Consider the following 72,089-nt stretch of genomic DNA (forward strand, 5'->3'; position numbering starts at 1 on the left):
TTCTGCTTCTCTGATCTTCCAGCATTTCACCCCAGTACCTGGCTTCAGGTTTGTTTTTAATAAGACCTGTTCAGATTCATGCTACAAGAACAGGATAAAAAGTAGGGTTGTTTTTGTTGTTGTCATTTGTTTTTTAGAGCAACACAGACTCAATTAAGATACCAGATTCCCTGAACAAACATTCACTATCCAGATGTGGTAAAACTAAGCAAAGACAAACCGTTTCTGTAGGAAGCAGACACAGGAGAGCCTCTGACTGTGTCAACCAGACACTGAGAGCTCCTTCTCCAGCAGCAAAGAAACTCAGCATCTCTACTCCTCTAACTGCATGCTTGGGACAGGAGAGCCGCTGTGACTGACATACAGAGGCGCTTCTTCCAATCTTTCAGGCTCCGTGTTATATGAGGACACGATTGAAGAGGCCATCCCAAGTGGTACAGAAAGTCATGTCTTTATTTAAGAAAATTTTTTTCCCAATATTTCACAATGAACAAGAAACTTGCTAGACTTATCTGTAGAGCATTTGCCTAGCATGTGCAAGACCAAGGGTTCAAATTCTTAGCATCTCCAAAAAAGAGAAGAAACAATTATCAAAATCAGTAAGTTTTATACCTAAAACCAATTCCTGCACCAAGACTGAGCTTTGAAAACCTTCGCCTATGAGCATTTTCCAGACAGAGCCGCCCACAGCCAGACAGCCCCTTCCCACTGTCCTTGGAGCCCGCCACTGCCTCCCCTGCATTTTCACTCTTCACACGCAGAGTAAGTTATTTAATCGGTTATTGAGTTGTTCTTACTCGGTTATTCAGTAAGCGTTCTTCATTAAAACAAACTCTTGGAGGAAGTAAGTCCTTTGCATAACTCTATAAATTCATATTAATTTCTGTAAGAAATCAGGATCCACTTGTAGACTTGTTCCCCAAGCTTTTCCAAAGCAAAGGCTAGCTTAACTTGGAAGACAATTAGTGAAGTCTGGGTGTCAACCAGTGGACTTGCACTTTCTTCTCATGAACACAGGGTCACTCTCCAGGCCGAGGTGCATGAGGAGATGCAGAATACTGACAAACTGTAAAACAAAGTCTTCAGGCCATTCTTTTAGAAACAGCAGGAGTCACAGGTGGGGGTGACAGAAAGAGTAAGGTATAAAATAAGACATGAGGTTCCACAGCAAACACACTGAATGGCTTCACAACTTAATTTAAATGCTGAGAAATCCCATTTGAGAGAGCTGAAAAATCTCTCAGATGGAAATACAAAAACAAATGTAAATAGCTGGTGAGTCGCAAAATAGAATTATCTGTTTTACTGAAAGTTTCCTATCAGACAAAAATCAAGAATTTTCATATAAGCATATATATTTTAAAACATGTTCCTCCAAAGGGACATCCACTCCTGGGTCCTGATGCCATTTATATGATGGGATAGTGCTGCATGTGGTAAAATAGAAAGGTGTCCAAGTTAAAACAAAGGAACAGACTGCAAAATTTTGAATTTTTAAAATGAAGAACCATGTATAGATACACAGACTGACATAATAAAAGACAGCATTCCTGAAAACTATGAAGAATACAGGAACAGTATTCCCCTGGGGTGTGAAAATAAGTCAAAGAGGGAAATGTTCTGTGGTTACCAAATAACCTGTGGACGCTGCACAACGGTAAAAAAAGCCTACACATGTCATTTAGAACATATAAAAGCCTCTAAGCTTTAAAAACCTGGCTCTACTCACCACACTCTAGGAACACTGACTATGTAACATTAGTTTACAACGTTTGCTGCCTCAAGCCACTGACTCAATAGTCATAATCACAAGGCTCCTTGAGTATTTGTTAAGATTGAAACTTAGATAACAAGTCACCAAGATTTTGGAGTACAAACCAATTTAAAAGTTTGATCAAATGAACATATTTATCAGCAAATAAAATGTTCTGTCTAGGATTTTTTTTCTTTTTACAAAATTCTGGATCACAACATTCTGTTTTCATTAACCCCCAAAGATCTAGGTGCTGGACAAGTACAGATTTCAAAACAATAAAACCATAGGCATAAAACATGCAGGAGGGATAGGGTATTAGATGCACCATCTTGGCAGTAAGTCTTCATTGGAAAAGGCCAATATAAAGTTCCAAGTCAAAGGAAAAGGTGTCAGAGAAAAGCCCTACCTACCTTTTCTACCTATTCAAGGTCTACCTATTCAAAAGCTTATCCCTAAGCAGTGGAAATTATGACCAAGAACATTAGGGTGGGAGACAGAAGCCCTTCACAAGTACATGCTCCACCCATGGGACTCAAACTCGTCTTGAGAAGCACTATGCCAGCTGCACATCAGCAGAGAGCATAGCAACTGTACAGCCCTATAGCAGAGAAGTCCATTGTCTTCTCCAAACCCTTCACAGCACTTGGACATTTCCAAATTATAGTGTCCTTTCAAGAGTAAACTAGTGTGCAGATGAATCACTAATAATATAAAACTCAAGGTTTGTGAAGTCTGCATACAGTCATCAAAGGACGGATAAACCTAGTCAATGAGTTGTGGACACCCACATCACTGCTGTGCTGGAGGGTCTAACAGGCTCTGGAGATGCATGCATTTCATGATGTCAGACTGCTAGTCAAATGAGTCTGCTACTACAGAGCATCTTCCTGTTCTTTTGTTCAGATGGCTGTGAAACACCAGCACAGTCCTGGGTATACACTGGATACACATAAGTATACCTTCACTTGTTCAAATACAACACATGAAAGGCAAATTAATGATATCGCTTTTAAAATCAACAAAGTTCAACTGATTTGAAATAAATTCAATACAATAAGCTAATTTATACAATTTTAAAATTTCTTTTAAAAAGCACATTTTAAAATTTCAAGGGGAAGAGACTATATAAATGAAACTCATTCTCTTTAGGCTGAGGATGTCGTAGAGGTAAGAACTAGTAGCTGGCTGCTCTGATTCTCTGATCTTTCAGTTTTCACCCTGATACCTGGCTCTGAGTTATTTTATTAAAGACCATCTAAGACTGGAACAACAGTAAGGTGCCCCACACAATGAGTCACTGTCAACTTGAGGGACAAGGCTATCCCACTACTCTAAAGGTTAGTAAGATTCTAAGCGGGGGAGGTGGCAAGGTGGGAGGACCTCTGTAAGTTCAAAGCCAGCCTGGTGTACATAGTGAGTTCCAGGACAGTCAGGGCTATATAAAGACCCTGTCAGAAAAGAAGAAAACAGAAATACAAAAACTCAGACTCTACAGAGCAAATGGTACATAGTTCATCAGAATATCAAAAAATTCATGTTAAATGATTTAAGTATTTTTGAGAAATACAGGAAGTGACTTAAAATTTCAAAATAAAGAGAATCTAATCACACCTAAATATTAGAGTACAATTTAATCCAAGTACCTTCTCCCAAGAATAAAGGCTGTAACGAGCTTACCTGTTTGTTCTATGCCTTGAAGATTCCATTACATGAGCTGATAGAAGAAAACCACTCAGTGAGTACCTGATACATGAAAGGGTGTAAAAACACCACACTCACAATATCACCATGAGTACTTTAATAATAGTCACTAATGTTAAGAAGTTTATGATTTCAACTGGAATTTCACTTCTTCCCAATCAAGGTTCAGAAGGAACAAGGTTCCCCACAGGTAAATAGACCAGAAACACACAAATTTAAAGTGCTGTGTTCTCAAAATGTGACCCGGGGGTCTGCACAGGGCTGCACCAGGTCGAACTGCCCTTTTACTCCTTCTAAGCCGGCGTGCACCTCTCTCGCCATCTGGACTTCACACGCGCACAGTGCAGTTCCCAGTGCTTTTCTGCGGGGTGACGATGATGACTCAGAATGCAAACAGTTTCTACTAAGCCTGACATTGAAAAGGCGGGCAAAACAGGAACAATGTTTCCTCCCATTTTGGAAAAGTGATTTTATATTAAATCTCTAGGTTAACAAGCAATAGGACTACCACAGCCATATTTAAAAGTTAGGTTTTGGAAATCCCTCTGTACTGATCTGCAATATAACTTAGAAAAACTCAAGTTTCACAAACAAAAGCTCTTTGGGGGATCTCAACAGTTATAAAAACTATGGACAGAAAACATGTTTCAGAAATGCTGGCCCAGTGACAGCAGCCAGTTACTCTCTCGACTTTGTGACTGACAGGAACTACTAGCACCAAAGCCCCTCCCAGATAAGGGGTGTTCTATTTACAGAACACATTATCTTATGGGAGAGATGACAACCTACCCTCTATTTTCAAAAGAATCTCAAATAAAACATGCCTTGTGTCATAAAAATGAGAATAAGATGTTTTTAAACTTAACACAGTTTTTGCCAACCTAAAAGACAAATTAATTTCTGATCAAAGACACAACAGGGAACATGTTTCAAGCAATATGCTGGGAGTGTGAAGATCCTCTGCCTTGTCACCCGGACCACTGTGCTTCAAATGCTCGATACAATGACTAAAACTAGGAGCAAAACAAATTTAAGCCTAAAAAGTGGATTTTTAAGAGAAAAATGAGAAAACCCACTTTAACACTGGAGCTCTTCTGAATCTAAGTACTTGTATTTTGATTATGAGCACTCATGGAAAATTAATACAGGTTCCCCCCATTTAATTACACATCTCAAGATCTACTGGAAAAAATAGTCTTTAAAACTATTTTGATAACAACTGTTTAATTTACTTAATAGATGGAAAGCCTGGTAGGTTATTTGGATAATGGCCTACAATTATATAGTATAACTTTTTTACATATGAATTGATTTGAATCTAATACAATCTCAAACAGAAGTTTAAAGACATTAAGTTCTCTTCCATGAAAATAGATGAAGCCCCCAAAATGTACAAAGAATTCAAGACTATGCCCAAGGTGTAGCTGAGCCTGAGCAGCAATAACTGGATTCTCAGTGGCAAGCTGCTCAGAAAGGGCTGAGTCTCAGGCATGTCACTTGTCAAGTACATTTTATAAAGCACACCTTCCACGAAGGAGGACAGCAGACTGCAGCCCAAGTAAACACCCAGACTTTAAAGCATGACGGTAATAGCAATCACTGCAAAATGCATCCAACATGAATAAAATGTTTGAGCAAGCTGATGCTTACATCACCTAAAACCAAACTTTAAAAACTGTTTAAATCACTTTCATACAGGCATTACATACTGTGTATGCAATTTTAGCTTTTTGGATGGCACAGAGTCATTACCAAATGTACTAATACTGCTGTCCTCTAGACCAGGCTGGTTGTCCCTGTGGCCTTTGCCAGTGCAGGCTCTCCATTGTCATTTTGGACACCTTCCTTTCATCAACACAAATATGCTATGGATCAATAAATCAAATTATTAAACTCACATTCAAAGAAACATGTATGCTCTACATACAGAATCATGACTTGGGGCATTGTTCGAAGCTTTTTTTTTTTTTTTTTTTAAATCATTTCAGTTCTCTTAGTTGTGTTTCATTTTGAAGAGAGTGTCGGATTACCTTGGGATGAATGAGGCATTACTACATATAAATATTTAAACAAGTTCATTTGAATATTAACAAAAAGAAAAACTAAACTTAGTATTGCTACCTTTTTATACAAAGTATTTCATCACTTTAAGGTAACATTTGGGTTCCTGTTTCTTTACCCCAAAACAAACACAAACAAATGTTCTATAGATAGTTATCAGTCTGTCCAGAAAATGGGGGGAGAAAGGGGGGCATGAACTCAGGGGCAATCGTGTCACAGTCAAGGCATGTCTGCTTCCAATACATTCAAAGACAATTAAAATGGAGAACAGAAAAAAAAAATAGTTAAAATAGGCCTTTTGCAGTCTGAGAATTTAAGATCTTTAAAAAATATTTGTAAATACACAAACATGCAAATTCTCCGTATTTACAAACTTCACAAAATTAATAAGTTGCAGAGAAATTAGAAGTAGCATGGTGAATCTGACAAGCTACATGTAAATGCTTTTCCACTGTCACAGTCCTGAATATAGCAGTCCTAGTAGTTTTAATACATTTTCTACATGGCCTTTTAAAAAAAAGTTAGTCACTAGAAGTCTTTAAGAATTCAAGATGTTCTCAACTCACTACTCATTATTTAAGGCCACTTTGGTAAAGGCATTGCAGCAAGAACACAAAAACAATAGCATATTTTCTAATATTTATTTTGTTCACCTGCAAACTGTAGCAAAACATGATCAGCTTTATTCCGCAGACAGGTGTCCTTCACATCTTTAAAGAATTTAGCCGTGTATAAATAGAAGAGCTCTTTAGAAGGAAAAATTCAAGAATGAATAAAACCTTCTGATTTTGACTTTGAACTTTCCAGAAGTGATGCTTCAAATGATTTTAGTCATTCATTCCAAGATATATGACAGCACCTTAAAAGTGGCTGATCTATTCCCCAGTAACATTTCTCACATAACAATGTGTTAAAGTTACAAATACTGATATGCACAAATAGCTAATTTCTAAGAAAAATATGTACAGTACTGCAGCATAATGAATGTGGGATCTGCAATAACTTAACATTAGCCAATTTTTAATGTACATGATGCCGCTACCTTTTCCTGCCAATTCACAAGTGAAAAGTTGTTGCTGAGCCCTCTGTTTCGTACGTATTACCTGGTGTTTAATACACAATGCAGGCTTTTTAAAGACTTCTCTCATGTTTAAAGCTAAGATCAGTGAAACAAGACAACAGTGCAAGAGGCGGAGAGATGTAATATGATCACATAAAAGTTCGTTCCAGTACAGTGTCTGTGTAAGGCTATAAGAAGGGATTGGTTGATGAGCTTCCCGTTGGAAATTGTCCTGTTGGTGCACCAGGCTATCGGAAAAAACACAAGGACAAAATAAACAGAAATGATGCTTGTATGAGACGAAAGCATTAAATTGTACTGAAAAACTTCAAACTTTTGTTAAGAATTTTTTATTGCCAACCTTTATTCATTTCTGTTGCTGTCAACAAACTGTAAATCACCTCCTACTTGTTACAGACTATACTGTCCTTTCATATATATTTGCTTGTACAAGTGCTTTAATACTGTCTAAAAAGGAGCCTGGCACTTAAAAGAAGTACTTGTACCTTCAAAAAACAAACAAAAATCTCATTCCCTAAATCCAAAGGTTTCTTCAAGTGTAATTCTGGCAAGAGTGCATGTATTTCATATTATAAAATAGCGAATCTATTATCCACACTTTGATTTGCAACTAACTTCTTACAGGCATTGTAAGGGCCATACATAATCTATAGCATCATATTAACAGAACACTAAGTTGTATGCAAAGATAGTCACATTCTGTTTTCCCAGGTTAATAAACTTTAACTTATTTTCTAAGGCACTAAAACTGAAATTCACTCACCATAAAAGGATTACTAGACACTCCAGCAGCTGCAACTTGACCAAAAGGGGTCACTACTGGTTTTGTTTGTCCAAATGTTGCAAAACCTGCACCTTATTAAAAAGAGAGAGCCACCAGTTACAAGCGACACTGCCACCAAGAGACGATCCCAACCTTAGAAGTCTCATAAACGTTCTTACCAGATGACAAAATAAAATGTAACATTAGGTCTCATGTCTTTTCAGACACTAGAGACAAACTTCCTAAGGCATTTATTAAGAGCCTCCGAGCTCTGAAACAATCTAACTCAGCCCAGAGTAGGTCACTGACCTTTAAGGACTTAACTGACAGATGAGTGTGTGACTACTTGAGGGAGGCATATGGCCAATACAGTGGATTCTACACATCACCACAGTATTTCTTATGAAACACGTCATCATTTATGACTATTCGATGCACTGTATTTTCTAAGTACTGAATGTATGAGATCCGAGAACATTCTTGAAAAGTATGGATTTCAAACTTCAGCAAGTAAGAAAATGGGTAAGAAGAAGGGCTAAGTCAATCTCCTAGCCAGTCACCAAAACAAGCTGTAAGTACATCACTGTCACCTACTTAAGAGGGTTTGTCTAAAACACCACTACACCAAAAAGGCACGCCAGCAACCATTCTTCACAAAAATATAATTTCCATTTCAAACCAAGAAATGAGAACACAAGATGGATTTAAAAGATAAAGACATGGGTGACTCTAAGAAGAGCTTGACAGTCACTGAGGTTTCCTAACACATGGTCAAGGAAATGTATAAAACCACAATCTTCTTATGTACAGCCCAAACTGCCCAAGGCTCTCTTCTGGAGTCCCCACACGGTGCACAAGACTCCAGCAGTCTAAGACAGTCTTCATCTCAAGCACTTAACATCACACTATGTAAGGGCACTGACATCATGCAGCTGGTCAGATGTTCAAGCTTACCATTGGGCTGTTGAGAGAAAGCTGTCTGCTGAGGAAAAGCTGCTTGGGTCGGGAAGGCGGGCTGCTGGAAACTGCCACTAAAGCTGGTGGGGAGACTGTATGGGGCAGGAGTTCCAAATCCTGCCGGCATACTCATGGACGCAGTGCCGAAGGTTGCCGCTGACAAGAGAAACATGAGGGTCAGAGAGACACACAGCAATTCACAGTGTGGAATACACCGCACCTACCTTGGAAACACTAAGACACACATTAAGGGCATCTGAAACCCCTAAATCCTGACAAAGTCAGCAGAGATTAGCACTGTCTACTCTAACTATAATAGAACCTAAGAAATTTTGTTCTGAAATGCAGTGACTAGAAAGAAACTACTAAAGCTATCATTCAAACTCCGCCTCCGCCCCCAAATTTCCCTAAGCAATTACATAAAGTCAAATAACAGCCTGCTTTCAGAAGCTAGTCATACTGTGATGGTGTATAGGAAGGAGTACACATCCTGGATTTGAGGCAGTTTTCCTATATCTAACTTAAAAAAACCTAACTTTAATTACTAAGGTTCATGTTTCTGTAGAAAAAAATTTAAGACCTCTTAAAGAGTTCATTAAAAATAATAGGATTTATAAGGCAACTAGGGTGAAAGGCAGGGCATTCAAAACTACAGTTTTATAACTACAGCCAAAGACAAAAGAAAGAAAGAAATTCTATTTAAAACATTAATGCAATTATAAGGACATAGGTAAGTTCCTACTAATTATATATATGTGTATATATACAACTTTATATGTATATATACACACAATATATATAGACATAAGTGTGTGTGTATATATATATGTACATACATACACAAAACACACACACACACACACACACACACACACACACTTCTACACCCACATTTCACAAGTCTGGAAAAGAATGGAGGCTGTCTGGGGTTACTGAGCTGCACAAGTTGGTATCAATGCACAAAGATTGGAAAAGAAGCGCAAAGGGCATTTTTACAAGAGATGACTACCAGGCCCATGGGTCCTGTGTCCATGTTACTAGCTCCTCCTTGGCTTGCTGTGCTTGGTGGGTAAAGCATGAGCTGGACTCTATGTGGGGATCACCAATGTTTATGTTATATGCCTGCATCAAGCCCTATTTACATAAACAACCACATTTATAAACAAACTCTCACTTTAGGGACGTGCAGTAGTGGAATGCTGTGTGAGTAACTGGTAGGATATATGTAAAACAGCACCTTCCCATGATCCGATGGTATGCTTGTTATCAGGAAGGACTGAGTGAAATAAGTGACAATAACGTTGCTTTAACTGTGCACTCCTGCTTAAGGATACAGTGAAATACTACTGTCAAAACATATCAACTTATTTACTGAATTTCCTCATTTCAAAAACTTTACCAAACTGGTACTGATTCAAGGCAAAGAAATTAAATATGAAAAGCACTTCATAAAATGTTCTTATTGAAAAACAAACAAACTGAAAAGTGTTATAGCAATCCTAATGTTTATGACAATGCAAATTTGCTCAAGGAACCTAGTTAGATTCAGAAGGTTTCTGGTTCTTACGTCTTTACTGACAGGATGAGGGGAGAAAAGAAGAACAGGCTATTGGGAAGCAAGTGAATGAAAGAAAGAAAGAAAGTTTGAGCACACTGCAAGGAGACGGGAGGGTGTCACTGCAGACACAACGCGCTGATGCAGCTGACAGGTCACTGCGGGAAGCACTCAAAGCAAAGCTCGGACAGTTAGGCAAAACCAAACTCCATGAGATAAAGCAGGAAAATGATTTGGTGCATCAAAAGGTATCACTTACAGTACTATGGATTAAAACATAAGAAAAACAATCAAAATAGCTTTTAACATTCTACTGTGACCATGGAGGTAAGCAATAATGCTTTTCAGTATTAAAACATAAATCATTATATAGGATTTTCGTGTTACTTTAAATACGTGACCTTGATGCCACACATCCATGCCCACTCCATATTAAAACATGGAAATAACTTAACTCTACATGCAAGGATCCAGAACACTAGCAAAAGCTTCCACAAGCAGCTAGACAAATTGCCACACATATCTAGTTGTGGCCACCTACCAAAATGAGCGTGAGGAAACACTTGAGAATGCATTGCTCCAGAAAGGCCTTATGGGAAGCCATAAAGAGACCAAGGTCAATCAAGTTATGTACAGTTACTGTTAAAGTAAAAGTTATATGGTTTCATTAAAGAGCTCTAGAGTTAGAATGCAGTACTGCCCACTTGGGGGGGGGTGTCACAGGAATATACAGTAGAAACTCACCCACAAAAGAGACCTCTTGTTTCAATTACATTCACATTTTAGTATGTCACTTTTAACATTTTAGAACAATAAATACCAAGTGAAGAAAAACTACTGAAATATATTCTTAAAAATAATCCTTCATAGCTGGGCACAACAGCTCATACTTTTAATTCCAGCCTGGGAGGAGGGATTAACTCTGTGACTTTGAGGCCAGCCGTATCCTATATAATGAATTCCAAACTAACCAGGCCTACAGAGTGAGAGTCTGTCTCAAAACAAAAGTAATCTTAGTTTTGTTTTATCATGTGAAAATAGAACTATAACCATAAAAACAGTACATTAAGAGCCAGGCATAGGGGCATACACTTGAAATCCTGACAAGTTTAGAGATGGAGGCAGGAAAATCAGTAGTACAAAGGCCAGCCTCAGCTACAAAGTAAATTCAGGGCCAGTCTGGGCTACATGAAACCTTATCTTAACACACACACGCACACATGCACGCACAGACACACACAAAGTAAGCATCATGAGACACGTCCAAAAAAATGTTCCTTTACCAACTGAAACTCAAGTCTTGAACAGAGCACCTGAATGTTTTCTTCACAAATCAAGACATTAACTAGAAATATCTAGAAATAACTTAAATGAGCTAAGAATTCTCAGGAGAAAGTGAGTCGAGCCCCTTTAGTTGACTGAAAGCATCCTGACTGACAGATGGAGAAAGGCATCCTGGGCATGACTCACCTGGTGGGCAGGAGGACAGCACCTCCCTCATGTATATATGCAGGTAACAGAAGAGACTTAGCTTACTGGAGTCCACAGCTCTGTTCTGCTGCTGTTAAACAGTCTCGACTGGGGTTATTTCTAAAATGTATTTCTATGCATTTTAGACTGGAATACTTTTTAGATTAGCAAAAATGGGAGGCCCATGGTGATAGAGGAAAACAACTCTGAGTCTTGGTTCTGCCGCTTTCCACCTCTATGATATTTTTAACTAATACAAACTTCAGTTTCCTCATTTGCAAAGGGGATGATGGAAGGACAGAGATAACAGGACCCATGTACTTCACAAAGCTACTATAAAAATGATGTACAACAATGAGTTCATATACTACTATGTGGAAAGCAAAAAGTATTTTTCTTGCCTATTTAAATAGATTTTATATTGTGCTCTAAATTTAGCAAAATGTTGCAAAGGGGGCTGGAGGGATAGTACAACTGGTAAAGTTCCTACAAGCACAAAGTCCTGAGTTCAGTCCCAGAACCCATAGAATCACCTCTCTGCCTTTTGGCTAAAATCCATGTGGATATTATCAGACGAGGTAGCACAGGCCTGTAATCCCAGACCGGGGAAGCAGAGACACAAGAATCCCTAAGGCTTCTAGGTCAGCAACTGTGGCCTATTTGGTGAGCTCTAGGCCAATGAGAGACTCTGTCTCTAAAGAGGTAGATGACATTCCTAAGGATGACACCTAGTGTCATCTTCTTGCTTTATGAACACACCCATGTGAGCATGTGTACATGAACACAAACACATTTTTAGAGCTGAAAAAAAAGGTTGGCAAAGAAGAGTTCTGTGATAAAAAGTTTGGTCAATTTAACTCTCTTCTTAGAAATCTAAAAGCTTCCACTAGTCTTGCATCAGTAATGCTTACTAAACTGTGCTTTCTCAGCACTTCCCCTATGCATTTACTGAGGCACAAAACTCTTTCCCATTGAATACTGCTTTGAAAACTTCTCGAGGCCAGCAATATGGCTCAGCAGATAAATAAAAGGGCTTGCTGCATAAGCCTGAATCTTGAGTTCAATCCCTAGATCCCACAATGGAAGAACTGATCCCAAAAGCTGTTCTCTGACCTCCACACAAGTTCTACAGGCCATTCACAGTTCCCTACCCCGCCCCCAGTTTCTCTCTAATAAAACTATTTTTAAAATTCTCAGTCAACAGTGACAGTTAAACAGTATTAAGCACCACCATACTTTAGTCTGAAATAGCTGACAGCCCAGGTTGGTACTTATGTGTTATTCTTCAAGAGCATAGAACTGTCACACACTGTTCTTCCAAAGCTATCTCAAAAGAACATTTCACAGGGCTATTAACACATTTGAGAGAAACAAAGAGTACTCCAAGAGTCCAAGTTCTGCAAAGGCCTGGAAATTCCCAAGGACCACAGTGTAGTTGTCAAAGCATCGCAGTGCAGCAGCTTCAACATCTGTTTCAACTTAATCAATTTCATAATAACCTAAAAAAGATATCCAATGGGATACATCAAAACACCTTATAATGCAAAAATTACTTTGAAATAGCCAGGAACGGTGGCACACACCTTTAATCCCAGCATTTAGAAAGCAAAGGCAGGCAGATTTCTTTCAGTTCAAGGCTGGCCTGGTCTACATACCAAGTTCTAGGACAGGGCAGTCAGGGCTCTACAGAGAAAACTTATCTCCAAAAAAAAAAAGGGGGGGGACACACAAAAACAAAAGCAAAACAAACAAAAATTATTTTGAAATAAAAATTTGTAGAGAGTATTTTCTTTCTGATAAACTTCAAAATTAAATATTGCTAGATCACCTGTAGATCTTATTATATATGCCACTACATTCTCTATAGGAGCTTACCTCTAAAAATACTTTCAAAGGCAGTAAAAAATAAAGAAGGGGGGGCGGGGGTCCCAGGCTCTCTGAACAAATCATTTTTAAAAATTAAATCTGATAGGAATTTCAAATACTTAAATTATGACTAATGTGTTTGTGTAAATAAAAATAATACTTATTATTCTGACTTCTGGCATCACAATTTTTAATTTTTGCTTTGTTTAGCTAGGTTCTCCCTGCAGTAGTCCAGACTGGCCCCCAACTCCTGATCTTCCTCTACCTCTCACTGCTGAGTTTAATTAGGTATGTTATAATGGTATACTCTTAGAACTTCCTATCACCACTTGCTGTAACTGGTGTGGAAGCTCTGGTTCTGACATTCTCTGAAACACACAGAAACAAAGTGTATGGAGTCTAGTCACACCACTTACACCTGCTGATGTGCCATGCCAGGAGATGGCAGCAAGTCAAAACAAAGAAATGCAACGAGAATGACGTGACTGGCGTGGGTGTGAATCAAATATGGAAAAAAGGATGGGAAGATAAACAGAACTAATGAAAAAAAATAGTGAAAGACAAAATGTTCAAGTACTGAACTCCAAAATGAATAGACATTATAGTTTAGTTTGTAGAATGCATGCCTAGGATGCAGGAGGACCCAGGCATAATCCTCAGCTCTCATAAATAAACAAAAAACAAACCAACAACAACAACAACAACAAAAAAAACACCCATAAAATACGAAGCTGAAAAGAGGCACTAGGGATATTTAATTAGAGTTAATATAACAAAATTCACTCATCCGATATAATCTCATAAGGCTTTTTATGAAAGCATTTTGTTGATACTGAATGCCTAATAGCCATTCTGGCACCAAACAAGCTGAACTACTATTGTCAATCAAGTTCTTCTGCCCATATTTGAGCATCCCAATCTGAAAACCCAAAGTTTCAGCCAGAAGGGTGGAAACATAAACTTCTCAGGTCCTTTGTGACTGTTAAACCCCTCAATGTCAAAAACTTTCAGTAGCATTTGTCAATTTTTAAAGAAAAGGTCTTTCTTTCTTTTTCTTTTCTTTTTCTCCCAAGAAAGGGTTTTTTTTGTGTAACTCTGGATGTCCTGGAATTCAGTCTGTAGACCAGGCTGGCCTCCAACTCACAGCACTCCACTTGCCTCTGCCTCCCAAGTGCTACGATTAAAGGCATGCACCACCACTGCCCAGCAAGGTCTTTCTATGTGGCTCAGGCTGGCCTCATACTATCCTCTTGCCTCAGCCTTCCAAGTACTGGGATGAAAGATATATGCACCACACCCAGCTGGCATCTGTGTTTCTGAACACACTCACCTACCCTTTCCTGCACTACGCTTCAGTAGAAAGAGGTCTCATGTTAGGTATGACTTATAATAAATGAGTAAATAAATAATAAATAATAAACTCCTTTCCCCACGGTTATGATTCCTTGATCTGTCTTTTCTTCTTACCTGTTGCTCCTCTGGCATTGGTCTGAAATGGGTTTGTAGACGATGCAGCAGAAGGACCAGTAGCAGCAACAAATGGATTCGTAGAAGGCGTAGCTTTTAAAGAAGTATAAAGTATGCTGTAAAATCTTAATATTTTATATTCAAGATTTTTAAACTTTCTTCACTATTTTTGAAGAGAAAAATATATACCTTTTGATAATGTTTCTTTCTTACTATCTTCCAGCACCCCTAAAAAGAACATTCATTCTCTATGAAAAGTACATACCCCCAAATGGAGCGGGCCCACTTGAAGCAGGCTGAGTCTGAGCAGAAGCACCCACAGGCACTGTTCCAAATACACTGCTGAAGAGAATATCAAGAGTCAGCATTTAATAAAGAAACAAGGTCATCTACCTACAAGCTGGCCACAAGATTCTGAAGCACATAAAAATTAACCTTTCTACACACCACTGCAGTTCTCAATGGTAACTCAAGATGAGTTTACATAAGAAACATTTACTGAAATTCCAGTAACAAATTATTTACATATGCCATTTCTGTCAATCAGAAGTATATAGAAATTGAGAATTTAAAAAATATGCATCTGATTGGCTTCCATTACACAACAGCATTAAGTATTTTTAATAACTATTTTCAAGACAAAAGGAACTTAACTTTTATTGTACATTTCTACTAATCCATGTATATATTACCATTTGTTTGACATGTAGGATGAACATGTACCTTACTTATATGCATACTTAACAACAGGTAAGAGTATTTCATTTTCTTTGATATGACACCAAAACTGGCAGTTTCCTAAAGGTTGCCTCAAATGGGGAATGTAAAAGCTATCAATGAACTTTTTCCACCCCACAAGGTCAAAGTTCACTACATCTTCACTTTCCAGTGTATGGTAGAATGCACAAATTTCCCAAACTTCTAACATTGCATTTCAACAAGTTTTGTTTCTTTTTTGAGACAAGATTCTATACAGCGAAGGCCGGCCTGGAATTGTTCTGCAGGGTGACCTTGAACTTCCCTGCCTCTACTTCCAGGTACTGGTCATAAAGGTGTGCACCTCTGTGCTGGGAATCAAATCCAGAGCGTCCTGCATGCTGTGCAAGAACCACTTGAGTACTGCCCTCAGCATAAGGGGTAGTCTTTACAACGATCACACTCTGTAAAAATATCCAACAAATACTGAAATTCAAACCACCATAGTATGAGTAGCTGGCTTGTCCCAAAACTTAACAACAGTAAATTTCTTTTCAAGACAAACATATGTTTTACTCTGCATCCAAACTATGATACATAACTAACTTAATATACAGAAAATACATTTAATGGAAAACTAATTAAAGTTGAAAATGTTATCATTTTACCAAGAATATTCGTTAGAAAAACTAATCAACACTATTTGTAAGGAAAAAATGAAGGTGTCACATGCTGTTTGAGAAGATGCGTAAGAATCGTGAGTTCAACACTAGTCCAGGCAACATAAGGAAACTTTTTTTTTTTAAATCAGAAATAAAACAGTGTGTTGTGTGCAGAAATCCAATGTCTGTTCTGCTCTGATCTGAGGAGACTACCTTAATTTCTGCAGCAAGGCTTTCCTGCCTCATTGTATTTTGTGTACCATCAAATGTCAATCACTGAAAAATCAAATTAGCATCTCAGAATTATGAAAAAGGTCTGAATTTACAGATCCTGTAAAGAGTCTAAAGTAACTCAAACATTCCACAGATCACACTTGTAAACTATTAATGTATCACAATGCAATATCAATAATCCATTCATCACATGGATTTCATCTATATTTCCAGGCCTTATGGCTACCTTGTTACTATTATTAAAATATAACACAGACTACAGTATTAGTGAAGCAAACCAAAATAATGCCAAATTTTATTACTGGATTCAATTTGTCCCATTTCAAGTAATTAGACGTTCCCTCTAGAAAAGGTGGCAAAAGGAAATAAACTAAATAATAATAGTAATAAAGCAGCTCTATCTACAGAAATGGAACAAAAGAAATAACTAGAATGCTTACACTTTCCATAAATGTAAAAGGGTTGTTAAAAGTCTAATGCTCTTCTAGGTTTGGAGGCACATGCCTGTAAGTACCCTGGAGACAGAGACAGAGGACCATGAACTCACAACCAACCTGGACTACACCAGACCTTATTTACCACAAGGCTGGTATTTTAAACATGTAGTCTTCCTGTTCTCTGGAAAACCTTTCCACAAGGTCTGTGTGAGCACAGTAGTGCATGTGCGGTTTATAATACTAAATGACAATGACGAGCCAGAGAACTGACAGGGGCAATGGGGTTCGGGGCAAACAGACTAAACACTGTGCCCTGACATATGCAACTTGACTGCTAAATCAATTATCTGCTTAGTACAAGCCATATGCAATTGTCCATTTAGAAATTTGTGTTCTTTGAAGTATGTTTAGCACTCAGGAGTGAAAAGGAGTTAAGATTTCTAAATAAAAGAATATGGCAAATACTCAAGAACTACATTTTAAACAGCAAATTACGTTTAATTTCAACTTTAGATCTATTTTAACTTAGAAACTCTTCAATTATGTTTAAGTTACAATGCGACAAAAGTCCCTTTAAACTAGGTCATTCAGACATGGAAACAGAGGTGTGTACCTGCTGGCATTACTCGTGGACGTGTACGCGTTACTGGAGGTGGCTGCAGAACTGAACACACTGTCTAACTCTGCCAGCGCTGCGTACTTGTCCGAAGATGCACTTGAGTGACTGGGAACTGAAACCACAGAACCAACAGGAGCTTTACCCGTGGTCCCAAAACCACTCCCTTGATCACCTCCTGAAGGCAAACAAACAAAAAAGTTACACCAAAACTTTAATATTGTAGTGTCAGTTAATCAAGCGTATTTGCCATGAACACAGGTAAACCTAAAATTGACTTGATCTAAACATTAAATGGACAGGATTTAAAGAACTCTAACACAGATGGTTTCATTCAAATAAACACATAAATTTAAACGATGGATCTAATGTATATAGTATTAATAGTACCATTTTTCCAGAGTTTTCTATGAAAAAAAAAATCAGAGATAATTGTAACAGTAAACATTTACTAAGTGCTTCTTAAGCTAGGCACTGCTCTAAATGCCTTCCATGCAATAATTTACAAAATATAGTCCAAGATTTCAATTCTATGATCTCTCTCAGTTTAGAAATGAGAAAAACAATGTTAGAGATCAAGATGCAGAATCCAGTGTAGGACAAATCCCCACTGTTCTCCATTCAGCTATACACTGTTAAAGGAGAAATACTGATCTTAAGGCCAAAACTTACTAGAAAAAATATGTTAGAAAAATAATGGGCAGATCTCTGTAAGTTCAAGGCCAGCCTGGCCTACAGAGTAAGTTCCATGACAGCCAGGGCTACACAGAGAAAGCTTGTCTCAAAGAAAAAAAAGAGGGGAGGGGGCAAAATGTTACTAAAAATAGTTCAAAATGCATATATAATAGAAATTACAAAATAGTACTATAGTCAGCTCTGTAAATAAAACATTTGACCCTTTGTAGCCACAGAATAGGAAAGCATGTTTTTAAAGACAAAAATACAATTATTTTCAATTACTTTCTTTTGAAAATCATTGTTTATATTATATATATTTATGTATATATATATATAATTTCTATGTCTTCAGTTTTATAGTTGATATTTTACGTGCAAAAATGCCAGCAATCCTTTACTCAAAACATTGAATGTGCACATAACTTCTATACAAGTGAGAAAAGCACTGTCTCCTCAGATTTGAACGTATGTAATTTAGACAATTAGTATCTGTTTTGTTTACACATTGATACCTTGCCCAGCACTGAAGATATTGTCTAAATTAGCAAGTGCCGCATATTTGTCTGCTGTCTGTAAACCAGCTTTGTTTGTTGAAACTTTACTAACAGTTGATGCTGTCTGATGACTCTGGGATGTACTGAAGGTTCCAAAATCAGCACTGGAGGATTTGGGGAAGTTATCAAAATGAGCAAAATTAGCATTTACTGATCCAGCACTTCCACCTGTAACAGAATAAACAAAACATGAAATTTCTAGGCTTCTCTCAATCTCACTGGTAAATTATTTGTGATCATTTCTGCCTAAGGGAGGTGTCCTATAAGGACACTCTTATAACCATGTGACTTTTATGAATTATGAAACTCGGTTTTCTAAGGCCTTATTTGTGGAGGTGGAGAGCTGTTGTGGAAGCGCTGGAATTACATTCCTTCTAGCTATGGAGATAGTACCATCACCTTACAGTTCTTCAACAGACTCTGAGTAATGTTTAAGAATATGCTGGTAATAGTTTTTAAAATCCTTGACTTTTTCACTTGAAGAGCCATTACTTGACTCTACACAGCAGTTCAATGTGTATTCAACAGTCTGATGCTCACAGGAAAACTAAGCCCTACCATGTAGCTCACAGAATACAAACTGAAGTGCACGACAGTCATTTTTGGCGTCATAAAGCACCACCCACCTAACAGTCACTAGCAGACTGCCTGCTAAATCTGTAAAGCATATTCTCAACCACAGAGACCCTTCTGAGCACTCAGAGACTTCCGCCAGTGCTTTCCACTCTATGCTTTGAATCCTACAGAGATATTAGTTCCTTTTTCCTAAACTGCCAAAACAGTGTCATGCACACTAAGGTGACAACAAAGGTCAAACACATTTTTTAAGTAGAACGGATCATTACCTATGCAAAAGACCTACCATCAATCAATTCTCTGACATTCCAAACCAAATACAAACTGATCTTTCTCAAGAATTAAACTCTGGCTGTTTCAAAGAAAACTAGGCATAGTGACACATGCCTATAATGTGACTTATTCAGGAGGCTGAGGCAGGAGGATTGCCAGTTCAACATCAACCTGGTCAGCACAGCAAGTCTCCATTTTAAAAATTAGGTTTTAAAGAAAAATCAGCTAAAACTAACATAGATAAATATGTTAAAAGACAATGATCTATTATGACTAGCTAGCAAACAAAATAAATACAAAATTTTTAAGATTTTTATGAAAAAATTTCAAATTATTAGATCAACTAACTTTCATTAAAAACTGTATCTTTAACTCTGAGTTTAATAAGAGAAGAGAGAGTAAAACGAATTTATGAAGGTTTATTAAGAATGATGATGTTCTATAACTGAAAAAACATGAAATAACACAGAAAGCATATAAATTAATACGAGATGCCTACTGGACAACATAACTTACTGTGGGTAGCCTGGAGAGGAAAAGCTGAAGTAAATTCACCAAAACTGCAGCTAGATGAAAGTACTGTGAATGCTGGACAGCCAGAAATGTGTAAATGATCAGAGTTAAAGGAGGCGGCGAGAGAAAATGGAAAGAACAGGCTTTAAGACAACACACACACAGAGTTCAAAGTTGAAAGAAAAATAGTTAGCGAAAAAGCTAAATAAGGGTTCAATGAATTTCTGAAAACAGTACACTTTATGCAAGAATTTTCTTGAAAACCAATTCCTGCACAAAATCATTTCCATACTTGAATAAAGTGATCATTAACAATTTATACTTGACTAAATAACATTAAAATGTTTTTCTCAAGCTTGCTGCCCCATAAAATAACTTATTTTTATTTCCATTGAAGCTATCAACTAGCTTCCTTATCGCAAGATACAACATCAGCTTTAATCACTGTGTTTCAAACGTACTTAAAAACTTGTTGCTTTACAACCTCAGTGGCTGGAAATTTCAAGGCAGAACCCTGTGCAGGAAGAGGAGGATGAGTGCTGGACAGCAGACAATGACCAAAGAGTTCAGAGAAACAAGGAGTTCAGGTTTCCCCAGAGCTTTGTGAAATACAACTACTTTAAAATTAGGTCACTAGAGAATTTAGTTTTTCAAAACTACATTTGGAAGGTTTTGTTTTTTAAAGCAAACATTTAAGCACAATGCTGGAGAGGCTCTACCTGTAGTTTGGGGCTGAAAAGGAGAGTGGCTTGCTGTGGGGAAACCTCCAAAATTACTCGAACCACTAGACTGTCCAAATGCATCAAAGTTTGCAAAATCTGCATTTGCAGAATTCTGAGCTGTAATGGCAAGGACAACATATGTTAATGAATATGAAAACTACAACTGAGAAGACATGACAAATGAATTTAAGAATTTTATGAAAATGCCAATGCGATTTATAACTCACTTTAAAGAGAATTCATTTAAAAATCACTTCTTTTTAACCCAGTTAGAAGTATATACTAAACGGTATCCAGAAATTTCTAAAAGTGCTTTGTAAAGTCATAGGTCTGTCTGTTCACAATACCCTTTGAATGGACTTAGTCACAGTATTATTTTAAAGGCTCTAGTAACAAAAGAAAGCTAATTCAGAACATTAAGTACATTCGTTTTGGTAAACAAAACTGTGGACACAGTCTAGGAAATCCATTTTGATTTTTGGTTGTAATTCTTTGTGTGTACATGAACAGAGGACAAAGGCTGACTTCAGGTGTCTTTCCAGTCACTCCCCACCTTTGTTCTTTTGAGGCAGGGTTTCTCACAGAGCCTAGGCTCACTGTTTCCACTGCTGGATACTGAGGCACAGGAACCTCGAGTCTTTGCCTCAAATGCTGGGGTTATAGATGCACACTTCTGTCAGCTTTTGTGTGTGTGCTGAGAATCTAAGTTAAGGTCATTATGCTTACACAACAAACATTTTACTCAGCCATCTTCCCAGTCCAGTAACTCACTTTAAAATGATAATGAATCTGAAAAATAATTTAAGTACCTAAAATAATGATATAGAGATGGTTTAATCACATTAATAAGACACTTTTGTTTTGCTTTTGTTTTTAGTTTTGAGAAATAGGGTCTTTACTATGTACATTAGGCTGGCCTGTCCCTCATGATCTCCTGCCTCAGTTTCCACAGTGTTGGGATTATAGGTGTGGACTATCACGCCCAGCTTTCTGGTTTACTAACATGGGAAATGTATATGGACACAATCACTAAAAAGCTAAAGATATTTACATTTTAGGAGCTATTTAAAACACATTAAAGTTTAAGAAACAATAAAAGATAATTACAATTATAACACAAACCTAAGATCAAAATTCTAGAGTTCTCTAAACTTTAAATATATAAATAAGATCATTAAAAAGCATTTTGAAAAAGGAGATGAAGCCATAATAAACTCATAGGGGCTGGAAAGATGGCTCAATAGTTAACATTTGTTGCTCCTGCAAAGACCTAGGTTCAGATTCCAGCACCCACACAGTGGTTCACAATTGTCTGTAACTCCTGTTCTAGGGGGTTCAACACACTCTTCAGGCCTCTGCAGGTACTATACACATGGTACACAAACATACATGTAGGCAAAATACCCATACACATAGACTAAAAGTAAATCTCACACACACACACACACACACACACACACACACACACACACACACACACGAGGTTATGAGGTAGGAAGCAAGGCCTTGGTCCCTTGTTTGGTCAAAGAGGCATTTTGCTACATAGGTTACCTAAAAGGGAAGGGGAAAGATTCTCCTTATTTGGGAGATCTTGCTAGATAGGTTAACACTGGGAAAAGGAAACCTAGCCACACTCCCAACATACACATAAAAACCTCTAATTTACCCAGCAGTCTCCAACCCTGACAAGAAACAGACACATCTTCAACTGATGTAATCTCCAGATCCAACCACTAACTTACAAGCAATACAGAAAGAACTTTTAAAGGTACTTTTAAAGGAGGGCAATTAATAAGTTCAAACTACCACAGAATCCATAAGGCAAATAACCTACTTTCTCTAACAAATCACAAAGATAAAGGGATGAAGGAACAACATATAGAAATCTAACCAAAATAGATTTCAATTACAAAGGATACATTAAAAAACAACCAACCTGATTCCAACAAACCACATACACACTGTGTATGTGAGTTAAGTGTATGTGTTTATACATATATATAGTACATACTATATATACCAACACAAATTTGAACTAGAATGAAAATCTGAATACTGACTGATGAACTTTTACCATTATTTGGAATGATTCTACTACTTACTGTGATATTTAACAATGAAAATTCTAGGGTCTGGACAATGGCTCTCATTCAGCAAAGTAGCTACTACGAAAACTTGAGAGCCTGAATTCAGATCCCTCTGCAAATATAAACAGCTGGGTTCATCAATGTGTCTGTAACCTCAGTACTCGGGAGCAGTAAGATTCCTAGGGGGGCAGGTTCCTGGAGCTCGCTGGTCAGCTAGTCTAGCCAATAGGTTACCTTCAAGTTCAGTGAGAGAGCCTGTGTTAAAAATAAGTGGAGAGAGACTGAAGAAGACAACTAATACTGACCCAGAGGGTACGTGTAGATATGCGTAAACATATAAAACACATATTGGGAGGAGGGGCACAGACACAAAATATTTATGTCTAAAATTCACTTCAAAATCAATTAAACAGTATAGTGACATTACACATTTACCTTTGGTCATTTGTAATTTTCCGTAAAAAAGGTAATATCTACATACACATTAAGATCTTCTCTCAAGCCATGCTGCTGTTGGCATGGCTCCGTAGGTAAAGGCACCTGCCACTAAGCCTGTAGACCTGAGTTTCATCCCCAGGATCCACATGATGAAAAAGGAGAGAGCACTAACTCCTACAAGTTGTCCTCTGACCTCCACAGACTCACCATGCAGTATGTACACAGACATTCTCTCTCTGTTTCTCTCTGTTTCTCTCTGTTTCTCTCTGTTTCTCTCTCTCTCTCTCTCTCTCTCTCTCTCTCTCTCTCTCTCTCTCTCTCTCTCTCTCACACACACACACACACACACACACACACACTCACACTAAAGAAATGTAAATATGTATCATCTCTTTTGTAATACTTTGGTACTTTTTCCATGGATGACCAGGTGGTGGTGGCCCACACCTTTAATCCCAGCATCTGGGATTAAAGTTCTTTCTGAGGCCAGCCTGGTCCACAGAATGAGTTCCCAGACAGCTAAGGCTACACAGAGAAACCCTGTCTCAAAAAAAGCCATGGTTGAGTGGTGGAGTGGGATGATAAGTAGTTCACAACCATCCTTAGCACAGAGCAAATTCAAAGCCAGCTTGGGCCACATATGACCCTGTCAAAAAAGTCCCCCTAAAGTACCATGGTTTTATGTCTATATGGTACAATGTTCATGGGTGACCAAAATTCCTCAGTGGACTATGCTTACTGATACTTTATAATAACAATCAATATGTTTCTGGGTGATTTACACATATCCTGGCAAAGCTATCAGGAAAAGACATACCTGCGTGACTGTTAAAATGTGCAAAATTAGCAAAATTGGCTGTAGCGGTTGACTGAGGAGCCGGAGCAGCAAAGATGTCTGAGCCAAGATCACTCAAAAGGTCAAACTGCTTCTTCTCCTGCTGCTGCCCTTGAGAGCGACCTACAACTGGGGACTACAAGCACATTACTTACTCATGGTGTTTCTAAAATACACACTTATGCATTAACTATAAAAGACTTTTCAGTAGATCTACTGAAGCTTTACATACAGCTACCTATCTCCAATTCATGATACTAAAAGGGCATTTCTACACAGAAGATTCAGTATCCTGACTTCACTCCCTTCTTCATTGTTTCCACTTTAACTTGTGAAAACAGGATTTATTGAGAAGCCTAGAACACACTGTCAAAGGGCGGGATTTAATCTGCTGTGCTCGGCTTCAAAGCCATTCACATATAGTATAGTATAGTGTAACAATGTTGCACAGTAACAGTCATAACATCATCTACAACAAAATAAGTATTTAGGTATCAACATATAAATGGTTTCAGTCTGTTCAGTTTGGGGAGTAAGGTATACTGCAAAGCCATGTGCATTTCAACGGTAATAAGCATGCTACATAATCAGGTATATAGAAATCCTACTATTTTCTGCTACAGCACCACAGAGGCTATTGTTCCTGACTCTGCTGGTCACCAGACATAGACACTCAAGATAGACAAACTGAGCATCTTTACAAAGTGATGGCCAAACCAAAAAACCACACATTCCCACCACATTATCAAACAATCTTATGCACTTTACAAATGGCACAGATATACTGTTAGAGGTGCTCAGCACTCCGCCTTCCGTCCATCTTTAAGAGTTACCAACCCCTCACCTGACTAGGTGTGCCCTTATTTAAGTGCAGTGCTGGTGCAGCATCTCCCAGCAGAGATTTCAGGGGCTTGACCTCAGGGGTGCTGCTTGTGCTGCTAGCAGAAGACCCGGAAATAGATGCGTGAACCGATGCCACCACTTTGGCCTGCTCTGGTGGAACATACCTGTAATGTGAAAATCAGGACAGGCTGCTAAGAAAAATCGGAAGAATCCATATTTAAAGTATTAAATTTAAATTTATATAACACTCTTACAATATTAATCTTACTTAAAAAGGTAGCACTTAGAATTGACAGCTTAAGACCATTAATTACCTGAAACTACTCTAAGAAAAATAAGTATCAGTTTACTCATGGCATTTTTTAAGACAATTTTTATAGACAATACACTATAGTAACTGTTGCTTTGAAGATAGAAGATCTACAGTTAATCATCACAATGAACAGCTAACATTGTAAATTTTAAAGTAAGAAATTCTTAAAATTATAAATATCTGGAGATAAATGAAATTGGGAGGAAAGACTTATAATTAATGGCCCCAAAGCATAAATCATTAAAAATAAAAAGTTCACTTTAAAATGGACAGAAGAAGCAAGTCATAAAAATATGAAAACTGAAACCAAATAAAAATGTACATTAATGCATTATTCACCTCTGATCTATATGAACTATGAATTTTTAGTTGCTATCTAATGAAAATACATATACAGGCATGTTCTATACTTCACATTATTACTCCTAAAAATCTATCCTCAGCAAGTAATTAGATAACTATATATACACAGTACATTACTCTTGCAATCTTAATTTTAAAAAAACTGGGAAACAAAGCTAACAAATATCTGTAAATAGAAAAATATTTATATACATTATGCTAAAATGTATATAATTCTGCATAGCTACTCCCCTTCTTTGGCAGGTATAGATGCCCACATGACTCACAAGTCTTTCAGGTCTATTCCGTGTCACATAAATAGGACCTGGGGGAGGGAATGAAGGATGGAAAAAAAGAATGCAGGAATATAATGCCCAAATGCCTGCAATGCTCATCTCTAGGGAAAGGAATTCATGGCAACTTTTGGTCTCTATAATTTTAGGTGTATTCCTACGTTCCTCCCCATTTATCATATCAAGTAGATACAAGGAAATAAAACTCTAAGGTAGCTAAAAACATTTATCCAAGAGACAGAGGTCAAACCCCAGTTCCACCACTCAATAGCTGTAAAACTTTGGGCAAATGAACTTCAATTCCATTTTTTCACCTATAAAGTTGCTGTGGGGTTTAAACAAATTCACGTTTGTAGTGTGGTTAGAATTAGCTGCCAGTGTATTAGCTATGATACAACCATGTAACAGTCGCAAACAATTAAACTAACCCTACCAGGTAAATACAGGACATGATGAGATCTGAGACTGAAACTAGCTCTTGTGTTCTCCAGTAACCTGGCACTGCACTGACAGCATGAATTCTTGGGTATGGCCAACTCTGATCACAAGATAAGACAAATGATAATTTATGGCTAAAATGATTTGCCCCACTTAAAGAAAGAAGGTATCTAAGTGAAAAGAACCACCTCAAAACTTCATACAACATCACCCTGCTACACTGCTTCCTACAACAAACGTTCTTAGGCTGTTTTCAGCGGCTGCTGCTCAGATCCCGTGCCAAACCATTTCACTGATCTCTAATCACGTTAGAGGTGGCATGAGGCAGGCGGATATGCACGTTCTGGCTCTTGAGAGTGATGGCCAACACAGCTCCATCCATCACTTTTCTTTTTTTTTCTTTTGTTTATCAGCCCTGGCTGTCCTGAACTCACTCTGTAGACCAGGCTGGCCTCAAACTCAGAGACCCACCTGCCTCTGCCTCCTGAGTGCTGGGATTAAAGGCATGCACTCCCACCACCCAGCCCAATCCATCACTTTTAGAAAGCTTGTATCTGTAATAGTCTTAACTTATGACTACTGTGTTTCTTAGGAAAGAGGAAACAATTAACACAAACTATTACTTGAGATTTTCAGGTTTTTAGACTGTGGTTTGAAGGAGAAACCTCCTGCTACAAATGAGGGAGAGAAACTGAGGACTTTAACTATACCAGTATCATTCACATTCCTTCTTTCTCACATTCCTGCTTCTCTTTGCAACTAGAGCTAACCTCACTAAAATCCTAGCCAGCTAACTTCTAACAGCAAAATGACTTTCTGAAACAGCTATGCTGGGCAATAATATAAGGAAAACAGTTTTATCTACAGGCTGGGAGACGTAGAAACTTAAGAACAAGAATGATAAAAGGATGATGGTTTAAAAAAAAAAAGTCATTTAATCTCTGTGAGTTCAAGGCCAGCCTAGGCTATAGAGCTAGTTCCAGGACAGCCAGGGATACATGGAGAAATCCTGTCTTAAAACAAAAAACAAAAAACAAAAAAAAAAGGGGGGGGACAGGCGGGAGAATAGATAAATAAAATTTAAATAAACAAACATATTTTTTAGCCGGACATAGTATGTGGTGGTACATGCCTTTGATCCCAGCACTTGGGAGGCAAAGGCAGTCAGACCTCTGTGAGTTCAAGGCCAGCCTGATCTATAAAGCGAGTTCCAGGACAGCCAGGGCTGTTACACAGAGAAACCCTGTCTTGAAAACTTAAAAAAAAAAAAAAAAAAATCACTGTGTACCATATTTAATTATCACCCTGGGGACCTTCTAATATTTTCTTCTTTCTTGAACTAAAATCCTACTGGTATATTTTTACCTATTCATACCTAGTGCATATGAAGAGAGTCCTAGTTAATCTAAACATAAGAAACGGCCTATTTAAGCAATGTTAAGAATATAGATTGTACAGAATGTGTAACTTGGAGCAAATGTGCTTCCTGTTCAAGGGTATCTTCCCCATAACCCAGAGTAAACTCCCTCCAACCAATACTACCTTTGACTATATCACTCCTTAGGTCAGAATACTGTTCCTCTGGGAAACAAGAGGCCATTTGCTTCCCAATTATCCATTCCCTCTATCCTCAACTCTCTCACCTTCTTAATCCCCTAAGAAGGAATATGTACAGATCAAAACTAACTTCTATAAACAGAGATCATAGTTAATTAGTCAGTACTGTACTCAGTTATTTCATAAAACTAAAGCTGAGGAGCCCCAAATACTGAATACTAGCTCTACAGTTACAACCCATGTTCTGTTGAACGGACATACTGGCTTTAGTATAGTATAGAGAGAGTGGGGGGGAAAAGACAGAGCAAAGATTTCCAGCAAGACACAATTAAGTGGACAGATTACTACTCCACAAGAGCTTTAACACAGTGCCTGGAAGATACTACTCAATGAATACTTACTAAAGGAATAAAAATTGAAAGGAAAGAAGCATTATAGAACTAAAACATCTAAGGAAATTAGCCAAAAATTCAGAGAGATCACTGGCTTTCCTTGGCAGGAGTCTTCACATGGTGAGGAAAGGCTGTTTACTGCTAGACATAGATGCACGAAGATAAAGTACAAGCCAAGGTTTCTGGAAACCAAGTCTAATGAAAAGTCAAAAGGTAATGAGGCTGTACCTGCCAACCATCATTCAATTCCTTCTGTTCTGCCTGTTTACCTTAATTGTGTCAATCAAACCTGGCCCACAACTGTGGTTTGGGAGACTTTCAACATCTACTCACCATCTTTTCTTTTCATATTTTTCCTGTAGGAACTCCTTCACTTTTTGTGGATCCCTGAAGTCTGGAATTGCTGAAGATCTATCATCAAATAATCCTAGCCAAATCTGTTTACAGACCTTTGGAAAGAAGTAAGAAAAAAGTGTTAAATTCAATATCTTCATTTAATAAATTTCAAGGGAAAATTCTGATTCTTTTAGAAAGCTATTAACAATACTGCTTCCCATGAAGATATTCACTGCAATCCTAAGTTCAGGAACTAAACTTATTTGCATATGCTGCAGGACATTAATTTCAACAACAGCTCATAAAGAGAACTCCCCAAGGAAACAAGCAGTGAATTGAGATTAGAGAGCACTGGGGCTCTTGGTTTCCACATGATCATGAACTGTAAACCATAGCACTCAATCTGAGGGAACCTCAGTTCCTTTACCCATAAAACAGTAAGTTCATCAACAGCAATTTTAGGGGTCCTTTAGAAAGCTAAAAACCAACCAAAAAGAACACATAAATACCAGAGTCGTGAACAGTCTGTTAATAGAGTATCATAATAATATAAATACAAGCAGGAACAATTCTAGCCTTATAATTGGAGTCTGTGCTTTTCTAAACCAGATGAGAGTCCGAGACATGTACTCTTTTGAAGAGAAATGAAATGACTCAGAACTTAATGAAGACATAAAAAAGAACTATAAAGGAGAAAGATAATAAAGTAGGTTTCATAAAAACATAAAATTCTTTTCAAAAAAATTTAGGAAAAAAGACAAAAAACAAGTAATGAAGTGTTTAAGAACTTTGAAAGCCCTTGAATCCAGAATAGATAAGAAACTCCAAGAATACAACTGTTAAGAATAAAACCACAGGGCCATGCGACAATGGCACATGCCTTTAATCTCAGCACTTGGGAGGCAGAGGCAGGAGGATCTCTAGAGTTTGAGGCCCCTTGTCTATAGAGCGAGTTCCACGACAGTCAAGGCTACATAGATACAAAAAAAATTTTTTTTTTAATTAAAAAATAAAACCACAAAGCACACAACAGAGGTGTGGGGTGGGGGGTGGGGTGCTCTAAACAGTCACTTCACCAAAGACGTTCACATTGCACATAAGTAGTATAATACCATTTGCCACTGAAACGGATGGCGGAAACACTCACAGGATACAGATACATAGTCCATACATTATGAAGTAAGAGGAACTTACTTACTATACTTAGTGATGCTAAATATGGAGCAACTGAAACGCTCCAGAATATAAAATGGTGCAACACTTACAGAAGTCAGTTGGGCAGTTTCTTAAATACTAAATATACACCTACCCTAAGACCAGGTCATTTTTGGAGGTATTTGCTCAAAAAATAAGAAAGTGCATGTCTATTCGCAGCATTATACAGAGTTGTTCACAATAACTTTACTGATAAGCCCAAACAGGAAAGAATACAACCGTGTATAAAAGGTGGCCTAAGAGCTAAAGGATCAACAACTTGCAAAAATCACTTGGTGCGGGGGTGCACACCTTTAATCCCAGCACTATACAGCAAATAAAAGAAACAAACTTCAAGACAATTATGCTGGTGGAGAGAAATGAAACCAAACATAAAAGAGGACCAGCAACACAGCCCACAGGTAAAAATGCCTATGGTCCACTGAAGTCAATCCCTGAAACCCACCATGGAAGGAGAGAAATGACTCCCAAAAGTTGTCCTCTGACCTCCACATGTAGGCATGTCTTGGTAGGCAGGCGGCATATGTACACATAAACAAATACTAATTTCTAAAAAGACCTCCATTTTTTTGTGCAACTGAGAGCTGATGTCACATACTTCTATGTAGTACTCTTTCTACCAATAAGGAAACAAGTATTTCTCAAGTTTAGTCAGTAAACCTGTCACTAAGCTTTTCCAACACACCAAAAAAACTTCCCTCTTTGCTTCCTGCTGATCTACTCTCACATTCTGGTCCCTGAAAAGCTGGGTCTTTCTCCCCATTATCCTATTAAAACAGCAAATAGCAGTCTCTTTTTCTGTTCAGTTTTAATAAAATTAAACTGGAAAAAAAAAAGATTTTTTCCCCCCTTAAGGAAGAGAAGGAACAGAGAGAGCCAATTAAAACTGCAGGTAGTACTGTGTACTGGTGGTAGCATGAGGGAAAGAATGCGTTTAAGAACGGTATAAACACAATGTTGATTTTAGCTAGTTAAACAGGACAAAAGGGTGGGGGGTGTAATAAGACGAACTCTAAGCTAGGCCACGAAAAAGATGAAGGCAAAAAGTGTTTAGCAGAATGAAGGTTCTGGTAGCTGACTACTGCAGTTAAGCTTCATAGTATAAGAACTGGGAATAGAGAAAGGATCAGTGGGGGTCACACAGTAAAATACTTAAATTCTAAATCTAGGAGGTGACAGTTATTGATGGAAAATGGGATATGGGATGTAGGACCACTGGAGACAAAGTGGAGAACTCAAGGGCTATGTGAGTGATCCATGTGGACACTGGTGGGGAGTTTAGTAACAGCAAGAAAGGTGTAAGGAGTTAAAGTCTAAAGTAAACAAATCTTGTGTGACAAAAAGGCACACAAAGTAATAACTTCTATTAACATCAGGAACATGGGGTGTGGGGCTAGAAATAGTACTGAAGAATAATAATGACCCCTAGAAGCCACTATTTGTGAGGACTCAACACATAATGGGATTAGTTCTGATGATCTCTTTGTGGAAAAGAAGTGGATAATCATCCTAATTATAGCGTAACGTGGCTGCGGTGCTTGAGCGCCTGGACTAGCTTAGTCAACTCTGGTTAGCTGTCTGATAGGTCTTCTTATGTAAAATGCAAATAATAATGGGATTTACTTGCTAGGGATAGTGGGCATGTTCCATGAGTTAACACACTGGAATGTATATTATATTATTATAATACTATACTAATACTGTACTAATATAGCATTAGTATATTAGTATTGGTTGTGATATTTCTGAGAAATCTACAGTGATTAGACAAGCATAGGCTAATAAGGGAAAGTCTTATTGGGAATGCAGGAAATTAGGTCTACCTTTAATCCTGCTGCAGGCAGAATCTAAGTGGTCTTGAATAATCAACCTCTGCTCAACTCAAAAAGTGCTTTATAATTTTACAGCAAAAGCTCATTACAAACTTCCATATGTTAGACTCACTAAGTATGTGCCTTATGAAATATTCCTCAACCCTTACAATGCTTCTATAAGTTGAGCTTAAGGAAGAATTAAAAATAAAATCAAAGAAAAAAATGAACTGACACTAGCCAACCAATAAATTCATAAAGCTTTGAGTTATTTTTTCTTTACTCTAGTGCTAACTCATTTTAGAATTACCATCATGATCACTAATAACAGAATGTAAAGGATTTGTAAAGTATACTTTATCGGTCAGTTTGTTGCCAAATGGACACTCCATGTGGATAATTGGAAGTTAGCCAAAAGACTAGTGCAAAGCAGAGTCTGGCCGTAAGGAAACCTCAAGTTAACAGCAGTGGTCCTCAACCTTCCTAATGCTGAAACTCGAACATAGTTCCTCAGGTTGTGGTGACCCCCAACCATAAAATTATTTCATTTCTACTTCATAACTATAATTGTGCTACTGTTAGGAACTGTAATGCAAATATCTGTGTTTTCTGATGGTCTTAGGCAACCTGTGAAAGGGTTGAAAACCACTGAGTTAAAACATAGCATTCCAGGCTGAGTAACAACAACACTCCACCAGCCACTGCAATAGAACATTCAATGAAACCTCAAACAACCAGACAGCCTATGGGAGCTGTGAGCATCAAAGGATTCAACCATGCTGCAGAAATCCAATCATCCCAACAGCAGAACCCAGCCAGAAACCAGAAACAAGGGCTTCCATTTGTATGTCCAGACAGACTTGCCACCTACACTGAAGTAAGGGCCAGAGCTCCAAGAGCAGGTGTGACAGTTGTTGGCACAGCAAAAAACCCTGACAACAAATATGCATGCCCATGTCATGGCCAATGCCCAATCACTTGTATAAAAGGGAAAGGTAAAAAATAGCTACAAGCTTGAGAAGGAGGCCAAGAGGAGGGCAGGATCACTTACTACTGCTTTTAATCCTCTCAAGGAAAGCAAAATGGAACAGAAATGCCAACATACATATTCCCCTTTATGGAGATAAACATTTATTGTCATAAAAAAGGATGGAGAGAATAAACAATGTGGCGCGATTCTGTTCACTTCTGGATGAGAATAAAGAATAAGAGCAGCAGGAGGAGTTGGAGCATCTTTTCTCAATAAAACATCACTACACAGAACTTCAAAAAATTTTGTCTGTTGTCTCCTAGATAGAGATGGAGTACTGACTCCTGATAGTAAGACATAATAAAACACTTAATAATATTGCCCCTAAAATGCAAAAAAGTTAAATAAAAATTTCGTAAGTTCCCGACTCCTACTTTTTAGAAAAAAGAAAAAGAAAACAAAACAAAACAAAAACAAACAAAAAACAAAAAACCCTGAACAGTAAAGAGTATTAGTTACAGAGGAAATGCTATTAGAAACTCTTTTAGATAGTTACTATGAACCTATACAAAAGTCTACTACCAACTTCTATCAATTTCCTTTCAGGGAGACATGGTCTTGCTATGTACATAGTCTAGGCTGACCTCAAACTGCCAATCCTCCTGTCTCAGCCTAGCATACAGCACTATAGATGTTAACTACCACACCCAGTTCTATCACCAACCCTCATCCCCAGTGGTGCTAGGAAATCAAACTCCTGTGCACAGGGACAAGCCCTCTACCTCTGAGATACACTCTGACCTATCACCAACATATTACTTTGCTCATCCCTCCCCCAAGAAAAACCTAAGTTAAATTGATGTAGTGGCATACACCTTTAACCCCAGCACTTGGAAGGCAGAAGCAGGTGGATCCTCTATGCTTGAAGCCAGCCTACTCTACACAGCAAGTTCCAGGCCACATAGGACTAAATAGTGAAACCCAACAACAAAAAAATACAAGCCGGGAGGCAGAGGCAGGCGGATCTCTGTGAGTTCGAGGCTAGCCTGGGCTACCTACCAAGTGAGCTCCAGGAAAGGTGCAAAGCTACACAGAGAAACCCTGTCTCGAAAAACAAAAAACAAAAAACAAAAAAAAAAAAAATACAAGGTAATAGTAGTCTATGATAAAAAAAAATTCCAAATACATGTCATGGTCCAAGTAACACAATAGCAAAGCAAATACAAAATAAACATTTCCATATGCAGTAAGCTTAATTCACTCGGCTATGTTAGTATTCTAAACTACCAGCTCACACATATTTCTCAGTGATAGAGTATCCAAATGATATATAAACTGAACAATGCTTGCAGAGACAAAAAACCAACCTCCATTATTATCCACGTCTCATGCAAAAGAAAGTAACAGTCCTACATTTATATACATTTCAGAAACCATTATATTCCATCTCAACACTTTGCTTTTTATAATGTGCCAGCAAGAATTAACAGGTGCACAACTGAGTGAAAATAGGCAGAAACCGTTTGTGCAGACCAGGGACATGGATTTATAACCCAGCCACATAATCATGTGAAAGAATATGAGACTTTGGAGGGACCAAATCTAACTTCCATATTTTATTGTAGGGTTTTTTTGTTTTGTTTTGTTTTCATTTTTATAGTACAGAATTCCTTGCCTTATAATGTCCTCCTATAAGAAAGCATCAAAGTGCTTATCGTGACTAATCAGACCCAACAAACCCCTGACTCTAGATAACTCTTCCAAGATATCTGGTAGTATTGCTCCTTCCAGACACACCGTGCTCAGCAAGTCCTCCCTGCCCATCCAATCCAAAGGGAAAAGATCCAGCAAACCCCCATGCACACCTCAGGAGGTGTCACTCACTCCTGTCTAATGCACTGCTCCTCTACTCCACCCTGAGGTCCAGCAGGCATAGCCATTTAAGCCAAAGCATCTTCCTACCTCCCTGAACCATCCATAGAGTGAAATGCTTTTCTCCTTTGTTCCACCTAAAATATGTATGCTGACCTAGAACATTTAGTTTCCCAACTTATTTAGTCAGAAATAATAAATTCAGTGATCTCAATTTTCAATATATATAGGCCACAGGTCAGCAAATCACATCCTGTGAACTAAATCTGGCCTAGTCCTCTTCACAGACCAAGAGTTATTGAAATAGCCATGCCTACTTGCTTTCCTAGGATCTGACTAGTTTAGGCTACAATATGTGTATTAATCAGTTCCAACAAAGACCTTAAACTATTTACATCTCATGCTTCATAGAAAACACATGCTGGTTCCTGTTGATTCCTAACATAGGAGCAACATGGACTAACAATAACACCACCCAAGCATCCAAAAATAACATTTAAAGAGAATAACTGAAGCCTATTTAGATGAAGCATTGTAAAAAGGACACAGGAAATAATGCTATAAAATGATGGAAGTCGTTCCCTGGAGGCAAACAGACATTATTACATGGTGCTGTTGAGGGGGAAGTGGGGTAGTTTTAAATGACAATCTCTTCCAGTAATTCCTGTTTGCCTTCAGTGAAAGATTTCTGCAAAACTCCCTGTATACTCAATTCTACTCAAAGCACACCATGTTCCTTTGTAATAATTATTTTCTAAACTTAGGAGTCAATCAGAAAAGTATCTTCCCACATAAAAGTGCCAGCTTAGATCAACATAATGTATCATTTTTTAAAATACTGTTCTTCAAGCGTCAGGCAATAAATAATACAGAATCCATTATAGATTACAAAGGAAAAAGAGGCTCGAGAGAGAAAAATGGTTTGCTTACAGTCACAAGGTTCATAAATTAGTGGTAATGAAATGAAAACTGCAGATTTCTTTTCCTAATCCCATTGTGGAGTATTTAGTTATTAGTTTTTTTCTTTTTTAACGATTTATTTATTTATTTATTATGTATACAGTATTTTGTCTGCATGTATGTCTGCAGGCCAGAAGAGGGTGCCAGATCTCATTACAGATGATTGAACTCAGGACCTCTAGAAGAGCAGTCGGAGTTCTTATCCGTTGAGCCATCTCTCCAGCCCTATTAGTTTTTTCAAATCTGGTTCTAGTTATAAAAACATAGATAAGTGGGCAGCCATAGAGAAACATGCCTATAATCCCAGTACTCAAAGAGCTGAGACAAGAGAATCATGGTGTTTTTTGAGGCCAACCTGAGTTAAACAGGAACTGGAATTAAGTCTGGGCTCTATAGTGAGACTGTCTCAGAACCATCAAATAAAGAAAGAGAGGTTGGGGACAAGAACCCACCCAGTCATCCCTAGTGGTTATGTACTGCTTCTATTTATTAGATAAGTCAGTTCATTACAACCAAGAATTTTTTACATACTCTAAACTTACCTTGCCAACCTCCCTAAAACATATTTCTTCAAAAATTCTGCTATATATAACAAGCATGAACCTTGAGAACAAACAGCTAAACTAATTTGTCTAAGAAAGACAAACATTATATGATCTCCTTCTATGAGGTTCCAAAAATAGAATGGTGGCTACCAGGAGTGGAGGAGGAAACCAGAAATGCTAAGGCTAGGCATCAAAGCAATCTGTTGAATAACACTGTGCCTGCCTAGGGTTAGCAACAATGTATTGCACAGGTAAAAATTTATCTGAATATGCCTCATGTAAATGTACTTACCAAATTAAAGACATAATCTTCAAGCTTAGTATTTGGGAACAAGTTTTGCTCATCACAGTAACATAAACACTCAATAACAGTTCCTTGATAAAGGAGGTGATTGAAAAATCACTTCCAAAAATAAAGAATGGAAGAGGCTGGACATAGCTTAGTTGGTAGAGTATCTAGCATACATGAAGCCCTGGGTTCCATCTCAAGTAATGTGTGCGTGCATGCGCACGCACACACCCCAAAGAAAAGATGTACTTTATCTGAGGACTTTACCTCAAAAGAAATTATTTGTTCTCAATCTAGCAGAAAGCTCAAGCACTAGCAAGCAATGAAGGATGTTGTTTATATGCATAGAGTGCACACCTGCAGAGCATCAGCAATAAAGCTTTCCTTAGTCCTTTGCTTACATGCCCTACCACGTAAGAAGGATAATTTACTTCTAGAAAAAAAAAAAAACCCTATATAATTATTACATTTTCTTTTCTACAGAATTATCTAGACCACCATTCACTGGTGATCTACTACTAACTCTGAGAACTAAAAGTGAAATACCTTTAAAAGGTCAAGATTTACACACAATGTCACAAAAGAAGACAGTAAAGGAAATGCTGGTGTTTCCGTGTGTGTGTGTGTGTGTGTGTGTGTGTGTGTGTGTGCGCGCGCGCGCGCGCTAAAAGATAACATTAAGTTGCCTTCCTCAGTCACTCTCCACCTTAGGTTTTGACATAGGATCTCTCCTTGAACTCAATGGCTATAGTGGCTGGACAGCAAGCCCCCAGAATTCTTCTACCTCTGACTCCCAGTACTAAAGCCACAGGCACATGCTGCTATGCCAGGCTTCTTAAATGTAGGTTCTGAGACTCTGAACAAAGGCCCTCATGCTCATACAACAAGCCCTTTACCAGCAGAGCCATCTTCCCACCCTATCCTCAGACAGAATTTTTAGTGACTTTATGACAGAAAGGAAACATCACAAGATGCTTTCAGATTACAGCAAGATGGATCTAGCATGTAACCCATGTGTTAACAGCTTAGTCCCAATGGTGGTACTACTGGAAGGTGCTGGAACCTCTAAGAGGAGACCTATGGGAGGTTTTCAAAGCCATTACACAAGCCCTTAAAAACAACAGTGAGACCCCAAGCCCAGCCCTCATCCTTCCTGCCTGGGTAATGAGCCATGCAGTGTTGCTCTAAGGCTCTTGCTGCAATATGCTACCTCCCGACAATCCAAGTGACCATAGGCTGAAACCTCCACAATTCTGAACCAAAACAAACCTTTTAAGGCTGGGCATCATTCAAAGACTGATACAGGGGGTCACAGAAATTTCTAGGCCGGCCTGAGCTATAAAGAGATGCTGTTTCAAAAATAAAACACAAAGCTCGGTGGTGGTAGCACACACCTTTAATCCCAGCACTCAGGAGGCAGAGGCAGGGGGACCTCTGTGAGTTCGAGGCCAGCATGGTCTACAGAGTTCCAGGACAGCCAAAGGCACACAAAGAAACTTTCTCAAAAACCAAAATAAATAAATAGGTACACAAATAAATAAATACAAAAACAAATTTAAAAGGCAAAGTAATATTTACTCTTTATAGGTTACCTCAGGTAATTATTACAGTGACAAAAAGTTGACTAAGCTTCCAGGTAAGGTGTGTGGAAAAAGTGTGTGAAATAATTTGTTGGCCAAAAACACAGCAAATAAATACAGCATCTTGCTGTCATGTATATCCTTACCATCTGGCTGGCACTCCATGCCCTATGACTTATAAGAGATATATTTCACTACATCTGCTCCCATTCTATGAGAGTCTAAACACACTTAATAGCTAAATAATTTATAAGCCTATATATAGAAACTAAAGACATACTTTGTAAAACATCCAGCCTTGGTGCACATTTATAAATAACAGTATTAATTGCTTATCATAGCTACTAGCAGCCAAATGCAGAGGTACTTCATTTATGACTATAACCATTAGTTTTATAGTTTTTCAAAATAGTGAATAATTCTTGACCAAGTTCTGAATGATGGGATAATTTCCCTAGATGGATACGTATGATAAGCCAATGCACTGAGGGCTGCAATTGATGGTTTCATGTTTCCATGTCTTTTGCCTTGAATCTTAGTAATCTTTCCCACTGGTTCTGGGTACAGGATTAAATTATATGTGCATATGGTTGTATACATGCTTGCCATTATATAAATGCCTGAGTGACCATATACAGCACATGGCATGCAAGTGAGTTCTATTTGATACATTATTACAAGTTATCCATCACTCATCCATGGTGCTTTCCAGATTAAATTAACAATGTTTCCAATAATAAAAACAATCGGCCGGGCATCCCAGCACTCCAAAGCAGAGGCAGGTGGATCTCTGTGAGTTCAAGGCCAGCCTGGTCTCCAAAGCGAGTTTCAGGAAAGGCGTAAAGCTACACAGAGAAACCCTGTCTCGAAAAACAAAAAAAAAAAATCAAACACATCCTCCAGCACACTGAAACTTTACCATGGTGAATCAGAGGGAAAAGAAAAGACCTAAGAACACTGCCAAAACCAATATACTTTCTGATCTCCTAATTCAAAATCACTCATCTCCAGACATAAATTCATTCATGTACAAGATGTATGACACTGGTATTTTAATCCTAAATATATGGTTTAAGTATGGCACTGTTTTAAAAAGATTTTTTTTGGAGGGAGGGGATAATCAGGCAAACAGACAAGACAGACATAGCATACAGGGCTCTTGGTGGTCAGAAGAAGGCATCAGATCCCCTCGAGCTGGAGTTACAGGCAGTTGTGAACTGCCTGTCTTGGGTGCTTGGAACTCAAGTCCCTACACGAACAGTATGTGCTCTTAACTGGTGAGCCAGGCCATCTAGCTTTGTAGCTTCCTATATTGTACTCAAATCATCTACTAACTCAAAATACTTTATTGCTGGCCAAAATGAGAAACTTTAAAGTGTGCTCTATTCTCTTAAATATGTATTTTAGAACATTTCACAATTGTGAATTCATTCTTCAACATTTTAGAAACAAAAGTACATGTGCATCATAGTAGGTAAATAATTCTATTTCATTTGGTTTTAGACAGGGGTCTCATGCAGCCCAGGCTGGCCCAGAATTTGCTATGTAGCCAATGATGACCTTGAGTTTCTGATCTCTTTCTGAGAGCTGGGTTTACATATGAACTACACAATGCTTGGTTAGTTAGGTAAATTAAGTAATCATTCTAAAGCACTGGGAAGAGAATAATATTTGTACGCCTGACATCCTATTTTCTTCCTAGAAAACAGGAGTTTCTTGTGAATAATGTTTTTTATCAACCAAGCTGAGCTAACCCACTCAGCCTTGCCAAGATTAAAAAAGCATTCCCTCCAGGCATAGCAGTGCACACTTTTGATCCCAGCAGCAAAGGGAGGTGGATCTCTGTGAGTTCGACGCCAGCCTGGTTTACATAGTGAGTTCCAGGACAGCCAGAGCTATATAGCGAGACCCTGTCTCAAAACCTCCCTCCAAAAACAAAACAAAGCAATTCCATACTCTGTGGAGCCCACAAAGGTTTCCTAGTGAGATCTGGGCTTGCTTTACCCAGCAGGGCTGCTTTAGTAGATTGTTTTACCACATGTGTGGTCACCAGGTGATTGGAAGAGTCTACACTTGGCTGTGCTAGGGGGAGGTCTCTTCCTGCACCCCTTGGCATTCCCATAAAAGGCCCTTTAGAAGAGACAGAAGGGGCCAGTGGATAAGGATCCAGGCCCTCCTGAGGCTGTCCTGTGTTTCTATCTGTTTCTCTCCCCTCTATCCTTCTATCTAAATATTTCTCACTTCACCCTCCTCAAGAGTATCCTGGGGAAAAAGTGAAAGGGGACCTCCCACAGACAAATGGGTAAAGCCCCCCATAATGCTCTATTAATTTTACCCATTTTTACAATAGATCACTACTTTTATTAGTAACAAAACTCAAATCTAAAAATAAATAAGCAAACAGCATGAGATTACTGAAAGCCCATTAGAGATCACAGTTACCCTATGACACCATGCTACCCTTCAGAACTAGGGAACCTCTCGCTGTTGAGCACCTGTAAGCACTAGACATCACACACATCTAATTAAAATGTTAGTTTGAAAGGATGGATGGCCTTGAGAGCTCCTCGAGTAAGACCTGAACAAGTTTAGAGCAGTATGACAGAGCAAGCTCTTCTCTTCCCTCCTCCTTCCTCCCTCAGGATTCTGACACCCACCAAAATTGCCTTCTACAGCCAACACGGCTAAGCTTTAAGTATCTAGGTTTTACTTCTAAGTAAAGTTTTAAGTACCTAGGTTTATTACGGGGAAACACTTAGGCATTAATTCCAAATGCATTATCAAATAAGAACTTTCTTAAATATCTAAATACAGAACACAAAAATAACATTTTGAGACAAGGAAACATCATTTTAAGCAACTAATTAAATCATATTAAAATGACTGCAACAAAGTTGAAAATTGCAAAATACTTACTTCATTTCCATGTTTTTGCAGGAATTCAATTTCCTGTTGTGTAAATGTTGTCATGGAGATAGATTTCACCCTGTGAGGTGGATTTAGTCCTCTCCTAAAAGATAAAATATTTAACAAAATTTACTACTGTATATTTTTAAATTATCCAAAACATTTTAGTGTATTTAAACTTACAGGTATTTTCATCCCATCAACAGAATTATCTAACATTAAACTGCTGCTTATCATACAGATACAGTAAATTCAGCTAAACTCCACAGTACTAGCATTCAAACTGCCACAATATTCCTTTGACTCACATTTAATTTGATTTTTATTTAAAAATTATGTATACTGTGGGTGGGTACATGTGCGTGCACATGCTCAGCAGTGAGCAGCACATGTGGAAGTCAGAGGACAATTTCCAACAGTCAGTTCTCTCCTTCCACCATTTTGGTCCAGGTCCTAAGAATTGAACTCAGGTCACCAGGCTTGGCAGCAAGCACCTTTACACATTACTCTATGTAGCTGGCCCAGATAAACTCTTTTTAAAAGAGTGTTTACAAGGAAGATAGAAAAGTAAAAGTTTTTCTGGAATAAGGAGAGGCAAAGTAGCAAAGTAATAGGAAGTAGGCATTGAGAAGGGGATTTTTTTTTTTAGGTTAAAAACAAAATGTGGCTGGCCGGGAGGTAGTGTTGCACACCTTTAATCCCAGCACTCGGGAGGCAGAGCCAGGTGCAACTCTTTGAGTTCAAGGCCAACCTGGTCTAGAGAGCAAGATCCAGGACAGGTACCAAAACTACCCGGAGAAACCCTGTCTCAAAAAAAAAAAAAAAAAAAAAAAAAAAAAAGTGGCTGGTGAGCTAACTCAGCAGGTTAAGACACTGGTGACCAGAGTTCAACCCCTAGAACTCACATCATCCTGAGAACAGCTGACTCCCACTAGCCACACACATGACCTCTGTCCTCCACACAGGTGCTGTGGCACACTCACACCTGCACACATACACAAAATAAATGTTAAAAATTTTAAAGAATAAAAAACAGTATCAGCAACAAATAACCAAGAATGAACTATATCATGCAAAGCAACTGGCCAGAAAAATGTAAGTTATTAATGTAAAAGAAAATACTTACAAAGCACCTACATAGGCACTTAGTATATTTAATATCTTCTTTTGATGCTAACAGTATGACAGACAAGATATTCTTTTGGTTTTGTTGTTTATTTGTAATAATGTGTGTGCATTGGGAGGTATGTAGATGCCAGTACAGGTGCCACAGGAGGCCAGAATAGGGCACAGGAATCCCTAGAACTGGAGTTCCTGGCCAGTGTGAGGTGCTGGAAACCAAACTCAGGCCCTTTGCAAGAACAGTACAGTCACATAATTGCTGAGCCATTTCTCCAGGAAGGGGAAGAGGTGAGAAGGGAGATGGGACATTTTTCAAATCCCAATTTTCTGAAATGAAAACTTATAAATGTGAAAGTTAAATTTTCAGCAAACCAGTTAAAAAAGCAGATTGAACATATCTGAACAAAGACCTGGGTGTGGTGGCGCACACCTTTGATCCCAGCACTCAAGAGGCAGAGGCAGGTGGAAACCTGTTAAAGATAAACTTGCATGTCTACACAGCAAGTTCCAGGACAGCCAGGACTACATAATGAGAGCCCATCTTAAAAAAGAACAACAACAGGTTGGGGATTTAGCTCAGTGGTAGAGCACTTGCCTAGTAAGCACAAGGCCCTGGGTTCCGTCCTCAGCTCCGATCGATAAATAAATAAATAAATAAATAAATAAATAAATAAATAAACAAGCAAACAAACCTGAACAGAAAATTAATGAACCAGAAGACAAAAAGGCAAAAAAGGATAAGTAAACCAGAAGTTAAGACAAAGACAAAAAAGGAGGCTATGATTAGGAAGCCTCAGAGACATCGAGAACCAGTTCTGCAGCTACAGGGCTAAAGGAATGAAGAAGATACATCTGAAGAGACAATGGCTGAGGTTTTTCAGATCCAATAAATTAGCTTAACAAAATTGTGGAAAATAAAATCTACAGTTAGAAACACTCTGTCAAAATTTCAAAGACTTTAAATGAAATTATAAGCACTTTCATCGGGAATGAGAACATTAACTTCACATGGTAAGGAAATAGCTGCTGTGATCCAGAAAAGCCATTACTGAAGAACAAGATAAAAATGGCAGTAGTTTCAGATTTTAAAAAGTTTTTACCCAGGAGACTTTTTAGTAAAGAAACTTATATCATATACACTTTAAAAAACAAAACTACATGCTGCATGGTGGTGGTGCACTCTTTTAATCCCAGCACTCGGGAGCCAGAGACAGGCAAATCTCTGTGAGTTCAAGGCCAACCTGGTCTACAAAGTTCCACAGCAGCCAGGGCTACACAGAAAAACCTTGTCTGGAAAAAACAAAAAAAGAAAAAAACTAGACAAAATTTTTGAGATTCAAAGGAATAAACACAGACCCCAGCAAACAGGCAAATTTAAACATACAATGTCAATCTATAAGAGTAAAGGGGGACACATTTAAAGGTTTTAGCAATAATAATACCTGAGAAAGCATGAAATTTGCAGCTTCCAAAACCAGTGTAAGAGAACACCAGGACAAGCCTGTTAAAGATAACACACACACACACACACACACACACACACACACACACACACACACACGATACATGACCTTGTAGTAAAGGTCACAAGTGAGATATAAATCTACATTTGCACCCAAACTTGTCTACTTTTTTTTATACCTTCTCTATTCATATACAACAGAAATTAGCAACAATCTAATTGCCTCTCAAACAAGGAATGGCTTTTTTTTAAAAAAAGGTCATGTGATAGGGTGAAATAAAGAGGGAAAAGGGACAAGCTACTGCAGGCAAGTCTGAATTAACCTTACAGGCATGGTGAGTAAAAGTGAGCAACCAGAAAACTGTTCTCAGAACCAAAGATCCTAGTCAGGGAGAGAGAAAAAGCCTAAGAGTTTTACAGGCTGATGGAACACCTCCATGTTCTGATTGTAGTGGTAGTTACAAGGAAACAAAACAAAACAAAACCCATATACACACACACACACACACACACACACACACACACACACACACACACACACAGTGTGTGGGGGGAGGAGGGGATGTCTTAGAACTCTTTGAAGGAGTTACAATGTTGTGAGCTTTTGTTTTCCCTGAGACAGGGTCACACAGTGTCCAACTCCACCTACAATTCAGTCTGTAGCATGCTGTCCTTAAGTTCCTGATCCTTCTGCCTCCATTTCCCAAGTGCTGGGATGACAGGTGTGCAGCACCATGCCCAGCTAGCAGATTGTCGCTCTACCTACCAAATGTAATCTCTTAAAAACAAAAACAGAATCCTGGCCAGCCCGATGGTGAACGTCTTTGATCCCAGCACTCGGGAGGCAGAGGCAGGAGGATCTCTGTGAGTTCAAGGCCAGACTGGTATACAGAGAGAGTTCCAGGACAGCCAGGTCTGTTACACAGTAAAATCCTGTCTTGAAAAACAAAAAAACAAACAACAACAAAAACAAAGAAATAAAGGAGAAAAGAAGAAAAAGGGAAAAAAAAAAAAAAAGCCAGAATCCTTAACAGGTCAAAACTGACATATTCTTAGCATGTACTCCTGGAAGCTGATCCACTTCTCCTCATGCTAGTCTACTTATCACATGAACACAGTGCTTGCAAAATAGCTCATTATAATGATATGAGTCACACTATGTGATGACAGCATTGGGGGGAAAAAAAGTCACATCATTTTTTTCAGAGCCAATACTAAAGCAATGCCCATCCTGAACTCTAAAAATACGTATTTTAAGTCTCCAAATTTGGGCCAACAATTTTTGACTCATTTAGTAAGTGCAACATTGATGTTTTGAAAGCACGTATGCCAGTGAATTGGCTTTAAGTTCCAAAGTAACCTGCCAGTGGAGCCCAATATGTTTCTGCAGTATAATTAAGTCATACACAGATCCCCAGGAGTTTTGTTTTAATGACCACCACCCAGGTATGACTGTAACCAGATGGTATGACTCACTGAGTATGTCTGCCAGTATGCTCTTAACTATGCCTCAATCTTCCAAATAGTCATTTGTTCAATTCAAATACCAATCTGTGCTAGATGAGTAAGAAAGCTCCTTTGGTTGATTTATTAATAGTTTTTTCCCTACTGAGGGAGAAGCTGTTTAAAATATTTTAGTAGGCTACGGAAATGTATGTGGTTGTTAATACTACTGTCAGAAAGTAATAAAGCTAATTTGACATTAGGTATATCCTAATCCTAGTTATTTACTTAAAATAAATCACTTATATCACATTATAAAAATTACACATTTAGCCAGGCAGTGGTAGCACACGCCTTTAATCCCAGCACTTGGGAGGCAGAGAGAGGCAGGCGAGTTTGGGGCTGGCCTGGTCTACAAAATGACTTCCAAGACACCTAGGACTGTTACACAGAGAAACCCTGCCCCCCCCCAAAAAAAAATTTAAAATCTAAAACAGAAGATGCCTTTAGTAGGTTAAGATTCTACAAACTGTAGGTTCCATAAATGTAAGGCATAATAGTTATTTTGTTTGTTTGTTTTTTCGTAGAAAGCCACAATCACAAGATCCTTATAATACTCAGGGAAATCATCTAAAAAGTAATGAACTGATAAACAGCAGTAACAGTGATGAACAGACGAACTGCAGTGTATTCATTAGATCTTCACTACTCCACCGGAAGGACAGCACAGAGTAAAAAGATGTGCCCACAAGAAACAAGGGAATGAGAAACACTGAAGAGCCCCTACAAACTCTATTCTTTAATAGCAAACTTTGGAAGAAGAAAAAACTTAACATGCCAAGCCAGGACCTATAGTTACAGCCTCTTAGGAGGCTAAGGCAGGAAAGTCACCTGAGGCCAGGTGTTCAAGACCAGCTTGGACAATACAGTGAGTCCTTGTATGAAAAACAAAGAAGCAAGCATAAATATGCCAGCAGCAGCTGACTGTAGTTAGCCACAACAGAGCTCCTGCAGAATGGGAGGAGCCAAATGGGAGACACTGATCCCCACCACAGGACCCCCCTACACACAGCAAGATAAACTGAGAATGGACGCAGCTAGGGTCACAACACAGCACTGTTCCTCAACAGCCACCAGCCTACCCCCTCAGCAGGCCCTGAGCCAAGTCTGAAGGAAAGTTCTCGCTAGACAAATTCTATGAAAGCCTGTGGACACAAGCACACTGGGGATTTGTTGGCCTCCATGCTAAAAACTATCAGACATACCTAACACTGAACGACAGATTTCATGCCCACAACCTGACTCCAGAACAGTGGAAGCCAGGCCTTTTCATTTCAAAAGGAGGACAGCACACACCTCTGAAGTTCATTAACAATAAATAAATAAATAAATAAATAAATAAATAAATAAATAAATAATTTAAGAAAAGAAAAAAGAAAAATAAAAAAGAATTCCCACATCAAGTATAAAAAGAATTTTAATTAAAAACCTTCTCAACTCAATAGAGAAACACTGCTGGAGCCATGGCCCAAAGCATGTTTAGCAGTGAACTCTTCAAGTCCATTGGTTAAGATATGGCTTCTAGGGGGTGGGAGGAGGGAGGGCAGGGGAATCGTGGTTGATATGTAAAATTAAATTAATTATAAAATAAAAATATTAAAAAAAGATATGGCTTCTAGTAACTGCAGTGCAAAACATGGGAAAGAGACAGATGACAGATGAACAGCTGAAGAGGAAAAGCCTTCACAGCATGTACACTGGGTCAGCATTGGTGAAAGGGAGGGCCAGGCACTTCCCTGTAAGGGGCAGGATCTACATATTCGGAAAGCCAAAGAAAACAGGATTGTGCAAGTTAACCAACCATTTCTTAATTCTCAAAAAAAGAAAAGAAAAAAGAAACCGGTAAAGGAAAAATAACACAGAAAGATTTTCATAGAATACTGAAACTGATGCAGCTGTTAGGTCTCAAACCTGGGACAACAGAGGAACCTATTTAACATATCAAAGCAGACCTGGCCGCCAAGTTCTCCCAGCATCCCTCAGTCCCTACCTGTTACAGGGTATAGCTGATATACCTCACCCCCTACCCTAAAGTTCTCCAGTCCAAGTGCTGGGTTGCCCTCCCCTATATAATCCAGACATTTTGGCTGCCAGGCCCTTTTTGTCCATCCTCCTGAGCTCTTGGTCTCCTAGTTCTCCCCTCCTCCCCTTTTCCTCAGATGGCCAGGCTCGGGGTCATGTCCACTCTGGACTCTCCCTGATGTCTCTGCCTCTGCTGTGCCCTCCCTCATATCAAAATAAACAATCTCCTCCACCATACCTCGGGGCAGTCATGTCCTTCCTTCTCTATTTCCTTTTTTCATTCAGTAGCAATGCTGCCAACAAACCAAGAAGCTTTGGCGAAAGTCTCCACAGACAGGAGTGGGTGACATGGAGGCATTCAGATGGGTGGCAGGTGCTAGCTAGCAGGAGGCCGAGATGAATACCCTCATACTGTAACAAGACTAACTGGGCACTCTTGTCCAGAAGATCAGCTCACTAACTGCTGGCACTGTTTTCTGACGTGTGCGTGCGTGCGTGTGTGTGTGTGTGTGTGTGTGTGTGTGTGTGTGTGTGTGTGTGTGTGTGTGTGTGGTTATATAATGAGACTGTCTAGAAAACTAACGAAACAAATAACCAGGCCTGGAGAGACGGCTCAGCAATCAAGTCTCAAGGGTTAAGAGAACATACTGTTTTTGTTGAGGAGGACCAAGTTCAATTCCCAGCACCCATGTCAAGTGGGCTTACAACTGCCTGTAACTCCAGCTCCAAGGGGATCTGATGTCTCTGGCCTCCAACAGCACCCCCATTCCCATGTACGTACAGATACACACACACACACACACACACACACACACACACACACACACACACACACACACACACACCCTACCTTTGTCCAATTAAAATTTAAAATAATCTTTAAAGAAATGATACTTCACCCAAACAAAAACCATGGTTCATAGCCCACACCTATGAGAATCCATCATTCTGAGAAACCTAAGAAACTTTCAAAAGAAAGGCCCATTAAGGGAGATACCTCTGGCTCAGAGAATAAAGTCACTTGCCTCTGTGGAGACCTAACATTCCAGTAGAGCCGGATCAATCACGGGGCCAGGGGACCACCCTAGCAGGCTCACCTTAAGCCATGCTGCAGAGCTAGGTGGAGACTGTACTCTTCCTCCCTAGAATCCCATCCCTACCGCAGCAGCTTCCGAAGTCCGCCCACTTTCCTGAATCACCGAGGAACAGTGTGACTTCCCCCCTCTTTCTCCTTTGTAAGCATGCTTCCCCTAGCACAGGTTTTCCCCCAGGACTCTGGGCTTCCTCACTCCTCTGAATCCCACTCCCTACTATGTGCCTGCTTGTCTGCCACATGTCTGACCCCCAGGCCAGTTAAATGGCATGGTTTTCTTCTCTCCTCCTTCACAGCTTGCCTGCCCAAGGAGTTTTTCTTTTAAATTCTAATAAAATTTTCTTTGAGCTCCCATGAGTCCATTCTTAAATTATTTTATGAGATTTAAGAGTGCCAAAATGGGACTCCGATTTCCTCTGTATCAAAATCATTTATGTTAAGCTTAACTTTTTCTCTAAAGCCATAACATTTGATATTAAATATGATTGTTACAGTTTGGGTGAAATAGTTTAAAAGCAGCCACACCAGAATTCATTTTTCTATCATCACATAATACAATAATTTATTTGCAAAGTGTTATCATTACTAACTTGTCACCAGACAAGAAAGCTAGACAAATCCTCATTCAGGCTATTGTATCTAGCTAAGCGAGATTTAATGGACTTGTAAGTGAAACATTCCTTTATACAAAGTTGAAATTTGTGTATTAAAAGTCTATGATTCAAGAAATATCTAAGACTAATTATATAAATGCAATCACGTGGGGTTGGAGGTGTTAGCAAGTTAGAGCCTGCAAACATAAATGGCTAAACATTTTACAATATAAATAACTGATCTGAAAAATAAAAATAATTGATCTGTTTGCTTTTTCTTTATCAACTCATTCATTACACATAGACTTCATCTTTTCAGTGTCTGGGTTAATAGTTCAGAACAATAACTTTATAATACTAGAATGTTATTTAATGGTGTAGTTAACTTTACTGTAAATAATGGTGAATGATTGCTGATGAGTAGTTTCCTATTTTTATATATTTATTGATCATGTGGCAGTGGAAGACAACGAACTCTCAGTTCTCTCTCACCATGTGGGACAACAAGTGCCATCACCACTGAGCCACCTTGCCATCTCCTTATTTTTACATTTGAAAAGGAAAGAAGAAAAGGCCTAACACAAGCAAACAAAAGACCTATACCAAAATAGTCAACATTTCAAAACGCAATTCAAAACAGCAGAGATTAAAAACAAAAATGCCCAGGCAGTGGTAGGCACAGGCCTTTAATCACAGCACTCAGGAGGCAGAGGCAGGTGAATCTTTGTGAGTTCAAGGCCAGCCTACTCTATAACATGAGTTCCAGGACATCCAGAGCTGTTACACAGAGATACCCTGTCTCAGAAAAACAAAAAAGGGCTAACTAACTAAATAAATAAATAAATAAACTCTCAAAAAGGGAAGAAAACATGGCACAGAGAATCATAATAAGAATGGCATTGGGCTGGAGAGATGGCTCAGAAGTTAAGAGCACTGGCTGTTCTTCCAGAGGTCCTGAGTTCAATTCCCAGCAACCACATGGTGGCTCACAACCATCTAGAATGAGATCTGGTGCCTTCTTCTGGCATGAAGGAAGAATACTGTACACATAACAAATAAATAAATCTTAAAAAAAAGAATGGCATCACCTGCAACCCTGAAGCTGAAGAGCAGAAGACATTTTCAGCCACATTTGCAAAAGTGACTCCCCATTCATCCTTATCAGGAAAATACTAGAGTGGAGGGCCAGCAAAGAGCCCAGAGCTATAAGGAACTCAGAATGAAGTCAGAAGCAGCATCCCTAGACCATAGCTGTACAGAGGCCTAGAAAGCATCACTCCCAAAGCAGATTACAACCACTACCCAGAAATGACTTATCAAAAACCAGTAATGCACGGGACATGGGCTGGGGAAAGATGGTTCCGTGAGTAAAAGCACTTGCTGCACAAGCCCCCAGTTCAATTCCCCAGAAGTCACTTCAAAAGCTGGGTAACCCAGGCCTGTAACCCCAGGGCTGGGGGAAGGAGGTGATAAGTGGGTGCCTGGAGCTTGGTGAATGCTAGCCTAGCTCTAGGTTCAGTCAGTCTCAAAGAATTAAAGTGGAAAGTGATAGAGCAGGCATCCCAATGGCCTATGGCCTCCAGACAGGCACATTCACATAAAGAAATGATACTTCACCCAAACAAAAACCATGGTTCATAGCCCACACCTATGAGAATCCATCATTCTGAGAAACCTAAGAAACTTTCAAAAGAAAGGCCCATTAAGGGAGATACCTCTGGCCCAGGTATTCACACACCCACTCAGTTATAAACTAATATGTCTTATTACATTGAAAGAAATTTTGTATCTCAGCCACAGATAATATCTAAAAGCTGAGTAATTTTACCCATACACTAAAGCAAAACATTTCAAATAAATAAAACTAGACAATTAAAAATGTGAGGAGAGATGGGCTGTATAAGTGAGGATGGTGAGAACAGGAGAGCTAAATCCTATCTTCCTCCTACAGTAAAAAAGTTGGAAAGAAGCCGGGCAGTGGTGGCGCACGCCTTTAATCCCAGCACTCGGGAGGCAGAGGCAGGCGGATCTCTGTGAGTTCGAGGCCAGCCTGGGCTACAGAGTGAGTTCCAGGGAAGTTGCAAAGCTACACAGAGAAACCCTGTCTCAAAAAACCAAAAAGAAAAAAGAAAAAAAAAGTTGGGAAGAGCCAAACCTGGGGAAAAAGAGAATAGGAATATTGTGTTAGCTAAAAACAATAAATATGGAAGAAGCCAAAAGGGCTTCAGATCTTTTTTATGGTCATCAGAAACTGAGGTGAGTGTGGAAGAGACGGCTCGGTGGTCAAAAGCTCTTGCAGCTCTTGCAGAGGACTACTGTTCACAGCCTTCACTTTTTAAAATTCTATATGGTACTCTTTAAATAACTAAATTCTGTAACATTAAAATAAACTCAAATTACTCTCCAAATTTCAACTTAATTAGCACATACTTACAGGTTTTTTTTCATCTGGTGGGAAAAATATTCCTATAAAACTTAAATAATCTTCAAGAATTTCAAGATCCTTGACTGTACACCAGCAACCTTTAAGAAAACACTATTGAACATGTATTCAAAAGTACAACCTACAAGATTAAAAGCTGGGAAAAAAAAAATGGTTTCACATGTTCCTATATTACTAGCCCTATATTACTAATTAGAATTATTCATTCTAATTCCACAAATGACAAGACAATTCTAAAAAAGCTTCCTTTCCTTTTCTTGCACAGGTGGTACCTACTTCCCCTAGAAACAGAGGAACCTGGAAGAAATCCGTAACTCTTTTACTGCAACAGGCCTCCATTATCTCTACAGGAACAGTTGGTACAGTGTTCCCACCCTCCCCAAGACTTTTCTTCTTTAAGATAACAGCATTCCTGCGAAAACTCATCTCACACTCGTAAGTCTGTACGACCTTCATCACATTCCTTAGTACACATTCCAGTTTGTTAAGGCACCTCTGAAAATAAGCAACCATAGCAGAAGGGTATAATTACCACCGTCTCTTTAGAAAAGATTTATGATATTAATCAAAAGAATTAATACTTTACTGAGAAGTCTTAAACAAATTACCTTCAAACTTTTTTTGCTTGTTTGTTTTTCAAGACAGAATTTCTGTGTAGCCCTGGCTGTCCTCAAACTCACAGAGATTGGCCTGCCTCTGACTCCTGAGTGCTGGGATTAAAGGCATAGACTACGGTCTCCTAGCAATACACATCACTCCCTGTGTTTTACACAATCCGAACAAGTTTACTGTCCCCGCTACTAAGTAATCTTTTTTTTTTTCATCATGGAAAGGCAATGAAAGGAAGTCATAAGGACTATGCAACTGACAGAGTTCTCAAAAGTTATAAATGACTCATCTTTTTATACACACAGTGGAGAGTAGGGGTAGTTGTCCGTGCTTCACCCCTGCAGTACTGCCCCTAGTAGGCAGCAGGTAACTGCCCCTACCCAGGACATGGCAGAAACGGGGACTCCTTAAGACCTGAGATGCGAATGTGCTCCATCTCTTGCCTACCTCATGATCCTGGATGCTGGATGCTGGACCGAAGACCAAGTCAGAGTTCTCCAGAGAACCACTTTGGACTGCACCTTATCTCTCCTGGATCCCTTAACCAATCCCTTTGTTTGCTGTAAGTTTACCCAAAATAAACCTCTTTGGACTAGCAGATGAACTACGTGGAATTGTCTCATTAATTTCCACTATAGTAGAGAAATTCTCATTGTGCTCCCTAGACTTTCATTACTTTGACCATTTGAAATGGAAAAATACACAATGGGAAGAAACTAGGGGTAAAGATCCAATCCCAACGTTCTCCTTAGGAGTTTCTCACAAATGTATCATGTATACCTCATTAAAAAAAGATTGGCTGGTGAGATGGCTCAGAGGTTAAGAGCACTGACTGCTCTTCCAGAGGTCCTGAGTTCAATTCCCAGCAACCACATGGTGGCTCACAACCATCCGTAATGAGATCTGGTGCCCTCTTCTGGCCTGCAAACATACATGCAAGCAGAGCACTGTATACATAATAAATAAATCTTTAAATATATAAATAAATAAGATCAAAAAGATCAGTCTAGATTTGCTTGTCCCTTATCCCACCTGCTGAAAACCCATGTTTTGACTTCCATGCAGTGTCTAACTTAATGGGCATCTATCTGATGACGAGACATCCTTCCAGCTAAATTCTACACTGGTTAAGAGCTGTCTGGAACCAGGCAATGGTGGCACAAATTTGTAATCCCAGAAGCTAAGGAAGAAGTATGGCAAGTTCAAAGCTATCCTGGCTATATGGTGAACCACAGTCTCAGAAAAAAGAAAAAAAAAAATGGCAAACTGTTTCTCAAATGTGACTGTTTTATTTTGCCTAAGCCTTCACTAAACAATTTATGATTTTTTAAAAAATAATCTCATATTACTTATGAATTCCACTCTGCACAAAACAAATAATTCCATCCCAAACTAGTCCTTAGGTCCTACACAGTGGCTCACCAATAATTCCAGTACCCAGGAGACTGAGGCAGGAAGACTACTTCTAGCTTACAGCCAGTGTGGACTACAAAATAACAAAAACAAGAGGCAGGATGTGGTAGCACATGCCTGTGACCCAGCACGTGGAGTTCAAAGCAGGAGTTCAAAGTCATCCTTAACCCCACAGTGAGTTTGAGGCCAACCTGGATGTCATGAAACCCTGTCTCCGACAACAAAAGGCAATCCCACATCCTAGCCTCAGTCCTGGAGAGTAACCACAGAGCATGCTCAGTTAGAATCCCAGTCCCATGAAGACAAGTTTTGACTTCTGTTGATAGTTTATTATTTGTACCTGTTTATAACTTAAGTATTCTATAAAGAGAAAGTGAGAAACAAACCAGTAAGTCAGTTCATGCCTAGTGTGTCTCCCTAACTCAACTGCATCTAAATCGCAAGTTTCAGAATTTGCATTGAGTCATTCTGAATGAGCACCATCTGAGCATACAAGACAGAAATCTGGAGAGAAACAAAAAACAGGAGAGATTAGCTGAGTCCAGTCACATCAGCAATAAATGGTGGCTTTGTTTAAACAAAGATATTAAGAGAATGAAAGTCATGAGGTGGTGGCGCACACCTTTGATGTCAGCACTCAGGAAGCAGAGGCAGGCAGATCTCTGTGAATTAGAGGCCAGCCTGATCTATAAAGAAAGTTACAGGACAGTTATAGCTACAAAGAGAAACCCTGTCTCAAAAAATTTTAAAGAGGTAGGTTATTATATTTATTATCCTAGAATGTAGAACTCATGGCAGATACCAGTTACCTATACAGTGACATTGCGCTAGAGAAATCAAACAGCCAACATGCCTTATTTCATACTTGCACCTCCACTGCTTAGCCCTATTCTCAAGTACAATAGGTGTTCAATAAGTTAATACAGTACATGTACTATTCCCATTTAACAGCCATGAGCACACACACAAAATCTGCCATCACAAATTTAAAATCTGAAGCCAAGGGATGGATCCAAGCCAACATGTACATTATACCATATCATCTACCTAAGAAATACATAATTATTATTCCATTTTTCCTAATTGTTTTTCCAGCATTATGGCTTTTCAAAGAATAACATCCTCAGGAGCTAGTTTCTCCAAATGCTACAGCTGCAGCATCACAATTTCTTTACAAGAATCTGAGGCTGGAGCATGCAGAGGGCACTAGCTCAAGGTAGCTAGTGACTGGCTGACCCACCTGGACTCCAGTGCAGTTTGTGGTTCCAGGAGCTGAGGGCAACCATCTTTTCAGATGAGGGGATAAAATATCATTTAAAACCAATCAGCAAATTGCCTTCATATGTTTGAGTCAGTTTTCAGGTTACAGCCCAAAACTTGGATCTGACAGACTCTGATGAAGGCGCTTCTCATATCAGTGTCTAACTTTCTGTTTCTGATCCCTTTTGTTAGTAACACCTACTGGGCATGTACCAGACATTGTATGAGGTTCTATCTCTTTAGTATGGAAAACCAATTTGCAATAGAAACTTTTATTCTCACTATTTCATATACGAGAAACTGCTGAGTGGGTATTTTCAGTATTAATTACACGGCTTTAGAGGCAAAATGAAAAGCAGTGTCACAGCTCGGTAAGTACTCCTCTCTTCCACTACAGGAAAGCTGCTGCTACCTGGAACTTGTCTTTGAAGATCTTCCCTCAGACATCAACTCTTCTGTGAAGTCTCCAAACCAACCTTCATATATTCCAAAGGTAACACACTCATGTGAGAAAAAAAAATCCCTTAAAATAAAAATTATACTGGGAGCCCAGAGACAGGTCAGTGGCACTTGCCACCAAGCCTAATGACCTAGTTCAAACTCCAGGATCCACATGATAAAAGGAGAAAGCTGACTCCCTCAAGCCATCCTTGAACAGCACCCAAGCCACACAAGTGTTATGGTGCATACAAATGCATGTATGCACATGTGCACAAAAAAATAAATGTATGTGTGTGTGCAAACAATATAAACAAGTGTAACTTAACAAATTATACCAATACACCTGGCGATGGTGACAAATACCTTTAATCCCAGCACTTGGGAGGCAGAGCCAGGTGGATCTCTGTGAGTTCGAGGCCAGCCTGGTCTACAGATCGAGATCCATGACAGACACCAAAACTACACAGAGAAACCCTGTCTCAAAATAATCAATCAATAAATAAATTATACAAATGTAAACATGCATGTCTCCCAACCCAAAGAAAGGCTCAAATGAATCAAAGGACCTTGTGTTTGGAAGACGCAGGACATACTTCTTAAACATATATTAAAAGTAAAGTACAACTTAAATAAATTGGACTATTAGTTTAAGGTTGGAACTGAAGTTGCATAGCATAAGTGACTGCAATGTTCTAATTCTATCTCATTTATAAGTGAAAACCATGAACCACACATACTATCTCCTACTTGCTATGCAGCTGTGGCAAATTCTGAGTGCTTCCCTAACCACAAACCTGAAGTAACCTTTGGGGCTCTCTTACCATCCCTCACGCAAGTTCAGCACAGCATCCAGTCCCTTTTCTTAATGCTTTCCCATTTTCTCCATTAGAACGTAAATGCCAAGAGACTAAGGCCATCGCACCATCTATCACTACACCCTAAAGCTTCATACAAAACCTAGTAAGTACCACCCAAAATAATGTAATGCTCATGGAACCGAGGACGCCTCCTTGCGCAAATTTAAAACTGGGGAAATAAGAGCCAATACCGGACTATTGGCCATGTCCAACATTTTCAAACTCTTTAGAAATTCATTTTCCCACGTGTGATGTACTTTGTTATTAATCTCACAATAAAAAAATGTGGGGCACACGCCTTTAATTCCAGCACTCGAGAAGCAGAGCCAGGCAGATCTCTGTGAGTTCGAGGCCAGCCTGGTCTACAGAGCGAGGAGATCTAGGACAGGCACCAAAACTACATAGAGAAACCCTGTCTCAGAAAAACAAAACAAAACAAAAATGTGGGGAGGGCCGGCAAAAAGGCTCAACCGGTAAAAGTGAACCCAAATATACAAACTCACCGCACAGACATACACAGACACACACACACACACACACACACACACGGTAATATTTTTATAGGCCCAAGGAATATTAACTACAAGCTCATTAATAGCATATATTGAATTCAAGATGCTAGCGTACAAGAGCATCTAATCAGTTCCAGAATTACCTGCAGTCTTTCCAAATGAAATTTCACAGGAACAAAAATTCCCATCAAAACACAGCTTAAACAGAGAAGCCCAGGCACAAGCCATCTGAGTAATTTCAGGCGGCCATCCCCATCTTCTTTCTCGATATTGTCTTCCCTGTCCCCATTTCTCCACACAGCCAGGACACTTGGGTGCCGATCCAGAAATCTCATCGAACTCCTGATACCCCATTTCCAGTAAAACTTTCCCCAACTCAGAACACTTGGGAGCCATGCAGCCACAACCCTCGTGCTTTGGCTGCCTCCCCCCTCACGCAATCCATCCTCTAGGGAGAACTTTTCTCCTGGGATTCACGTCTCAAACATCAAGTCGTTTTAACGCCGCTCCCCGCCACCACCGCCACCCCCCCCACACCACCACCACGTCCCAGTTACCTAGGTGCTGTGGGCCGCAGAAAGATCCCCAAGTCTGAGCGTCCCGGCTCTCTCCCCTCCCACCGGCTCCGCGGAGTCGGGCCGATGCCGGGTTCCAAACCGCGGAGCTGCGGGGCGCACAAAAGCCTCCCCCACCCCCCGTACGGCCCTCTTGGGGCTGCTCCCGGCCTGCGCTCCCCCCTCCCCAACACCCCCCGAGGCCGGGCCACGCCCGCTGTGCGGCGGGAAGACGGGATGCTCCGCCGGGCCGGCCGCTCGCTGACCCCGACCCCACCCACGCCCCACCCACGCCGGCCACCCCAAGGTTGGACCCTCGCCCGGCCAAAAAGCCCAAGAGCATCCTGGATGGAGCCCGAGTCCTAGGGTCCCAGGCCGTATCCCAATGGGGCCCCGCCGTCCCGGCCCGGTACCCCGTCGTCGTCGTCGTCCCCGTCCCCCCCACCGCGCCCGACCCGCACTCACAGGCTGCCGGAGCAGGAGGTGCACACGAACGAGCCGACCGTCATGTTCACGTAGGTGGGGCCGCGCTGGTCGCAGTCGAAGCACTTGCGGTTGTGCGGCAGCCCCGTCATGTCCCGCAGCATCTTCAGGTGCTTCTCCTCCTGCTTCCGCTTCGCGCTGGCCGCCATGGCCGCGGCTCCGACCGAGGAGGCCGGCAGGGCCGGGGAGCCGGCGGCGCTGCCGGGGGCCCCGCGCTCCCTCCCACGGGCCGCCCTGGCCGCCGCCGCCGCCGCCGCCTCCGCCCGCCCTCCCTCCGCCCGCCCGCCCGTCCGCGCGGGCTCCGGCGGCTCCGGCCTCGGCCTGCGGCTCGGTCCCACCCGGCTGGACGAAGCGTGGACGCTGCGCAAGCGCGCGCCGACCGGTCACACCAACCGGCCGGCCGGGACAACCGCCACCGCCACCGCCGCCGCCGCCGCCGCCACCTTCCCGACTTCTCCTAAGGGGAAAAAGACGAGGCGGGGGGGGGGGGGGTGGGGAGGGGGGAACGGCAAGAGGGAGGCCCGCCTCGGGCGGCCGGCGGCCAAGTGCGAGCCGGCGCCCTCTGCTGTCCGGGAGGAGTCACTGCGGGCCACGCTGCGGCCACGGGGGTCGAAGCTGGGCGGGGTAGGGAAGGCACTGTAAATGACAATAAGTAACAGACCTTATCCTCCCTGGGTGCCTGTACGTGCTCAGCGCCTCGCCGAGGCTATCCTCCTCCCCGGCAGAGACGTTTCCCAGAGCTTCTTGCTGCTTTAGGGGTTAACACCCCAAATTCCTCGCTAGCGGAGACTAGGCTGGTCGACTTCTTGCACTTCATTCAACTCAGCCGCTCTCGACTTAGGTTCGTTCCCTCTGGCACAGCTTAACTTCTTTTTCATTCCTGCCCTTACTGTTCTCTGGGTAGCCAGCAAGGTTTATCGACTTCACCGCTCCTGGCGTTTTGGAAGAGTTTAGTTTTGGCGTCGGGGCTGCCCTAGGTAAGGCATGGTTTGCATGGGAAGCATGCCTGGCCTCTAGCCACTAAATGCCATGACCACGTGGCCCCTCTCTTTCCAAAGTACGGCAACCAAAAATCCTTACACATTACCAGATGTCCAGGGAGGCTTGAGAGGAGTGGGAACTGCTCCCGCTTGGGCAAAGCCAGATCACCCCTAGCAAGCAATTTCACGTTGGTCACATGAGGTCCCACCAGCTCCCCAGCCAGACTGACACAGATCAGTCCCTAAGGTTGCAGCTCAGCTCCCTGAGAGCTGCCCTCTTTCAAACTAGTATGTTGTATTTCATAGCTGCGGTCATTCGAAGTTCTGTTCCCCGCCTGCTCTGGACTCTCCCTTCAGGCTCCAAATGGTCTACCCCTTGTATTTTCTTTACTGCTCCGCTCAGAGGCCTCCCAGAAGCGAGACTGGGAGCTCCTTGTTTGTGGAATGAATGAAATGTTTGGCACATATCAGTCGATCTTCATGGCTGAGCTTTGAGCTAAGCATGATTAGTGTTTCCATGCCACCAATTGGGAGTATGGTGCCCTGGGCTAAATTTACTCCGGCATTCACCTGCCGAAGCCCGAGTTCCAAATCTGTCCAACTGCAACCCCACCCCCACCCCACCCCATCTCCGCAGAAAATCACGGCCAGCGCCTAAGGCAGTGTTTCTCAACCTGTGGGTCTCGACCCTTTGGGTATCCAAAGACCCTTTCAGAAGGGTCACCTAAGGACATCGGAAAACACATTTTTACATTGCGCTGCATAACAGCAGCAAATTACACTTATGAAATAGCATCAAGAATAATTGTTAGGTTGGGGTGTGTCGACAACATGAGGAGCTGTACTGAAGGGTCGCACGCAGCATTAGGAAGGTTGAGAACCACTGCCCTAAGGTTTGAGAACCCTTCTGTGCCTTCCTCTCTTTTTAAAGGAGTATGGGGAGAGAAGCAGAGAGCTGAGTTACAAAATTCTCTTTGCCTTCAGCACAGATGGGGTAGTTTTCACAGGAGGAGAATTCAGGGTTTTTTTTTTTTTGTTTGTTTGTTTTTTTTAGCTGAAAATGCTGAGTCAGTCCAGGGAACCCACAGGTTAACATAACATTAATAATAGTAAATACTTGGATTATTAAAAGAAGGGGCCAGATGGGTTGACTAATGTGTTTCTGAACCGGTTCCTTTATGAAAAATATTAAACAGCCCCGAGCCCCTGGTTCACCTTCAGCAACTATCAGCTTTTTTGACACCCTTAGCCGATCTCTGTCCCCTTTCCTAATTTAAAGTAAACTGTAGCTATTATATCATTTATCTTAAAACGCATCCACTTATATCACTGAAAAAAATCATTTCAGGGCTGAGAATGTAGCTCGATGTCAGGGTGCTTAGAATGTATAGGCAGGCCCTGGGCTAGATCCCTAAGCCCAGGAAAAGTGAGACACTCCCTGCCACCCCCACCCTCCATCCCCCACTCCCGCTTCCTGTAACTACAGTACAACTCGCACACATAGAAAGTTAGGAGTAAATTCTTGAAAACCATCAAATGTCCCACCATTCTTGAAGTTAGCGCTAATATCAGCAATTTTTTAGAGTTTTTATACTTTCCCTGGCTCCTTAGTGTACAATTGTACTTAGGTAGTATCGGAGCATGGTCCAAGATTGGAGTCGCTATGAGATTTCTGAGTGCTTGTAAGAAACCGAGACAAGAGTCCTGTGACTTAAGGTTCTTTAAAAACACAGAATTGTTCTTGGAATGTATTTCTGTGCTCTTCCCAGGTGTAGCTTATGAGTGAGTTTACTTCCATTACTCCCGTTACAAATGGCTATGGTTATTTGTTCATGTGCCTCTATGGAAAAATATTGTCACCACTTGAGGCTTGTCCACCCCATGCTTGCCCTTGTGACTAGACACTTTATTCATATGACTGTTTGTTTGCTTGCTTGTTTGTGTTTGTTTTTTTTCAAGACAGGGTTTCTCTGTGTATCTTTGGATCTCCTGGAACTCACTCTGTAGACCAGGCTGGCCTGGAACTCACAGAGATCCGCCTGCCTCTGCCTCCTGGGTGTTGGGATTCAAGGCGTGTGCCACCACACCCGGCTTCATGTGACTCTTCTTAACCGTGAGCGTGTAAATTGTCTGATACTCTGAATAAAGTTGACTATTGCATGAGACTTCAGTCTGCGTCATTTATCAGCTCAGTTCTCCAGATGCCACCACCTCTGGAGAGGTGAACAGGGAGTATGTCTCCTACTGTCTCCTTCTGCTGACATTCTCTCTCTCTTTTTTTCTATAGTCTTTCACTGTGTCATTTAACATACATACACCTCATTCTCTCTTTTGTACAAATAGGAGGTTAGATCTAGTTTGTACCCAGTTCAGTTTAGGCAAGAGCATTATGTTTTTCCATTAGGAGGTGCATAATGGGGGTGTCTTTTCATGATAGCAGTCACTGACAGTTGATGTCTACAATCATTGACAATTACAAAATAATGGTATTCTGGTTCTGTCATTCCCATGTCTTCATTTTTTTTTTAGCTGAAATATTTCTGTTAAAATGGTCAAAAGACAAAGCCAGGCACTGGGATGCATCCCTTTAATCCCAGCACTCAGGAGCCTGAAGCAGGTGCGTCTCTGTGAGGTCAAGGCCAGCCCAGTGAGAGAATGAGGGGTATGTTAAATGCCACAGACAGTGAGAGACTAGAAAAAGAGAGAGAGAATGTGAGCAGAAGGAGACAGTATGAGATATACTACCTGTTCACCTCTCCAGACGTGGTGGCATGTAAACTGGCAAGTTCCAGGCCAGCTAGAATTACATGATGAGATGATGCTTTAGTCAATCAATCAATAAGAAAAACTTCCCCACATCTACTAATTGCATGTCAGAAAGACACAATAAATGTTTCTTTCTTTGCCTTTACTCTCAGATTTCCAAGGTCCTCTATTGGATTCATCTCACCTTCTCACAGTGATCACAGTTTTAAGTACCATTTATAAGTCAAAAATCAAGATATTTATGTGTGATCCATTACCACCGTTGCTGACACCATCTAACCATTGACCAATGAGAGATTCTGAGTAGGCTCTTGTGTATTTTGGCAACACCTAGACTTAGGATCCACTGAATTGTGTTCTGGCAAGAGCCTGGACTGACCAAAAGATGATGGCATGCAGAGTACAAGGCTATCAGAACAGAACAAAAAATGCTGACCCTATTCTAACTAGAGAACACCACCATAGTCTCTTACTCATTACCAGCAAACGCTTCCCATGCCTCCACCTCCCACCCCCCTCATCCCTACCCCCACCCCCACCTCCCACCCCACGCACACCCTGCCTGCCCACAGCTTTCAGCTTCTACGCGTGCAGGGCTCACTTGTTATTTGTCGACCTTCTGGGGTGTCTCATCTGACAAAGACCATAGTAGGAAGGGTGGATAGCAACAGCTAATATAGCTAGTTAAATGAGTGGTTGTATGTGTTGCAGGTTTGTTGTTGAAGAGGCAGGAGTGATGATTTCCAAAGGATAGATGTCCAGCCAGCTGAAATTCATGTGAAGTCCAAGGTGTCTTGTCTAAGAACAAGTGGCCCACTGAATGTTAGGTAATATATATGATCAACATCAATTTCCACTTCAGAGAATCACTTGTAGGAAGGCTTTGTTTATTGTCATTCCTTTAACCCTCTCAAGAACACCAAAGATATTATTATCTTATTTTATGGACAAGGAAACCAAAGCTTTGAAAGGCTGTTTTGTCTAAGGCCACATGAGCAGTGAGGCATGCAGTCAGGATTTGAACCCAGATCTGGCTGCCAGGGACCAGCTTCCACTTCCACCGGCACCCCCACACTGTGCTTATTGGATTTGCTGAGCAGAAATTACCTTAAAAGATGTTAGCTCTGAGGCCAGAATAATCTTTTCAAAATGCAAATGGAATTCAGGCATCCTCCACAGACAGCTTCCCTGGCCCGGCGTTCAGTCCTTCAGTGATTTCATGTTGCTTTTAAGATGAAAAGCCGGGGGGGGGGGGGGGGCTTCTTCTTTTCTGCAGCCCAGACTGGCCTGAAACTGACTATGTAATCTAGGATGACCTTAATTTTGGTCCTCCCACCTCCACCTGCCCAGAGTGGGATTACAAACTTGTGCCACGAGGCTCAATTTTATGCTGTACTAGGAATTGAACCCAGTGCCTTCTGCATGCAAGACAGTACTGTACTAACAAACTACAAGCCCAACCTCCCAAGGGGCTCCTTGTCTACCAAGTTACGTCTCTCTGGCCCCACCCCACATGCTCTGGGTACCGCCTGAATTCTCCACCATTGCTCTCCAGCCCCGTGTCTCCGTTTTATATGCGCCCCCTCCTCCCAAAGGGCCTTTCCACATACGATTGTTTTCACTTCCAAAAGGTGGCTAATATCTCTTTCTCCCATCACATCCATCATGTCCAGCTCAGATCTTGTTGTTTTTGAGACACGCATCCCCAAACACACACACACACACACACACACACACACACACACACACACACACACACACTCCCAGAACTGCATTATTTCTCCAGCACCTCACACACAGGCATGGGCACTTAGAAAGGGCTCAATAAATGTTCTTTGAGGGAATAAGTAATTGCAACTACCGACGGACTGCCAAATAGTAAAGCTCTCCTCAGTCCCAGGCAGCAGGGTTCAGCATTCTGTTTGTTGTCTCGGCTGTTTTGGCTCCCAGAATGGCAACAGTTCTGCTAAAGCTAGAGTGGTTTTTATTGAGGAACTTGCAAATTCTGAAATCAAACCCCCAATGGAAAAAAAAAAAAAAAAACAACTAAACCTTGAATGCTGACTAGCTTGCTTCAAGGCCCTTGCATGTCTTATCACCAGGGGTGAGTCAGAGAAAATGTCCTGAACAAACCCTGATGTTTGGAGAGGCCCCACAGAGCCAGAAGCCAGCTGCCAACTCATCCTCAATTGCCCTGCCCTCCACTCTGTAGGCCAGGCCCAGAGGTGGTTCTTTGAGACAAACGCAGGATTAGCAATAGTGAATCTCACCATTTGTCTGGTGGAAGTTTCAGCCCTTGGAGCTTTTGAATGGAAAGAAGAGGGCTTCCCCTTCATGGACAGCCATGCTTCAGACTTCTGATGGTATCTGTTTCCACAGTGTCACAGAGATCCATTGATAAAACACAAAGATGTTGCCAGACACGAACCTGTCCCCTTGGCTCTCCTTGCATATTTTTAGCAGCTTGAACTTAGTGAATTGCCTTACTTTGCTTTCCTGGGTCTAAGTTTTATCTTACTTATTGTTGCACTACTGTGACCATATACATACGCAACAGAGACAACTTAAAGGGTGAAGGGCTTATTTTGGCCCCTGGTTTGGGGATCATGTCAATCTACCACGGCGGGAAAGGCATGGCTGTGTTCACTGGACGAGGGGTGTGTAGTAGAGGCTTGTTCACATGGCACAGATAAGGGAACAGAGAACAGCGAGCTGGAAACAGGGCCAGATATTCAGAAGCCTAGAGACCAACTTCTGCCTACCACATCCCACTCCAACCTTGTGAAAGGATGCCAGGGCCTTCAAAATAATGCCATGGATGCTGGCTTCTACACCACCTCTACTAAACTTGGAATGGTATAGAGATAATTAATGTGGCCCTGACAGCAATAGTGCCATAGCCTTGTATTTCCAACCACTCAGGAAACCGAGGCAAGAGGATGGCAAATTTAAGGCCTGCCTTGGCAACTTAGTGAGAATCTATCTCAAAGTCTTTTGTTTTGTTTTGTGTTTTGTGTTTTTATTTATATTTTTGATGGCAGGGAAATAGACAAGAGGTACTTCACTTGCCAAATACACTCAAGGTCCTGGGTTCAACCCTGGCGTATTGGTTTGAATAAGAGTGTCCAGCATAGGCTTGGATTTTTCAACACTCGATCCCCATTTGGTGGTGCTGTTTAGAACTGTGTGGAAACTTTGGGACAGGGAGCCTTGCTGGAGGAAGCATGTCAATGGGGGTGGACTTTAGGTATGTATAGACTCACCACACTTCCTGTTTGCTTTCTCTGCCTCTTGCTTACAGTAAGTGTTATGAGCACTCAGCATCCTGCTTCTGCTACCATACCTGCCGCTTGCTGCCCTGCCTGCCTGCCATCCTGGACTCCCTCCCCTCAGGAACCGTAAGCTCAAATAACCCCTTTCTGTGGTAAATTGCCATGGTCATGGTGTTTTATCACAGCAACCAAAAAGCAACCAATGGGCCTGGGTACCACAAGAAATAATCAATAAATATGCTGCCTACTATGCACAAAGCATTCGAAAACATGAGTCTGGGGAGGGGGGGCATTGCAGATTAAATGCATGACAGTGTAATTAAAGATAATCTCTATTTTGAGGATCCGTTCTGACTTTTTTTCAGAACCTCAAACAAAGCAAAACAAAACAAAAAACCACTGTAAGGTAAGCATGCATGAGTTCTCTCTGTGCTTACCTACCTTCACCCTATCACTTCCAAGTCCTGATTGTCTTGCCTAGCCTTAAAATTTATAGCCCAGAGGCTTAAGAGGCCTTTTCCCCAAGCACTCCATTTGGGCTGAATGTTGGAGAGCTTTGGTTGGATGCTGGAGAGCTTCATTCCCTTAGGCTTCTGATTTTCCTTCACCTTGGGCTCCTCTGGTAACCGAGGCTGACTCTGTAATAGGCAGGAGTTAGCTGAGAGCAAGAATTTATAGTGTAGGGAAACCAGAGCTGTGGGTTTTCCCTTTTGATGAACATTTTTCCCTCCCTGTGGCACAACTTTTTCCTGCTTTTGGCCAAGGAGTCAATATGAATCTTTATGGTCCATGTATAAGTAATGCAAAGGAAATGAATGTAAGGCCCCACAAACTCCTCTAGCCCCTCCCCCTATGGGTTTCACATGGTGAATAGTCACTCAAGCATAAAGAACCACGGAAGAAGAGTCAACGTGATATTTCCCCCTCTTCTTCTTTTGAGAGTGCCTTCCTTCAGCTGTGGTTTGATTATTTTTTAACATTGCTTCCTGGCTTACTTTTTCTATTTTCGAAAAGCAGTGAGCTAGAGCGGGGAGGAGGGAGGAAGAATTTACTAAGAACCAGCAGTCGTGTGCGCTTCCTGGAAATAGGGTGTTTTCTGGGTGCTGGGCAGACAGCACCCAGAGTGTCAAAACCAGATACCCAAACGATGTGAGCTCCTCGCCACCAACGCTGACAGGTGGTGAACTGGCGGCTGCCTCTCTGTCGCCAGTGTCTGTCTCCTGGCCATGCGTGCACACTAAGGTCTTCCGGTCCCTGCTGCTGAAGACCTGCTCTGTTGCATCTCCTTGAACTCTCTTTTCTGAGCTCATTTTAAACTTCCCTTCACCATTCAGCATGCTCAGAGACTTCAGGCACCTGGTCATGACCTTTGCGTTTCTTAATTTGCCGGGCCATAAACGATACTCCAGTTGGTTAACGGACCCCAACGAAGGCCATTCCAGAAACCCAAAGCAATCTCCTCTGGCTTCATTAGTCACCTATCAGAGGAGCAGTTCCTAGATCTTCAAGGAAAACCAGAAGTAGCTTCCAGCCTCCAGTCAGTGCCTATGTACTGAGCAGTGGCTATCTGCCAGATAGGGAACAAGACATAGTGTCTCATGGAGGGGGTGGGAGTGGGTGGGGGACTGAGGGGGTGAGGGGGGATGTTGTATCCCATGTATAGTCAAACAGACCAGATAACTCAGTTGCCAAAAGAAATACACAGTGAAAGGAACAGATTGCCCGGGCTGGTCAGATCAGTCCTGGGTAGCTGAAGGAAGGACAGTCCTCAGAGTTTCACATCTGAGAAATGATGTCCAGCATGAGCTGTCCTGGAGACTCTGCACCAAGCAGCCTTCCTTCTCTGTCAGTCTCTGCCAGAATCAAGACTCCCAGGCTGCCCTGTTGGCCAGTACAGAACTGGAATCACAGTCTGTGGCAGCCAAGGGAAAGAAAAAGCCCCTGCCTCCGCAACAGGAAGAGTCTGGGGTAAGAAACGCTCCATTCACTCCGTCAATGGAACGTTGTTCTTGCCCAGGACTGAAAAGAGAAAGGGGAGCTTCCCTTCTGGTTCAGGGGAAAGAAAGAGGGCCCTGTGGGGGGAAAAAAAACCTGCTCTCGTTATCAGAAAGGAAACCCCCACAGGGCTTTCTGGTCCCACAGAAAAAAGCAAATGGACTCTTCCTGTCCCTCCTCCATTTTGAAGGGAACACATAGAGTGATATTTTATTATTATATTTTACGTATACATGTGTGCGTGCGTGCGTGCGTGCGTGCGTGCACGTGCGTGTGTACGTGTGTGTGCGCGCGCGCGCTGCACACAAGTGCCATGGAACCATGTGGAGTGCCATGTGGAACTCAGGAGTGACTTCTCTCTTTCTACCATGTAAGTAAGGCACAGGGATCAAACTCATCTTGTCAAGCTTGATGAGACGCAATCGCCGGCCCAGACAGAGGTATTTTAAAAATGGGTCTCTAAAACACTCGTCACTTTTCTCACCAAATTGCAGCAGACAGGCAGTGGCTTTTGATACAACTCTGGGTGAACTGAACATAAAGCACCTCCCTTGAGCCACCGATGTTGCCGTCGCTGCTGAGATGAGATGTGATTTGCCCAGAACTATATACCTGATACTTCAATAATAATGTCCAAGAGCCAGGCGGATCTCTGTGAGTTCGAGGTCAGCCTGGTCTACAGCGTGAGATCCAGGACAGGCACCAAAACTATACAGAGAAACCCTGTCTCCAAAACAAACAAACAAAAAATCCAATCAATAATAATGTCCGACACCTTCTGCGACTAAGCATCTTCTGTACAGTGACCCCCATTAACCCTTACAGCAGCCGTTGCAGGTAGATTTTATTGTTATGACCATTTTATAGCTAAGAAACTAAGGCTACAGATGAACCGACCACCGCGTCATGGAGCTGGGGTTAGAAGGAAGGTGGTTCTGCTGTGGGGGCCATAATTTAACCAATGTAACCTCGGTGGTCAATCTGGCAGGATTTAGAGTCACCTAAGAGACAAGCCTCTAGGGATGTCTGTGAGGTACTTTCTACGCTATGATAATTGGTGTGGGAATATCCACCCGAATGTTGGCAGTGCTATTCCATGGGCTGACATCCCAGACGGAATAAAAAGAAAAAAGTGATCTGAGGAGAAGCATTTCTCTCTTTGCTTCCTGATTATGGATACAAGGTAACCAACTGCCTCGCACTTTTCATGGATACAAGGTAACCAACTGCCTCACACTTTTCATGGATACAAGGTAACCAACTGCCTCACACTTTCATGGATACAAGGTAACCAACTGCCTCACACTTTTTATGGATACAAGGTAACCAACTGCCTCACACTTTTCATGGATACAAGGTAACCAACTGCCTGACCATGCTCCTGCCTACCTCCCCTACTATGACCGGCTGTACTTTGAAACCCAAGCCAAAATAAGCCCTCTCTTCCTTAAGTGACGTTTGCCAGTACTTTGTCACCGCCAAAAGAAGCAACCTCCACAGTCAGCCTGATCTCTGTTGTAACCTCTTCTTGGGAATCCAACACTGTTCTGTGTCAGACCAGGAAAAGACTGGTGGCGAAAGTCCAAAGTCAAGTGTCCCTCTTCCCAGTTCAGTCTGGGGACAGGACTTAGCTGGGTGTGTTTGACCTGAACTGTGGCCCTGGAAGGATGCTGCCCCACTCCCAGAGCCTCAGACTGCTCACAGCAAAGATTTTTCACATGAAGAGTTATTCAAATCAGGGAAGTTACCTGGAATTCACACACACACACACACACACACACACACACACACACACACACACACCATATCCCTCGCAGGGAAAATGCTCTGAATATCCACTCTGGTAATTGCTCCTGTTCAGATCTGCCATTTGTACGGTGCTGAAAGATTAGAGTGAAATGGCCAGAGAAATGAGGAGACGCCTGGAGCAAGTATCCAGGAGCATGCCTGCAGCCATTTTTACTATAAGTCATTTTTATAGTAAATTTATTTATTATTTAGTATCTCAGCCCTGAGGCTGCTAATGCTTCCGAAGGTGATGACTGAGCTTCTTTAAGAAAACACACCTTGTGCTGCACCAGTACCACGAGTGGGCATCACTACCGGGACTCTCCTGATTTGAAATGTATCTAACTCTTCCTTCCTGTAGTGGATGTCCCCTTAAAGCCATTGCACCAACCACGGCTGCAGTTTGGCTGCAATTTCCAGAAGCCTCTGGAAGTGAAAATCCCTCCCTGCTCTTTTTTGTTGTTGTTTGTTTGTTTGTTTTGTTTTTCGAGACAGGGTTTCTCTGTGTAGCTTTGCGCCTTTCCTGGAACTCACTTTGGAGACCGGGCTGGCCTCGAACTCACAGAGATCCGCCTGGCTCTGCCTCCCGAGTGCCACCACCACCCGGCTCTCCCTGCTCTTCTTTAGCTAGACCACTACTGCACTTTTATTGGCTAGAGTTGCTGCGGTTGAAGTGGCCTGGAAGTCAGTCAGTGGCTTCCATCACAGGCTCTGTTTTACTCAGTCCCTACAAGTTTATATTTGTTCAGAGTAAAGCTCTGATGAAGTTCAGTTCCGTCCATCTGTCAGATGAAATGCCCCAGACACTGCTAACCACAGACAGGGCATGCCCGTTTATTAATGTTTAACTGGAGGGAGGAAGTGGAGTATTGTGTCTGTGTGTTTGTAGGAAATGGTGTCCATCTCTAATGGGCCCCGTATCTCCTGTGTGTTCCTGTCCTTGAGGAGACAGGAAAGCAAAGACAGACTTAGAGCCAGTCTCGGGTTTCCACCTTAAATCTCTCCCTTCATTTGTTGGACTTTCCTGGGCCTCAGTTTCCTCACTTGAAAAATGAGTGGGGAATCTTACCAACCTCATGAAGTTGCTATGAAAATTAAATGACTTCATCCCTGATTTAGGATGGGGAGGAAATCAGTCCACTATTCCCACTGTTGACACAGATAATCCCCTTTGTTGTGGATGCCTGTGGCATGACCTACCTGCGCTCTCCCGCAAAGCCAGGAAAACTTTAAAGTAGCAACCTTTGCACCTCGGAAGTTACATTGTATCTGGTCCTCTTCCACAAACGGCATTAGCCCCTCCTCTTGTGGTTTGAATGCAGATCAACAGGGAGACAAGTGGAGCCTCTTCAGTAATGCTTAACTATGCTGTCTGTGCTTGCGTGGCCTGCCTGGCTGGCCTGTAAATGGGCATTGCTCACTCTGGTACAGTTCCTAACCTGCACCCGATTGCTCCGGATGACCCCAGGTGGCTGGGAGCTGTGCCCTTGTTTGCCTAAACGATCTTCTGACCTTGCCTCTGTTCTCATGTGACTGGATGGATCTCTGAAGTTCTATTTAAATTTCCTGATGGCTTTCCTTGGTGCAGCTGAGGCCAAGAGACGTGTCTTTCTAGGGCAGCGATCTCTCCTAGGATTTCTGTGAATAGCTGTACTCCTGCATCTGTGACCATTTGGAATAATTAAAAGAGCCCTGAACATTTGCTTAAATGGTTCTTAGGTTGACAAAGGCTAGGGCAATTTTGGGGAAGTTGCAAATGTGATCTTATTATAGGTCTTAGACCTTCTGTCTTAATTTTTCTGAACCCCCTTCTACATATCAGTCAATGTACTAATTCTCTACCTCTATATCTACCTATCTACCTGTGGGATCTGTGTGTGTGTGTGTGTGTGTGTGTGTGTGTGTGTGTCTGTCTCTCTCTCCCCACCCATATTCTTTTTTTCTTTCTCCACCCCTATCCTGTACCCTTCACATTAGACTTGGCAAAATCTGCGCTACATCATAACTTTTAAAACAGAGGTTCTCAACCTGTGGGTCATGACCCCCACAGAGGTCATATATCAGATCATATATCATATATATTACGATTCATACTAGTAGCAAAACTACAGTTATGAAGTAGCAATGAAATAATTTTGTGGACTGGAGGTCACGACAGCACAAGGAACTGTATTCCAGGGCCAACAGCACTAGGGAGGTTGAGAACCACTAGTTTAGAGGCAGGAAAGCAGGCTGAGCATAGTGGTACATCCCTTTAATCCCAGCTCTTAGGAGGAAGAAACACGTGGATCTCTTTGGGTTCAAGGCCAGACTGGTCTACATAGCAAGTTCAGGTTAGCCCAGGCTACAGAGTGAGACTGTGCCATGACTAATCTTGGTTGTCAACTTGACACACCTAGGAAGGAGAAACCCTTAACTGAGGAATTGCCCGGGGAAAGAGAACCTGAATTAAGGTTTGGCCTGTGAGCACATCTGTGGGACATTTTCTGGATTGCTGATTGATATCAAATGACGTAGTCCTCTATGGGTGGTGCCATCGCAGGGTAGGGCTCCTGGGCTGTATGAGGAAGGTCGCTGAGTGAGCCAGAGGAAGGAAGCGAGGAAGCAGAGTCCCTTCATGGCATCTGCTTCCAGGTTCCTGCTTGAGTCTCTGCCTTGATTTCCTCTTATGGACTGTAACCTACAACTGCAAGCCAAAGAAGCCCTTTTCCTCCTCCAGGTTGTTTTCGGTGACAGTATTAGTCTCAGCAAAAGAAAGCAGACTAGAACACCCTGTCTCAAAAAGAATTATTCTCAGAGGGCAACAGAGTAAAGTGCCATATTTTGCAGGTTTTCTTTAGATACCGAGTATTAGTCGTGTTTTGTGCCTCTATAACATGGGTGAGATACAGGATGGTTACATAGGTCTTGCTTCCTGAGTCCGTTCTTCATGTTACTCAGTGTTCCAGAACCACTTCCAGAACTCTCCAGCCTTGCGTTTGCCTCGGTGTTCACTGATACAGCTTGTCTTCTGTGATACAAGTGCTCCACTCCTAAAGAGACACATCTAGGTTATGTAGATCCCTCACTCCAAAGTGGAAGAAAAGCACAATGCAGCCTGGGTAGGGGAGGGTGGCAAAATTCCCAGGCAAGAGAGTAGCAGGCTGAGAACAATGGAGCAAGAGGTTGGGTTGCTTTTCAGTCTTGTAGTTCTTTTTTTTTTTTTTTTTTGGTTTTTTGAGACAGGGTTTGTAGCTTTGCACCTTTCCTGGAACTCACTTGGTAGCCCAGGCTGGCCTCGAACTCACAGAGATCCGCCTGCCTCTGCCTCCTGAGTGCTGGGATTAAAGGCGTGCGCCACCACCGCCCGGCTTGTAGTTCTTTTTTTATTATTCATCCTGATGGATTATTATTAGGGGAAGGAGTGCCTGTGTGGTGCCTGTGGAGATCAGAGGATAATTTTGTGGAGTCCATCCTCTACTTTCACCTTTACGTGGGTCCTGTGAGTCACATCAGGCCATTCTAGGCAAGAGCTTGTACCCACTGAGCTATCTCTCCTCTAGTTCTTAGTCTGTGGGAGATTTTTGTTATTGTTATTAAGACAGTATATCATGTATTCCAGGCTAACCTCAAACTTGCTATGTAGCACAGGATAATCTTGAATTTCTGATCCTCTTCTACCTCCAGAGTGCTAGGATTCCAGGTAGGATGCCATGCTAGGATTCCAGGTAGGATGCCATGCTAGGATTCCAGGTAGGATGCCATGGATGATGTATGTGGGGCTAGGGAGTGGGATATAGGACTTAGTTTGACAAGCACTATAGAAACTGAGCCACAGCCTCAGGCTCTTTCTTATGTTTGATTCAAAACAGTGTTAATCAATAAGGATCTTCACATTTTCTGATGTTACTTCAGAAAGTAGTAATTTGGTTCTCCTACTTTCTACACTGACCCCCAACATTGTTCCTCCTAACTCAGTATTGGAAGGGCCCATTTAAACATGGAAATAGGCTTCTGTCACATATACTACCCAATCAGTTAAGTCCCACATCCAACCTCTGCTCAGTGTCTGTGTCCTATTCCTACATAAGCACTCACCTGGGCCTGGAGAGACGGATCAATGGTCAAAGCCCTTGCTGCCTTTCCAAAGAACCCAGGTTTTATTCCCAACACCCAAAAGGCTGCTCACAATCATCTGTAGCTCCTGTCCAGGAGATCCAATGCTTTCCAGCCTCTGCAGACACCAGGGATGCATATAGTACAAAGACGTGCGTGCAGGCT

General features: G+C 41.0%; 1 protein-coding gene across 15 annotated transcripts; it reads right to left on the reverse strand.

Moving 5' to 3' along the window:
- Positions 1 to 4,664: 4,664 nt before the first annotated feature.
- On the reverse strand, positions 4,665 to 57,270 carry Agfg1 (ArfGAP with FG repeats 1). Of its 15 annotated transcripts, none has more exons than XM_028874110.2 (15): positions 57,011 to 57,270; positions 40,671 to 40,764; positions 28,510 to 28,625; positions 24,843 to 25,005; positions 23,981 to 24,134; positions 20,636 to 20,755; positions 19,920 to 19,991; positions 18,513 to 18,722; positions 17,320 to 17,437; positions 14,943 to 15,019; positions 14,678 to 14,770; positions 10,416 to 10,463; positions 8,317 to 8,475; positions 7,363 to 7,454; positions 4,665 to 6,826 (listed from the first exon to the last, which is right to left on the reverse strand). In XM_028874110.2, exons 1-15 carry the CDS (start codon positions 57,175 to 57,177, stop codon positions 6,767 to 6,769), a joined length of 1,743 nt encoding a protein of 580 aa, XP_028729943.1. In that variant the 5' UTR covers positions 57,178 to 57,270; the 3' UTR covers positions 4,665 to 6,766. The 15 variants fall into 15 exon arrangements, with proteins under 15 accessions (XP_028729943.1, XP_037066099.1, XP_028729940.1 ...); XM_037210204.1 differs by having other exon boundaries at positions 7,363 to 7,448; positions 17,320 to 17,500; XM_028874107.2 differs by having other exon boundaries at positions 14,943 to 15,016; positions 17,320 to 17,500; positions 57,011 to 57,269.
- Between the last annotated feature and the right edge of the window lie 14,819 nt (positions 57,271 to 72,089).

This window comes from Peromyscus leucopus, chromosome 13 (genome assembly GCF_004664715.2).
Source record: "Peromyscus leucopus breed LL Stock chromosome 13, UCI_PerLeu_2.1, whole genome shotgun sequence".
Taxonomy (NCBI): Eukaryota; Metazoa; Chordata; class Mammalia; order Rodentia; family Cricetidae; genus Peromyscus; species Peromyscus leucopus.

Excerpts from the sequence above, each read along its gene's own strand:
- Agfg1 (XM_028874106.2), bottom strand. The coding sequence starts at position 57,177 with ATGGCGGCCAGCGCGAAGCGGAAGCAGGAGGAGAAGCACCTGAAGATG. Across the intron at positions 17,501-18,512 it reads TATCTTCAGTGCTGGGCAAG|GAGGTGATCAAGGGAGTGGT; the intron begins GTATCAATGTGT and ends GTTTGCCTTCAG. Across the intron at positions 15,020-17,319 it reads TCCACGAGTAATGCCAGCAG|CAGTGTATTTGGAACAGTGC; the intron begins GTACACACCTCT and ends TATTCTCTTCAG.